The sequence below is a fragment of the Polypterus senegalus genome, chromosome 10 (assembly GCF_016835505.1).
Source record: "Polypterus senegalus isolate Bchr_013 chromosome 10, ASM1683550v1, whole genome shotgun sequence".
In the NCBI taxonomy this organism is placed as follows: Eukaryota; Metazoa; Chordata; class Cladistia; order Polypteriformes; family Polypteridae; genus Polypterus; species Polypterus senegalus.
In genome coordinates, this window is record NC_053163.1 from 177,377,665 (window position 1) to 177,449,753 (window position 72,089).

The following is a 72,089-nucleotide window of genomic DNA, read 5'->3' on the forward strand; positions in this document are numbered from 1 at the left end:
TGCTGAGACAATCTATGTGCTATACAATAAAACACTGAGATCTGTGTGTCCAGTTCCTCAGAGCAATCTGATTGGTCAGTTTGACTTTCGTTTGATTGGTCAGTTTGGCTTTGGTGGTGCGACAAAAGACAAAGTGCTGTGAGATGCATGAGGAGAAGTAGAGTCACACAATGAGAGAGTTGCCTTCAAAGATGGGTATTATAAAACATAACAGGAGGGGAGAAAGGCATCTCGAAAATAATGACAAAATTTAAGGAGCGAGCTTTACGGGAACGCACTCAAGAAAGGAGAGGACCGTCAGGAGGAGTTCAGACAAACACAAATCTAAAGGCGCAGAAAGTACATGAGAAGGCGAGAAATAGAATAATTTAAATATATTAGCTATTACCTGTCTTCGGCAGGCATCATGGCTATTATCTTATAAAACTAATTCTATAGGGAGAACACCAAAATATTAAAAACAAATGAAATGCAGGAAACATGTGTTTATATCTGAATTACAATATTATTACTCCTAAGAGTATAAAAGGGGATGGAAAAAGTAATTATTAGACTTATTCTGCAGCATTTTTAAAATCAATATTTTAAATAAATGATTGTAAACAAAAAAGCTGAAATGTAATGTTGACATTTGATGCACTATTAATAGCTTATTAAATCTTTTAGTGATTTGAAAAATTAGTGAAGAATGCAGATAATTGGTAGTGAAAGCAGCAAATATAAAAAACGATTTGAATTGTCAACACGCACACCTTCGTATCTGTTATAACGAACCTATATATCAAAAAGTGTGACATTCCCTTTTATATATAAATATGTATCTGAACAGCAATATCCCATAATCCTAAGACATCAAACCCAAAATCACAGGTACATTTGCTGATTCTGTACATTTTTTTGACCATACCATTCTCTCTTAATTCTTTAAACCAGTGAACCATTTTGTAGCTTCTCCTGAAAGATTTCCCTGGTACAGATGAGACCACATTCCGACTTATGTCTGCAGAGTATTTATTTGCTCTCTCCCTCTCTCTCTCTTTTACAGCTCTCAAACACCATGAAAAACTAAAATAAAATAAAGCTAGTCAATTAAGCAATAAATGAGTGACACAGGTGTAGGAATATCAAATTAAAATATACCGTGTGCACCTTCTTACCAGAAATTCAGGAGTCTTTATTACAGTCTCTCTGATACCACAATCATGACCATCTTATTAAAGAAAAGAAAACACCTTTCTTCAGCTTAGCGTCCATTAAATGTCTCAATATGCGCACTGATGAACCTGATCACGTGACAACGGCACCCTTTCGTTCAGATCAACATTATATACTTATGCACAAATACAGTTGCACTTGAAAGGAAAATATAATCTACAATAAGATTGCACCACAAGTACTACAATACTACCAGTAATGGCGCACTGCATGATAAGTCCAGTGAATCCACTTGACTTGAGCAATCCAAGATTTCATCCTCTTTCTCTGTACGTTTGCCATTCATTTGCTCAGAGGTTGATGCGCTTGCTGTTTCCTGAGCAGATCTTGTTTTCTCCACCCTAGCGGCCCGCTTCTTCTCTTCTTCCGTTGGCATCTTTTCGCGTTCAAACCAATTAAGTTTGTGTTGCAATTACTTAGTACGTTTTCTTTAATTTTTCACTTAAGATGGCACTTAAGTCTTCAATCTGCCTCAAGAATGATTTAAGATATGAAGAGGTAGGGGAAGTGAGGGTGAAGGAATGAGAATGCTGACCAGAGCCGTAAGTTGACTCTACAATAAAATAAAATAAAAATAAAAAGAGGAATAACCCTAGAGGTGAATCATCACCCTGTAAGTGGACAGTAGACATCACATAGTATATGTGTACCAAATTTCAGGTCAATAGGTCAAATTGTTTGCGAGCTCCAGGTGATTTAAAATACTGAACAGACAAACAGATAGCCATGGTAGCGTATTATATATAAAGACAATATAATTTACAAAAATATATTTCACAAACTCAAGTATCAAATTTATATATATATATATATATATATATATATATATATATACATCTATTTTGCGACAGCTACACATTTCTATTATTTCCCAATTACAGTATAAAATGATGACAGTACATATGCGCGATGGTAAACAGTGGAAGTGATGAAGCGAAGCAGATCTCTCTCTTTATCATGGTTAGCCAAAGCCTCCTCTCTGATCTAACACATGGAATATTGTAAATACACATACTGTAAGTTGTAAGAGTGCTACTCGGCACATACTGAGACAGCAAACACCCCAGCTTTAGCTGAAAATAACACATTTTTCAGATTGTGGCTCAGGCAAAAAAAGAAAAATCTGTAGTATTCAGTTTTCTTAACAGGTATTTAGTGTTTTTGCAACACCAGATGCTCTTTATCTATGAAAAAAAAAACGAATAAAGGTATGGGCAGATTTTAAAGTTGCCAAGGAGGGTAACCATTATATCCACCCACTCCTTTTCCAAATCGGTATATCCAATTAAAGTTATTATTTAGCTTTACAAGTCGGTTCAGCCAGTCAGTGTCTCAAGGTTGGAAACAAAGAGCACAGAAGCAAATGTGCTTTGCCTTGTGTTGTCTTTGAAAAAGTCGCAGCATTTTTCAGAATTGAGCCGTCCTTTCTATTTATTGCCCTGACAATAAATGGCATGCCTTCTCTATTAGTTCAGCTGTCATTCTCCTTAGTATAGAGAAAAACATTTGACTGAAAATGTAACCATTTCTTGAGCCTCTTTAGATAACACAATGATAATCCAACGTAGAAAAAATACCAAAATATCTGTTAACAATTGTCTCTTTTCCTGCAAATCCTTTTCTTCTTTATTATTTTTTTTAATGTTTAGAAATAATAAGTTAATTCATTAATTATGCAGGTCAGGGTTGCAATGAACGGCAGGCTATCGTAACAACAGATGACACACACCTCTGGGTTTGTCAGGACTCCAGCTTCTCTTTCACTGCCTTTATGTTCGCTCCAGGATTGAGTTTAAAATCTTTAAGTCTCTGAATGGTTTACCCCTCTCTTTTTTTATTGACCTCTTATATCCTAACTCTCTCTATGCAATCTTTTATGTCCTCTGACCTGAAGTTACTGGTCGTGCCAAGGTCTTGATTTAAGCTCAGAGGGGGCCGTGCTTTTGCAGTAGCTGCCCGCCCCTAAGCTTTGGAATGGTCTACCATTTTATATTAGGTCAGCACCAACTTTAAAGCCAGTCTAAAAACTCATCTTTTTGCCTTAGCTTTTTAAACTTGCTTGAGTGTACTTTTTATATATTTTGGTGTATTCATTTACTGCATATTGGTATATGTTATGGAAACTGTACAGCACTTTGGTCAACTTCTGTTGTTTCAAATGCAGTCTATAAATAAATTTGACGTGACTAAGACTCCCAACTATATCATGATATAGAAATACCAGTCAACCTGATGTCACATGGTGTCTCAGTCACATCCCACACACGACATTCCGAGAGTGTTTGAAAGGAAATGAAAAGTGGTTGGGGGAATCTTTCTTGTGTGAGGAATTGGAAAAAGGGCTGTGGCTCCATTGTGTGTAGCTCGGTTATGGGCTAAGGTGCCTTGTGTTGATAAAAAGATACTCCACTTCTGTAAATTTACATTATGCATTTCTACTTCTTCTAAATTCCACTTTCCATTTATTGATCTTTCTTAATCTAAATTGTAGACTCACACTGAAGTGGGCCTAATCCCAGTAGCATCAAGGTTCTAGGCAGGAGGTAACCATGGACAAGATTTCAGTCCACTCTTCCACACTCACTATACTAGTGCGAGAGGAACACTCAGACATATGAATACCACATAGAAACAAAGACTGGAATTTGAGCCTGGTCACCACTGCACCGCTCCCTTTTCTTAATCTCACACATCGACACATACATTCTCAAATTCACTTGCTCATCTTACAGGTTGTCCATTTTGGTCTGGAGCCAGGGTTGGGACAGTCCTATCAGTGCCAAAAGCAAGGCAAGAAACAACCTCAGACATGAATGTGGTGAGTGGAGGACATGAAGGTAGGAGGTGTTCCAGAAAATGATGTTAAACACAGGGATAGATGAAGACGGACGATCCCCTGTGGAAGAAGAAGAAGAATATTTGTGGTAATTAGTTTACCTTTGTTGTCCACAAGTGGAAATGTACTTTGATCCAGTCAGCAACATAAAAAAAGTAACATTCCTATATGCATAAATCAGTGGCATTGCTTGAGGTCGTGATGCTCTGGGGCAGGGCGTTACTTCAACTTGCCGCCCACCAACATTGATGAATATGTTAATCTATTTAAACAAAAAATTAAAATGATGTATACAGAAAAATTAAGATACATTTTGCATAGATTTATTCATGTATAGAGAAACAGCAATATTTTTTTACATATAATTATTTATAAGCATCAGCTAGACAAGAATATCGTATAGATGCACTGATAAGCGGTGTTCTAATTATTAGTTTAATATAATTACGCTGCAAAAACCAGAACCAGTGTAATGGATAGGGTGGTCCAGATCAAATTATGCAATTTTCAGTATGCTGTAACTTATTAAGTTTATTAAATAGCGAATTCAAAAAAAAATTGTAGGACAAGTGGGACATTACATGGAAAATCAGTGAATTAATTCAGTGTAAGTCCATTTTCGTTTATTACAAGATATTTCGAATAATTCTTTTGTCTTGTATTGTTTTCCAGCATTGCATTAAAAGTTGCATAATTAGATCTGGACCACCTTATACAAGTGATAGATGGGAATGTTTTCTGTGCAGAGCAAGAACGAATTTGGATTGATAACAAAACAAAACTATAAATTGTAAATTAGTTCTTTATCTTCCTAGAAATTATTATCGGTGTAATGTTTACGCTTATTTTTGTTATTGCCTTATAAATTTCACCTGCAGTGTCTGATGCTGTCACGGAAGCACAGTCTGAAAAATATTTTTTGAAGCATTTGTGGATAAAAATCAGAGAATTTGACATTTTTTCATTCATGACTGATATTTTTCTGAACCCCGCTGCTTACACACAATTTGTAGTGAGCCTTTTGGCCAATAATGCCACCTCCAAAATGTGCCGCCTGGGGCGGACCGCCCCTTCACCCGCCCCTAGCTACGCCACTGGCATAAATACATAAAAAGTAAAGATGTATTTATATATATAAGAACATAATTACTTTTATCTACAAATTTTAAATTTGGCATGTTTAAAAGTTTTATTGCCATCGGTATACCACTATTTCTACTTCCATTTGTTTTAAATTTTGGCAGCAAGTATTTTGCTTTTCCAGAAGGTCAAATTTGGAAACATCTATTCAAGCAGTGTCTGGTCCTTTATAATTATCTTCCACTTTTCTTTTTACTCTTTTGTTCTTCAGTTCTTGAAGTCCTAATTGGGATTGTCCACAGACAGCAGACCCCAGCTGGGTTATTTTCCTAACTTTATTTTTCTTAGTCACTGATGAATCCCCCAAACTGCATGTGAAACAAAACTCTACTGTTTTGCTTCTCACTATCATTTACTACTTTGTGTTTAAAAACATTTGAAAGCCTCTTCAGAGTGACTTTGATAGAAGATCAATCTTCTTAAAAGTCACCAATCTCTTGCAGTTTGCACCAGATTAACCTGCTGGAGTTCTGGGAGATGATAGTTTATTGTCATATGCACAGTAAAGAGTCAGTCACACTATACAATGAAAATCTTACTCGGCATGCTCTTCCAGCCACCAGTAAATACAAATTAAACATGAGACAACACAATTAATGAGCTGATAGTCAATAGATAACAGATAAGAAAAACACATTTCCGCAGTAAACACAGCAGTGCAACATAAGCATATGCAGTGCCATCCATAATGTTTGGGACAAAGACAATTTTTTTTTTCTTTGATTTACTCCTCTGCTCCACAATTGAAAATTACAAATCAAACAATTCACATGAGATTAAAGTGCACATTGCAGACTTTCATTTAAGGGGATTCGCATACATTTCATTAATGACAATATTTTTTATGCACGGCCCCCCATTTCAGGGCACCATAATGTTTTGGGACAATTAGCTTCACAGGAATTTGTGGTTTCTCGGGTGGGTTTCATTGCTTCATAAGATACGTTGGCCGGCTTCTACTCTTTGGGGTCTTTAGTTTCCATTATTCAACATGAGGACAGGAGCTGTGCCAATGAAAATCAAAAAAGCATTTTTAGGCTGAAAATCAAGAATAAAAAGATTCAAGACATCAGTAAAACCTTAGGACCTTAGGTCTTGTGTAGAGTAGTTACAACACCAGACTGTGACAGCATTGGTTAGAATGCTGACCATATTACTCCTAAAAAATCTACCAATGACTTTGGCTAGCATATTTAATTTCTGTAGTTTTCTCAGAAAGTACAAAATGCTGTTGAGACTTCACTATCAACTGAACATTATTATCGGAGCAGGTGATATCTCCAGTATTACAATTGCCCATTAAATTAAAGACTTTTACTCTCTCCACTTCTGTCACACTGATGTACAGTGATATGAACTGTTCCTTTCCTTTTCCATGGGTCCACATTCACCTCCTTTGCTTTGCTAACATCTAATGACAGATTGTTGTCAGGGCAGCACATTACCAGATTTATCACCTCCTTCTTGCAGGATTTCTCTTCTCTCCTGGTAATCAGGCTAACTCCTGTAGTTATCATAAGCAAATTTAATTATACTGGTGTTATTTTGGAAGGCAACTCATAAATCAGAGGGCTTAGCACACAGCCCTGAGGGGTCCCTGTTTTAAAACCCACATGTGGGAAATGCAGTTCCCAGTTTGGACTACCTGGCATCTGCCTGTTAGACAGTCCAGAACCCAATAACAGATGGCGGATGGCAGACCAAGAGTGAAGTGCTTGTCTGTCAGTTTTGATGGTACGACTGTACTGAATGGAGAGCTACTTATATTCTCCCTGTTATCACCAAAAATCTTTCAAACCCTGACACAGAGAAACAGCGAATTACCATGATGTTGGCACTAGCATATTTTACTGTCCTCAGGAAGTGCCATGTTACACTTGCACCAAAGACTCTACTTGCTGCTTAGAACAACAATATCCACCATTTCCTCATCAGACATCAAGTAATTCCCTGGGTCTCCCAAACTCTTTCTGTCAAACTAAAGCTTAGGTATCATGTTGGGATTTTTTTTTAAGTTTTGCCAATTGTGTCTACCTTTGTCAATCCTCCAAGGCAATTGCTTTAAATGTACAGATCATCTCTTCTCAGGTATGAATGATTGTTATTTATTTGTAGGTACCTATGTTGTGATTCCTGCCACATTAAGCCCAAAAAAGGGAAGCAGTCTCAGAAAAAAAAACCCTATAAAGGGCATGTGCTGTCCTCTTACAGGTCTGAGCCTACTGAATACACCTCACTCCAGGCAGTCTAGCCCCGCACCCTGCCTTTACAGGCCCAAAATAAACCACACACAAGTCACAAAAATATTCCAAATATTGAAGAATAGGAAAAACCTGAAACCTCAAACCTCTGATTCAAGATTAAGCAAAACAAGCTATCCTTATATTTAAATATTTATTCTAAATAATGTAAAAAAGGATTAAAAAAATAGGTACGATGAAAATATAGTTTTGCCTAAAACGTTAAAACATGTGATCTAAAAATGATAAACAGTACCTAAGAATGAAAACAAGGATCAAAGCCAGGACCTTGGGATCATGCAGCACAGACCAAAAATGCCGAACTGCAGCCAGTGCACCAGGTGCACAATTAGGTGGCCCTGCCTCCTTTGGCACTACATACAGGAGACAAAATAATAACAAAGCCAATTAATAAATATATATATATATATATATATATATATATATATATATATATATATATATATATGGTGAACATAATAAAGAATTACATGATAATTAATAAACAATACAATCTCAAAGAAATACAAGTCAGAAAGAACAAAAAAGCAAAATCAGAATTAATAACAAAACAATAATAGGAAAACAACAAAAAGGTTAAATAAAAAGGAAGAACACTAGAGCCAGGGAAAGAACCATGGCTTAAGCATGACTCCATAAATCTTGTGATTGTCACTCTGCTGGATGAGATTTGTGGAAATACTTTTGTGAATTTTCTTTATGACAATTTTATTGCACATACTGTATTGTGATTAGCGTAATCAATAGTTTTTTAGTTAATAGTTTTTACAGTTAGTTAAAAACATTATCCCAAATTTGCTTCAAGTATCCTTCTATGTTTATTATATATATTTTATTAGAAGCTGTGTACTTAAATTCTGGGGGACCGTGGTATGTGATGATTACAATCTTAACTCACGTGACAGAGCTTAATGACGCACAGGTGGGCACAGTTTCAATTAATTTGCACCCAAACTGATTTAGTGTGTCATAACAAATTGACAAACACTTGTAAAATTTATCATTTTCTGTTTTCATTTAAAATAAATATCGGAGTTTCTGTGGAATTTTGTTTTTATTTAGACATTGCAGAGTTTTCCAGTGGGGAATGTAATTAGAAACAAATTAAGCAGTTCTAATTAAGCCAGCTTGTATTTTATAGGTAATTCCAATGTTAAGTAAGATAAAAACAGAACGCATAATGACATGATAAGATTGAGATATGCTGTTCCGTGAGATGTAATTGCATTAATCTTAATGATCATTCTTTTTCTTTAAATGAAAGTCACTCCAGAAAGTGATACCTTCAATTAATTTTAAAATGTTATTTACTATTGCATACAGCATACTTGTTAACAACAAAGTGCATAAAACCCCACATTCCATAATTCAATTTAAAATCACACCTACATCTTTTAAAATGATCCCATGGCAAGATTCAACTTGTGAGCATTGCCATCTAGCTCTAAATGCACTAAATTAGCATCATTTTAGACAAAAATCTTTACATACTTCTCAGACAGCTTTGGTGTCACAGTCGATCCTAATCCATTAATGGCGATATATAGTGTACTCCCGTATGAGATTAAAGTGCATAGTAAGAAATCGATTGTAAAATCCGATACCAGACTATAAGCACGCAGACTTATATCACTTAACCAGAAAGAATGCTCAAAGTGGAACCGAATTACTAGTGGTACTCTTTTTATGGCATAACAGTGACATTCAATCAAAGAATGGGAAGATTGTGGGTTGTCTTCACTCAAGATTCACTAAAAGAATGTTCACCAGTGTGCTAAGAAATGGTGCAGGTATGGTGAAACTTCAGTCGACGCAATATACTGACAGAGAGGTTAATCATATTCTGTATACCTGATCATCATGTCCTGTAGTTGGCAGGACAGAGGCAGGCTAGTTGAAGGTCTTCCCAGTCGAAGTCCTCCCTTTACATAGATGTAGATGAGAAACATTAAGTTCCCAGTGTTACGTCTGAATCCGTCCCAATGTCCACTTGAAATTGGCAGCTGTAAGGTTGTTGACACCTAATTTGTGAACCACTAGCAGCTCTCTTTGTGGCCTACAATACAGAATTGTATTTTTGGTTGGAAACTGAACTTTTCTGGGTGTTAGTTTCCTATTAACTGTTCGTCCTCTGTCCATTCAGAGTATTTTGGATTCTCATTTCTTGTTTTTTTATGTTACTTGTATGGAGTCTCTGGTTTCATCTGTAATGTAGGGCATTGGATGATGGAAAAATGTACGTACTCGCTTGTTGGGCTAGTAGGAATATTTTAAGTCTGTCTCTATACTTATATGCAGTAGCAATTCCGTAGTCAGAGTTTGATGGCTAAGCTCTGAATTTACAGTAGCTTGTGTTCCTTATTTGGAATAATGCATGCAGCCTTGTCATTAGGTATATGACCATGTATTTTTTTGACCAAGGAGTTTTAATTAGTTGGTGTGAGCAAGTCTCAAATTTGTCTGTCATCTGCATAATGAATGTGAAGATTGTAGACTGCTGTTAATGTTTAGTTGAGCAGAGTAATTGGCGGGACCGCATTGGTAATTATTAGTAAGTGGAAGAGAAGCAGCAGAGCGAATCAATATCTTCGAGCAGACATGTTTTGTCCACTGGGAGTCTGTAGCAGTAACAGAGCTGTCATAGTACTGGAAGATTACTGCTTCTCTGATTTGTGGTGGTAATTTATTTGCTAGTGCCCTTAATTTATGTACTTAATGCATTAGGTAGCAGACATAGATAATATATTTTTCATTAAAAATTGCTATTTAATTTTTATTGTGTTGGCTTTTGCCGTAAGTAGCTTCATTAATACTGAGCCATGTTTTCAAAATGAGTGCATTATTTCATGGTTTTGTGCAGCGAAGGTTTATAGATTACATGGTTCAGCTCCTGTTTGGCGCCGTGGCAATTCTAATTACCTGGGTGCAGATGATTCTTTTGTGAAATTGGCCTTCTTTTAAGTGTGTAATGAGTGTTTCAAAGGGGAAAAGTTTTGCAGCCAGCTAGAGGCAGAATGCTGAATGGTCGAATTAGAAATGGCTCCTGACAAACACATTGTGATTGTGGTGTGTGCTCATTTCAATACAGTAGATGGACATTCATCTTGTCAAGTGAATGAAGTTCCATAAGCCATTGATAAGGACCGAACCAGCATGGAGACCAGTGTGACACAACGGTATAATAACTGCTCAATCAGCTTTAGCAGGAAAATATTTGCAGCTTTGTTGCTGTTCTTTCTTACTATTACTGCATTTCCATTTTGAAAACATGTCTGCTCCTTTGTTGTATGCAGTTTTTAAAGTATGTAATGCTTTATGTTTACATGCTGTCAAATTAAAAGGGTGTGAGTCCTGCACAGTTGGGGGCTCCAAAATGGAGAACTTTATTTAATGTCATCTAGCAAGTAAAAAATGGGGAAAAAGAAGGGAAAGTGGATGAAGTTGTGCTTTTGCAACTCAGACGTCCAAATAAACAGCAATTCCTGCTGTCCGTGGAGTTAAATCCTTGGGATTAAGCCCAATGAGATGGCAAGTGATATTTTCATATTGAAAACGAGAACTAGATCTAAAAATGTTGTTTTTCGTTTTACAAGAATGAGAACTGAAACTAAGGCAAAGAGAAAAAAAAATTGTGATATTTGAACGAACTAAAACGAGAATGAAAATTGAGTAAAAACGAAAAAGCAACGATAGCAATTTCATTCAATCTGGTTCAGTCGTGCAGAGGGGATGTTTGTAGGTCGCCCTGAGCGTTCAGTTATGTTTCACTGTTCGCTATGCGTTGATCTTGTACCTTGGGACTACTATAGTCACGTGGCACAACTTTGGTTTGTTTGTTGAGCACATTTGGTTTGTCGGGTTGAAGCTGTAAGCACGTGTGGTTGACAATGGCGAGTTTTGCACAGATGTTTGCAGGCAGAAAGCGAGAAGTAACATGTGGCAATACTTTAATTATAGCGCAGATGATAATAAAAGCAAATGTAGCGTGCGAGAAGAAGAAAAAGAATGTTTTTTTTTATGAACCTGAGAGCTCATTTAGCCAGACATCATCCAACGATTTTAAGTGCATTAGATGAAGAAAGCAAGACTAAAGCTGAGAAGAGAAAGACAGATGGTAAATAATGTCTACTTGCTCCAGTGGCTGAGGACCTGCATCACAGGCATTCGTCGAGCAAATATTTTCACTGTGTGGCTATCTGTGCAACGGACATCACTGCAACATGAACACATCTCTCAAAATGCATGCTTGTTTAAAGCTTAATGGCAACATGCTTGCACAGACTGGCTTCTTGGGTTGAAACATTTGATCTTGCTGACTATACTCATTAGGCCTCTTAGTCTGTTTGCTCATTGATAGTCAAGGTGTGTTTAATGGCATTATGAGCCGTGAGTGTATTTTGTGGACTGAAACATAACTTGCATTGGAATATGTCTAGGCCAGCATTTGTGGTCTTGCGACAGTAAAAAAAAAAAAAACTAAAACTGTACTAATATTATGTAAAAAGGCCAAAACTAAATAAAATAAAAACTAAAATTTTAAACACAGAACTAAATAAAAAAAAAAAAATTGTTGGCTCCACTGAAAACTAGAACGAAATTAAAATACATTTTATAAAATAAAATAAAAACTAAAACTACAATTAATAGCAGAACTGAAATATCACTGGTTCACAGATGGCCCAAGGCAGCAAGTCGTTTTGGTCGTGGCCACCTTGTCTGTTGAGGAAAAAGGCAATTGTTCTCTTCTCTTCTTTGCTCTGGTGTCCCTCTAAGTCTCATTTGATTGACAGTGCATAGAAACTTTGCCAACTGTGTCTGCCAGTCTAATCTCAATAACCCATAACAACAAATTAATCATACGTTTTCAAAAAGGTCTGCAAATTTATTAAATAGCAAAAATATTTTTTATTTGTATAAGTATTGAGACCCTGTGCTGTGGCACTCTGTGATCAGATGCATACTGTCTGCTTTAATGGCCCTTCATTCAGATGTGTCTAGAACTTGATTGGAGTCGACCTGTAGCAAATGGAATTGATTGGACGGCTTAGAAAGGCACAACCGTGTATATATGGTTTCACATTTTGCATTGCATGTTGGAGTACAAGGAACTCTCTGTAGACCACTATGATCAAACTGTGGTGAGACACAGATCAGGGCAAGTACATAAAACCATTTCTAAAGCTTTGAGTATTCCCAGGAGCACAGTGGCATCAATAACTGTGAAATAGAAGACTTTTGGGACCTAAAGGACTCTGTCTAGAGTTGGCAATCCAGCCAAATTGAGTAATTGAGCAAGAAGGGCCTTGTCACTTAGGTGCCAAGCATAATGGTCACTCAAACAAAACTTCAGAAGTCCCCTGCTGAGACAGTAGAACCTTTTGGAAGGAGGAACGTCTCAGTAGTACTCCATCAATCTAGCTTTTATAGTCAAGTGGCTAGACAAAAGTCAATCTTGAGTAGAAGGCATATGACAGCTCACTTGGATTCTGACAGTATGAGGAAAAATATTCTCTGGTCTGTTGAGTCAAAACTGAACTTTTTGGGCAGGACTCTAAACACTGTGTCTGGTAAAGACCTGGCAGTGCTCACCACATGTTTAATAAAATCTGTAGGGTGAAGCATGGTAATGGCAGCATTATTTTATGGGGCTGCTTCTCAACAGAAGGGAAGGACATATGGAACCAAATAAAGAGAGATCCTTGAAGAAAGCCTTGCTCCTGAGTGTAGGCTAACTCACACTTGAGCGACAGTTCACCTTCCAGCATGGCCAAGACAGTGCTAGTGTGGCTGTCCTTGAGTTGCCCAGCCAAAGCCCAAACTTAAACCCCAAAGAACATGCGTATGGAGAGACCTGGAGATGGCAGTTCACTGATACTTCCATTACAATCTAAAGTTGCTTGAGAGGATTTGACAGAAAGAATGAGAGAAACCGCACAACTCTAGATGTTCAAAGCTTTTAGAGACTTCCCCTTCCCCAGTCCAGTTGTTGGCCTGTTAATGTCCTCACTACTTGTATTCCCCCAGGCTAGCTGACCAGTCAATTCCCTGTAATAATTTATCTGACAAATGGACAGTCTTAAATTTAAAATAAAAGTATGAAGACAATTTTACAAATAAAGACAATCTACAAAAATATTTATTATGCTGGACATTAACAAGTTTTTCTCTGTCTGGTGTTATTTCCTTCCTTGTGCCTGATGCATCCCTCCAAAACTCTGAATTAGATTCCACGTGTCTGAAAATCTTATTTCATGTAATGTGTAATAATCTAATGGGGAAATATAATAGCATAAATAATTTAGAAAATGAATTTGTCTGAAAGTCCTATGAGATGTACTCCTCTTTGCAGGATTTCGTCAAGGATAAACAGGATCCTTTGCTCAAAGAAGCCTAATTAATCAAAGAGTTTAATTAAAAGAAGGAATTTCCCACTACTTATGACATTGGTTGCTATAAACTGAAGGCTATCCTTGGCCAGCCTTTGAATTCATTTTAAAACAAATCCCTATTTGTTAATCATCTAATGTATGGTTAAAAAAAATAAATAAATATACTGAACTGGGTCCATTTTAGCATAGCTCTGCCTGTGTGTTAGCATTCCATTTTTTAGTTAAATATGCTTTGCATAGCTGAGGCAGGAGTGCAATGGTGTGATAATGGTCTTTCTCTGCTTGTTCTGTTATTGATTTAAACAAGCTACTTTAGTGATTTTTGTTCCCTCTGAGTTCATTCACAGATACAAAGAGATTCCATTAAAAAAAGGAGGTGTAGGCGATGATGAAAAATGTAGCTGATGAACAATGCATTCAATCCCGAACAATTCACTGCCACCAAAAGTATTGATTTTTTTTGGTCGAGTTCCAGGTAGATGCAAAAATTAAAGATTTATTCATATGATTACGCTCTGATTTATTATAGTTTTTAAAAATAATGCCTTTAGTGTAGAATAGGAATGAAATGCTGAAATGCATTTGATTTGCCACTCAACAGAAAGTCTGAAAGGAGAAAGGATGATTTATACTGCTGCGTGTTGCATTTTTTAACTAAAGTTGGGAGTATGTAAAAAAGAACTGAGATCTTTGTGAATAAAAAGCCATTTTTTTGTTTTAATGGGCTTCACCACACAAAGCTTTAGCCGTTTTACACATCTCCCACTTCATCAGACAATACGGTGTGTTGTTAGCAAGACACTTTGTTCGGCAGCTTCTTTTATATTAACACAACGTCTTTAGGCAGGCAGGTTAGGGTAAGCTGTGCAGCAACACTTCCATTTAGGCTGTGAAACTGTGTCCTGTGAGTCAGGCTCTCGCCATGGCGGAGAACATGTTTGTGTCTTATTTTACTTTTGCTCCTGACATAATTCTTATGATTTTTAATGAAAGTCAATGTAAGAGTTACATTTCAAGACACGCGTACTTGCTTTTTCGAAGAATGCCACGGTTAGACAAACAGGTGACCATCTTGAGGGCAATGCTTTTACACCTATAAAAGTACTATGCTGCATTGATTCAATTTTGAACATAAAGGGTATACACATAACATAAGGCCATGTCATATTACATGACTTTTCCATCGATTTTCAGTCACAGACTTCTTTTATGTAATCTTAGCGAGTTAGCGAGGCAGTCGTCTTGCATTCCCGTAATCTAACATATTCAGTACAACCAATCGAAAATGTTTTGTTTAATTCCCTATTCAAAAAATAAAGAGTTATTTTATTTAAGCCATATTTAAACAACAGGAAATGTATGGTTGCTCCTTAAACTTAACAAAGATGTTGTTCAAAGGGGAAACGTTTCATGAACAATGGCAGCTAGGTGATGGAAGAACCTTGTTATTAACCAATATGACACAAACCAGTGATGGGACTAGAATATAAATGAAATTTCAGAAATACATTGTCGCAGTTGCAGGATACTCAGGTTCACACCACTGACAAACGACGATTTGTTTATCTCATTTAGGGATACCAGGAACCCACCTAGCCTTGCCTCGGCATGCACGCTCACACACTGAGACACGGAAAACAGAAGTTTGGTAATTCAAATGATAAGATAGATAGATAGATACTGATAAGGAATACATTGAATAAGTTGTAAAGGTAAAAAACAATTAACAAACAATATACATGCAAAATTCCACCCAAATTACCCCAATGGAAGTAATTATTTAATTATTACAGAAACTAACAAAATCCTGACAAAACACTGAGCACAAAAAGATCAACGATAAACATGACAAAACAAAGCCTAAACACGGTCCAGTTTCAGGACACAAACACAAATCCAGAAAACTTTAATCCTCAGGTGGCTGTATTTGTAACCTATTTCTTTTAGGTGAAAGTGGTGAAGCAAAAGGACAAAAATACTTTTTTTGGCAACTCAAAACCCTTTTATTAGAAAAATCCTATTCCGCTTACTTTTTCCTTCCAGCAACCCCAGCTCTGACATCGATGCTGCCCAATAGCACAGCTCTTCTGGGGATGCTGGGATTTGAAGTCCATACTCAGTAGCATGGCTGCATTGTTAAATTTAGAAACAAACATTTATATCATCTTGAACACAATCACATGCCTGATAAAGGAGAAGGAAAGTTTCCAAGGAACAGAAGTAGATTCGTCACAAGAGCTTAAGCAAAAAAAAGTTTATAATACGGCAATAAAATTTGGGAGATATTATGGTACAGGAGAGAGAGAAATTCTACTGAAGGCAGATACCTCTCCACAAATATTTTTATTGAGATATAGTAACTAAGTAAATGGTATTCCATATTGTTTAAAATTAAATATATAAAATGTTTGGCACACCTTATTGCTAATTTTGATGAGAATATGGCATGGTGAAGACTTTGAGGCACTAGCACATTTGGTAAGGGCTTCAGTGATGACCCAAGTTTTGAATGTTTTACAACAAAGTCTAAATAAAGTGATGAGTTCAAGGGAAACTGCGGATAAAATAGAATCACAACCTCCTTTATAGTGAGCTGAATGTATTGATTTTAGCCATATTGATAGAGAAATACGTTTCAGATATGCATCTGCAAAGCTTTTTCCTCCTGTGTCCAGATGTTGTTGCATGTCTAATTTATCCCAGCCCAGCCATAGAAGACTGTCATTTTTTAGAGTTGTTATTGTCTTCTTGGTGGGTAGAGACCTTCTTGCTCACATGCTACTTTATAGAACATGCTGTTTATAACTTTTTGTCTACATATCACTGCAGTGGATTTGATAACTAGTGGATTACTGGGATTTGATCATTTTCTGTGACTTTCGGGTTTTCCTAGTCTCTTCCCATGATTGCTGCTCTCCTACAGTGTTATCCTAGGTTTGATTTGAATGCTGTCTTCATGATGTCATTTCTTTTAGGAACTGAAGTAAATAATTAACTGCAGAACGTCCTAGAGAAAGTAGACATCTTCAGCAGGCCCTACTTAGGCATCTCACAGCAGAGTGAGGATCAATACTAATGGAATACATCATGTCTTATTTTTATTCATAATTCATTTTGAAAGATCGGGGGATTGTTTGGATTCATTTGACATTTTCAAGGTTTTTATGTTGATCATTAATAAATATAATCCAAATAAACACATGAAGATTGTGACTAGTAGCAAATTGTGCAACCACCGAGTAGAATAATGAAGCAATCTGAGCATTAAGTTAAAATTCTATCCATTTTCTGTACCCACCTATTCAGGGTCATGAGAGGCCAAAGCCTATCCAGATATAGTTGAGTGCAAAGCAGGATCCAACCCTTGATGCGCCGTCAGTCCATGTGAAGTCACACTCACACTCACTATTTAGAACATTAGAATAATTTGATGAGAACAGGTAACTCATACTTCCAAGCTAACCCATTCGAGTCACCTGAATTGTTCACAATAACATCAAGTTGAGTTTTGAAGGTCCCGGAACTCCTCTCCACCACACTACTTGGCGATTTTCTTTTCCATTTGTCAATGGTTCTTAGCATGAAGAAAAACTTTCTAACATTTGTTTGAAATCTGTCCTTAATAAGCTTCCAACTGTGTCCCCATGTTCTTGTCTCTAGGAACAGCTGGAATCCACTGTATTAATCTCTTTCATAATTTTAAATACTTCGATCATGTCTCAAACTTAATCGCTATTTGCTGAAACTGAAATTGCTCATCCCCTTTTAGCTCTCACCTCTTAGTCTCAGAATCAGCCTAGTTGCTCTTCTATGGACTTTCTCTAGTGGTGCTACAGTTTGTCTTTTTTGTAATATGGAGACCATAGCACCTGGTGAGGCTTCACCAGTTTGTTATACAATTTAAGCATAACCTCTCATGACTTGTATTCTACACATTGTGAAATCTAACCAGTGCTGATCGGTGAACTTCACAAAAGCATTTACAAGAGACACAAAGTGTCAAGAATTTGCAATTATGTACTAAGAGGAAAACCTCTGGAATAATTATTTTCACTATTGCAGTCTCAAAGTTAATCCATCCACTTATCCATTTTCAGTTTCTCCCTATCCAGCTCAGGGTCCCAGCATCAGTGAATACGAGACGAGAACAGAATCTCGACAAGGCACCACTAAGGTTAATGGTTTCTAATATTTTGTAAAGCTGAGAGGTTCAGTGGCCTGTGCTGTTTCCTGTTTGTGGCCTTCTTATAATTTTGTGGGTTATAATTTCCCAAAGTTATACATATTAGGTGAATTGTCCCAGAATGCTATTGCTCTCAATACTGTCATCTGGAATTGGGGTAGCAGGTTCTTATTTAAACTTTTTCCCTTTAAATCTTTTTTCAGAAACAGAAAAAGCTGCAAAAACTCTGCTCTAGCAGACATCCTGTGGTATAATAGGAAAAATAAATATACCCTGAAAAGCTTTGAAAAATCCTCAGCTAACATAAATCCGGAAGTTGAGCCTTATAACGTGAAATACCCTTTATCCCTTTCTAATGAATATATGACACATTGTCTGGATATGTAGAATTAAGTACTCATTTTGAATTTTTCCAATTTGAATGTAATCACATTTGGTTCTGCAGATGAATATGCAGAGCAGTGAACAGGTACAAAGCCATTCTTTTCAGAAAATCCTGCAGAAGGTTTGGCATTGTGTGCAACTCATCCATGTGAATCATGCGAACACTGCCTGAAAGGAAAACACTGGACCGTTTATCACTGAGGAAAAGAGGAGAACTCTTCTGCTGGGCTTTCTGCCCTTGAAGTTGTAACTTGCTTCTTTCTGAATAATGTGCTTCAAAGAGTTTTATTTATGCTGTATATCCACTCGTCTTCTTTCTTAACTCACAGAGGCCTGGAGACTATTCTGGCAACACTATGTACAAGGCCAAATCTAACCCAGCATGGGATACCAGAACTTCACAGAACACATTGACAGTCATTCACAACACAGTCCAACTGAAGTTTGCTAAAAACCCAAATTTGTCCTTCAGATATGTGAAGGAATTGGAATTAATGTAGGAAACCCATAAAGTCTCGGGAAGCATTTGCACATTCCCAGCAGAAAGCAAACAGGCTTGTGATCTTGGCTGCAGGAAATGTGTTTCAGGGGTCACCATGCTGGGATGTACCTGACACTCTGATGAGGGCTAGACCCCCTAGTAGCTCGTAACAATGTGTTTTGTCTTGGTAGAGTCCTTTGTGACTCTACTTTCCCCTTTTGTACTCTTATTGTGTAGACTTTAACAGGGTGCCTCAAATCCCATACACTTACCACTATTTATAAGGTATTGTACTTTAGCACTTCTTAACAGCAACATTTATTTCTATATCACCTTTTCATACAATGATGTACCGTATATACTCATGTATAAGTTAGGTCTTGAAACCCGAAAAATCGATCATAAAATCAGATCCCGATTTATACACCCGTTCAATAACGCGACACTTAATTATTTTTTTTTACATCTTCTTGCCTCCTCCAATCTTGCATCAGTTTCTCGGATGCATCGAATTTTATTGCAGTAGCGCAGTTACCAATTTCTTTCGCTACTTCAACGACTTTTAATTTAAAACCAGCTTCATATTTTCTTCTGATTGAACACTCCATTGTAGATAAGGGATGCTGTTATGATAAAGGTGTATGAAGGTGTGAGATACAAAAAACACAACAAAATAGTTTGAGTATTACCGTGTGGTCACGTGGGCACAATAGGGACAGAGAGAGAGGTGAGGAGCACACGCTGAAACAGTGCATTACCGCACCCACATAGAAAAAGAGGCAGTGTGCCCTGTGGTTACTCTTTCAGGTGGGCGTTAGCATATCATAATCTCTTGGACCAATAGCGTGAGTTTCCCGCATTCCACTTATATGACCAACATCATGAAATACCAGAAATTATACAGTAAAATCAAGTCCCGACTTCTCTGCGGGAGAACTTATCCGTGAGTATATACGGTAGCTCAAAGTGCTTTACAAGATGAAGAAAGAGAAAAAAATAAATAAAATTAGGCAATACTAATTAACAAAGAATAAAGTAAGGTTTGATGGCTTGGAGGACAGAAAAAAAAAACCCCAAAAAAACCCAGATGGCTAGAGAAAAAAAACAAAATCGGCAGGGGTTCCAAGGCCACGAGACCATCCAGACCTACCATAAATGATCTCAATCAGTCCTCATGGTTTTCAGGCTTCATGTGGAAGAATTAGAGCACAGGTGTCAAACTCCAGTCCTGGAGGGCAGCAGTGGCTGCAGGTTTTCATTCTAACCATCTTCTTCATTAGTGACCAGTTTCTGCTGCTAATTAATTTCTGTTGCCTTAGTTTTAATTAACTTCACTCAGGCCCCTTAGTTGTCTCTTTTTCCTTATTTAACAGCCAAACAATAATGAGACACAAAATAAGCCGCTACATGACCAGCTCACCTGTGCCCATCACACAATATCTGAAAATAAAGAAAGGTGAAAATCTTGGTAAGGTTGATCTCTCAGGTCACCAAAACATCTTGATGTGTTTTCTTACAAAAAAAACAGAAAAATCAACAGTTTTGGAAATGTCTGCTGTGACAGAATGAGAGCAGCAACAAGCCATGGAATTAAATAACGGGCTTAATTAACAACAAGGATCAGCTTCCCATTAAGAGATTGGTTGGAGTGAAACTGGTTGGAGTTTCAAATTCTAGTTTAGCTGGTCATCTTTTGCCTTATTTCACATCTCATTCCTGTTTGGCTGTCATTTAATGAAGAAAAGAATAAATTCAGGGGACTTAATCCACAAAAACAAGGCTATTAAAATGAAGGGAAAAGAAGTTAATTAGCAGTGAAAACTGGTCACTGATTAGGAAAAGGGTTAGAATGAAAATCTGCAGCCATCTGCAGTTCGACACCCCTGAATTAGAGGATGATGGTCATGTGGACCTCTGGCCTTCCATCCATCAATGTAGAGACCACATGGTGCTTTGATCAATTGGTGGTGTCTCAGATCGGCACCACAGAAAACCAGAAAAAGAACAGCAGAGAAAGTAGGGGTTAGTACAGATTTCGGAGCCATGAAAAAAAAAGATAAATGTGTATACAAAATATCAGGGTTACACTAATATAAGCTATGAGAGACTCATGTTAAAATAATGGTTTTTTAGCAGTTTTTTTAAGTGCTCCACCGTATTAGCCTAGCGAATTTCTATCGGTCAGCTATTCCGGATTTTTAGGTGTATAACAGCAGAAGGCCGCCTCACCACTTCTTTTAAGTTTAGCTTTTGGAATTCTAAGCAGACATTCATTTGAAGATCTAAGGTTATGATTTGGAGTTTAAGGTGACAGGCATTCTGAAATATAGGATGGAGCGAGATCAAGGCCGAAGTTTCCTATAGGCTAACTAGGCTTCAGCCTAGGGCCTCAAGATCAAGAGGGGCCTACATTCAGATTGTTAGCAATTTGAACAAACTTAAAAATGGGAGGTGAAAGTGCCTCATAAGTGGAATAGCCTAGGGCCTCTTTTCATCTAAATCCGGCCCTGTGCGAGATTATTGAAGACTTTGTAAACCATAAGCAGTATTTTAAAAGTCAATTCTAAATGGCACAAGTAACCAGTGTAGTGACATCAGAACTGGAGAGATGTGCTCGGATATTCTTTTCCTAGTTAAGATTCTGGCAGCTCCATTCTGCACTCGTTTTAATCGATTGATGTCTTTTTGGGTGGTCCTGAGAGGAGTGCATTGCAGTAATCTAGTCAACTAAAAACAAAACTGTGAACTAATGTTTCATTTTTTAAATGCATTTTTTCTCATAAGGGGTCTAACTTTTGCTATATGTCTTAAGTTAAAAAAATGCTGTCCTATCTGATTAATATGTGATTTAAAATTTAGGTCAGAGTCAATTACTCCTAAATTCTGTACTTTTTGTCTTAACTTTTAAGCGTAATGGATAAAGTTTATTTCTAATACCCTCATTATATCTATTTTTTCCAATCACTAAGATTTCTGCTTTCTCCTTATTTAGTTTGAGAAAATTACTACTCATCCACTGAGAAACACAAGTAAGACATTGAGGTCAGTGAGACAAGAGAGTCGGGGTCATCAGGCGCCATTGAAAAGTACAGTTGTGTGTCGTCAGCATAGCTGTGGTAGCTCACATTATGCCTTGAGATGCCTGCTCCCCACCTTCTCTTCTACGTTTATCGCCTCAGGCAATTAAATGGAATAAAAGGAGAAGCAGGGGATAGCTTACACATATTAATACTGTATTATTATTAATATTCATAAAATAATAAAAATGAAGCAAAGTACGTGTGAATATTGGCAAATCCACGCAACCCGATAAATGTTAGATGTGTAGTTTCAGGCAGTACACTGTCTTGTAGTTACCCCAATGTCAATTGCCAAGTCAAATCATTTCTAGTCAGCTTTCTTCATGACATGTCACATGCCTGTCTCAATACTTCTGCTAAGTTGTGCTCCACAATGTGTTCTCTTCATGGCTATGGTGTGAGAGAAAGAGAGGGAGAGGGAGAGGGGTAAAGCGACCAACTTTATACATTCTGTCCATATCCTTAGGCCATTGTAGTACAGAATGGCCTCTGGTTCAAAACTAATCCCTAAGATCCCTACTTCAGTCCAATGGATGCACACACTGCCTTTTCACACCTGCCCTCACCTAGTGGATACCATTTGTTCAGCTGAAGCTTGCCAGCTAGGTAGTTTTATGGCTTTCCTTTGGGAGTTGGTTCATAGAATGTCCTACGCTGAATCACCCTCACCAAACCTGCAATAAAATTCTCACCCTGAGTCCGTCCTAAAGATATAAGACTTGGTTAGTTAGACATGAAAAATACAACAAACCTAATGAAACACTAATAATAAAAATGGTATGTCTAGCTTACAAATAAACGACAGTTTTTGGGTGTCATGGTAAAGTGCATGTGACCCCTTAGTAGTTCATAACCGTGATGGGCCAGTGGCAAGTGAGAAGACCAAGAGCAGTTTCTGGGTGTCATGATAAAGTGCATGATTCATTAAGCACAAAGTGGCAAAGTGCAGTTAAATAATTCTTCTTAACTAAATGCTTTCATTACAAACCAAAATCGATGTTGTGAGGTCATTCTTAAATAATTAAAAGGAAGCCAATAAAACCGTACGTGTCCAGATTTCTGAGTCTTCCCTTCAGAGCCACACAAATTCAAGTGTCGTACACATAAATGTTGCAACAAAAACTAGGCAACAACGACATCGCAGCACTCACTCCATCCTCACACTTGTTTGTTCATTCACATAATTCCCTGAGCCTGTTGTTCCATCCCTGGCAATCCTCACATCTTCGCTGCCATCAGCTACAACCCCTGACTCTCGTCACATGTACATGGCCTCCTTGACTCTCATACTGCTATTCTTTTGTGAAACTGTGGGGAGTCCAAAGAGCCGAACACTTTCCTGCACCTACTGCTGCACTGCAGGCTGGACACCCTTGTTGTGAGTTAAGCTATTGTGTGAATTGATTTTAATTATTTAATCATTGTAGCGGCAGCACAACTCAGGTTAGTTGTGGGGCGCACATCTGTAGGCAATAGGAACAGCTGGTGTTTGCAGGCATGGAAGCAGCACAGCAATTAAGTACGGACTGGCTATGTTAAAAGAGGAGCAGTGTTGGTGTGGAGGAGGTTGAACAATGAAAAGAAAGAAACGAAAAGCTGAAGGGAGAGGAAATCCAAGAGTGATCGCTGGTTTGGGATGGAAGGTAGAAACTTAAGGATGAGTTGGTGCAGCACCAGGCCACTGACTAAATTTGCAGGAAGGAGGACTGGAGGAGCGCCAGAAAGTGGCTACACTTTCATTGACTGCAGGGCTGGAAAGGCAGAGCCAGCAAGAAAGTGAGGAAGGCTACAGGAGCAGAGGGGAGGTTGGGGGTCTTGATGCGAGAGTATGGTGCCCTGATGAAATGTGGGTACCAATGGAGGTGGCAGCTCCATGGACTGCAAAAGCAGTTTAACAGGTACCAAAGTTGATGTCAAATTGTGGGATGTGTCTGGCTGCGTCTGAGGTCAGACCACCTGCCTATTACTTGCAGGGGCTGCTCTAAGCCGTATAAAGGCTATGGCTTCTCACAGTCCCTGGTGGTTAATCTTGAATGCACTAGGGAGTTGTGAATGTTTATTGTGTCCCTTATTAGGCTTGTTGTGTTTTCTGTATTTTTGGCTTTTTGCTCTGTTTTTTAATTGTGTTTGAGAACACTTGACCTATGATGTCACAAAATCCGTGTCCCCCGATGTTACCCCTAACAACAATATAGCAATGGTCCTAATTCTCCAAATAACATTACCCAGAGAAGAAAAAAAAGATGACACCATAGAATAATGCAAAAAATCTTAACTACCTTTCAAACAAGCTGCAAATTTGAGGGATGTCACAGGGTAAGCACAGAGGATCTGAAAGCTAACATATGTCTACAAAATATGAAATAAGAAACACTGAGGTACATACTATATTTTGGAATATATTAAATATTCCAAAACTCGGCTGGTAACACTATGATCACTATGGCCAAAGAAGCCCGTCAGAGGATGGAAAAAGTGAATAAACACAATTTAGATAAAAGTATGGTGGAAAAGTTTTAGATTTGGCCCACCTCCATATACCGAGGAATGTTTGATTGCTTTTACGTAAGTTGGATGAACTCTCATATCTCATGGTAAGTCATGCCAAGTTCAGGTACTGCAGCATTTTGTGTACTGTTAGCCGTCCTCCGTGGCTCCACCCACGTAGAAGTGAAACTGAACAACGAGGAGGACCCTGTCTGGCTCCCTACTCCTGATGTCATGCTTTCACCTACCCTTGGCCCACAGCCTCTGTCTCAGATTAGCGTGAATATATCCCATCTGTAAGTGAACTATATGATTATATGATGAAGCCGCGAAATCAACTGGAATGTTCAAGCAAATTCTAGAAAAAAGCCGGATCTAAATCTGCTAAGTAGTTCTCTCGTGAAAAGTGGGCAGACATACAGACAGATAGACGTTGGATTTTATATACACTGCTCACAAAAATTAAAGGAACACTTTAAAGAAACACATTAGATACATCAGATCTCAATATGAAGTTGGATATCTATACAAATAATGACAGGGCAATGTCTCAGGAACAAAAGGATGCCAAGTCTTTTAATGGAAATAAAAGTTTTCTGCCTACAGAGGGCTCAATTGTGTAGACACCCTAAAATCAGAGTGAAATGAAGATGTGGCAGGCTAGTCCATTTTTCAAAAACTTAATTTCTGCTACTCAAAATGCTTTTCAGTATCTTGTGTGCCCCCCACGAGCTTGTATGCATGCTTGACAATGTCGGGAATGCTCCTAATGAGACGACGGATGGTGTCTTGTGGCATTTCCTCCCAGATCTGTATGAGGGCATCCCTGAGCTGTTGTACAGTCTGAGGAGCAACCTGGCGGCGCCTAATGGACCGAAACATAATGTCCCACAGATATTCTATTGGGTTTAAGTCAGGGGATCGTGAAGGCCATTCAATTGTTTCAATTCCTTCATCCTCCAGGTACTGCCTGCATACTCTTGCCACATGTGGCCGGGCATTGTCGTGCATTAGGAGGAAACCAGGACCTACTGCACCAGCGTAGGGTCTGACAATGGGTTCAAGGATTTCATCTCAATACCTTATGGCAGTCAGAGCACCATTTCCTATGCAGTAGATGTCTGTGCGTCCCTCCATGGATATGCCGCCCCAGACCATCACTGACCCACCACCAAATCTGTCATGTTGAACGACGTTGCAGGCAGCATGTCATTCTCCTTGTCTTCTCCAGACTCTTTCACGTCTATCACAGCTGCTCAGGGTGAACCTGCTCTCGTCTGTAAAAAGTACAGGGCGCCAGTGGCGGACTTGCCAATTTTGGTGTTCTTGAGCAAATTAGTTGAGCTCCACGGTGCTGGGCAGTGAGCACAGGGCCCACTACAGGACGTCGGGCCCTCAGGCCATCTTCATTAAGTCTGTTCTTGATTGATTGGGTAGAGACATTCACACCAGTGGCCCTCTGGAGGTCATTCTGTAGGGCACACGCAGTGCTCAGCCTGTTCCGCCTTGCACAAAGGAGCAGGTATCGGTCCTGCTGGTGGGTTGAGGACCTTCTACGGCCCTGTCCAGCTCTCCGGGAATAACAGCCAGTCTCCTGAAATCTCCTCCATGTTCTGGAGATTGTGCTGGGAGACACATTAAACCTTCTTGCTGCAGCACGTGTGGATGTGCCATCCTGGAGAAGTTGGACAACCTGTGCAACTTCTGTAGGGTTAAGGAATCACCTCATACTGCCAGTAGAGATGATTACTCAAGCCAAAACTAGCACGAGTGGAAAACCAGCCAAAAAAGATCAAGAGGGAGAAACTTGAAATGACCTCCACATGTAAAACCAGTCCTGTTTTGAGGGTTTTCTAATTGTTGCCACTTTAGTGCACCTGTTGTTATGTCCATGAACACCAATACAGCTGAAAGTGATTAACAATGACCTCAGCTGCTTAACCAACCAGAAAATTATCAGACAGGTTTAATTGATTTCATGCCAGGCACAATAAAAAAAGTTTTCCTTTAATTTTTGTGAGCAGTATATATAGAGAGAGAGATGGTGAAATGACTTATTTCTTATTTCAGACTTTATTTTAATGCTGAACATCTAATACTTTCAGACGGAGTGGAAAAGGTGCGTTGGAGGTGGGGCTGGAAATCGAAACAGTGGTAAAAATGTAAGAACATTACAATTAGAAGTAAAATGTGTAACCTAGAAATTAAGATACTGACTGAATTTGTCCATGTTTCTGCTGAGGGAGATGAGTTACAACATCCTGGTTAATGTTTATTAATTCAGCAACAGAATTGATTCAGTGTTACCAACACTCTAATGATGAATCATTCTGACAAAGGATTGCTGGTGACTTCAACCAGGGGAACTTTGGAAGGAACAAATTTTTATCTGCGTGTGTAATGTTTAATTTGTCGACACAACAAGCTTGGCTTGCCATATTGTAATGCATTAACTGTAAACGTGTAGCACCACTGAGTAGGTCTGACCATATCTTACCCCCACCTACTCTCCTGTTATCAGACGGCAGATTGGCATCATTAACCAATCCAGAAGTTTCTATGTGTATTTGGGGGTTGTGGTTTACTATAAGATATATATTTTTCTTGAGCTTCTGCAAAGTTTTAATTTCCCCTTGGAGACAAATAAAGTATTATTTAATCTATCAAATCTAATCTAAAAAATAGTCAAATTTTAACAAACAATATATATATATTGTGAACGATAGGGGGCGCCCTCGCTCCCTTTAACCCCTGTCCACGACTCCAGACACAAGGTAAAAGTCCAAATGTTGACTTTATTTTTCTTCCACAGTGCACAAAGCACACTCTCTACCACAATACTCATATAATAAATCACAATAATACAATAAACCAATCCTCCAGCTCCCAGACGCGTTGCCACCCTTCCACCCAGCTCAGCTCGTTGTCTGGGAGTTCCCATAGTCCTTTTATACTCCTGACCCGGAAGTGTTTCTGCCCAATAGTTCACAAGTCCTTATTCCTTCCGGGTCAGGGTAAATAGTCCTTTTCTTCAACCCGGAAGTCTGTCGCTCTTCCTGTGACGAACCTCCGGGTCACAGGGCACGAAGAAGCCCTCGGTCCTCCCTGCAGCTCCCTCCTGTGGCCCCCACGGCATCCAGCAGGGCTTTGCATAAAAACTCCAATGTCCATGATGCCCTGCTGGTCTTCTGGGGACCTCCACGCTGCAAGGAGGGCTCCACCTGGCGGCTTGGGGGTATTGGCCGGGATAAATGGCCGGCCATCCTTCACAATATATATAACTATTGTATTCCTGGGTCTCAGAATCCCCATAAATGATGTATAAATTATCTTTAGAAACCCAGTAACCATTTAGAAAAGTTAAAAACAAGAGACAAATCGTGACAGTGAGTTGCATGCAAAGTAAAACCTGCATTAAAAACATGATGAGTGAATATTTTGCAATAATTTCAGGACCTGTGCTGCCTTTCAGAATGTTATTAACATTTAGAAGTAGTCAAAGCATGGGTTTGAAAGTGAAGATCAAAAGGAAGTAAACTCTACAAGAAGGTGTCCATAACGTGCTTGTGACTGACTCTGATGTCAGTGAAGACTTGTTTCAAAAGTTTCATGATACACAGAGCTATGGTGAGAAAAAAAAAAAACATAAAGAGAAAAACAATGGAAATTTTTCTGAAGCTTGAGATGCTATAACAGGTAATGAAATTGAACATTTGCAACAGCATTTTCATGCAGTCATGAATTATTCTGAGCCAGAAATAATTGGCACATGTTGAAAGGAAGATTGTGAAGTTTTAGCAGTTTGATTAAACTTATTGAATGTTTAATGTCAGGAATGACTCTTTGTTGTATGCTGAAAACATGAAACGGGCCATGGGTTGTTTAGATAAATGGCATGTGATGCGTTTCATGATATTTTCTTCCCCTTCATTGTAATGTGAGGTATTTGTTGATAGGCTTTTGAGCCTGTTAGTTTCATCTTACTGTATTTTGATTGGGATGCATACAGTTGTTTATAAGTGGACTGTTGTGATTGACGGAGTGGTGTAATGAGCTGGAATATTAAAATCTTCATAAACATATCCATCTCAGAAAAGTGGGCATAAAATGTTACCAGAATTACAGATAACAACTTGGGATACCACCATAACTATTTGCCATTCTCCCATAAAGCTATAACTGGTGAAGCGCCTGGGCAGCAGTTGATATCTGCACAGTCTCTCCAGTCTCATCCACCGTGGTTTGTAACTCCTTCAGATCTCTTAATGGCCTCTGTCACAAGTCTTCTTCAGCCTCCTCTAGCAGATTTACAGCCCTGCTATAATTCTATTTCTTAATGGGCAGTTTAATTTGGATATTCATTGACTTAGATGTTTTCTCGTCTTCATCTCCTGGCTTGTGCTTTTCAATCACCATTTCACGGAGTTGCTTGGAGTCTTCTTTATATCTTCATTATGTATAATGTCTTGTGTACTGTACTAATTATGGACCATCCACATGCTGCTGAATTTTACACTATGGTCAATTGAAACCCCTAATTGTGTCTCTTCTAAAGCCAATTGTCTGGACCAGTGTTGATTTAGGTGGGTCATATTAATAGAGACCTGTGCACACAGACTCAAGGCTGTCATGGCTGATTTGAAGGGGGTAAATTCTTATGTGATCAGTTATTTTGTGTTTGTGATTAATTTAGACCACTTTACAGAGATCTATTTTCACTTTGACATCAAAGATACTTTTTCAATTGTTTAGTGTCAAATGAAACCTTCTGTGATTCCATGTGTGGTGAGGAATTCATGAGACATGAGTGCAAAGGTCTACACCCTTAAAAACACTGATTCTTTAATGGCATTTTATGGTTCTTTATTGAGTTGTGTAGTTCCTTTTAGAATCATTCGTCGACAGAGCAGCATTTCATTCTGGGAAGGGTTCATTGCATATAAAGTTGGTTCTTTGTGCACTGAAAATCTTCCTAATTTGTAGAAGAAACCTAAAGTCTTTAACGTATGGTAAGCTGTCTAGCAGGACACTAACAGATTAAGAAAACCTAAACGTGTTCTTTAAGTAAGAGGGGGTGCCCAAAAAACCCCAGAATTGAAAAAAAAATTGTTTTAATAATTTTTACTTACTGAAACTTTGGTCTCCTTCAAAGTACTCTCCATATGAATAAATGCATTTGTCCCAGCGTTTTTCCCACTGGTGTAAACTTTTTTGGAATCGCTGAAGAGGAATGTTGTCCAATGTCTGCGATGATTTTTATTTGACTTCCTCCACGGTACAAAAACGCTTTCCATTGAGTTCTTTTTTCATATACAGGAACTAGAAAAAGTCGAATGGAGCAAAGATCGAGTCACTCGTTTGAAACACGAAAACCACTCATAGTGTTTTACTTAAAGCTTCCTCTATAAAAGCAGTTTCAAGCATCATTACAGTTTCAGCAGCTGTGATGGGTGATTTCTGCGTTTCAAACGAGGGGAAATATCACTTGAGCTTTTCTCTGTGCGACTTTTTCTTGTTCCCGCATATAAAAAAAGAACTCAAAGGAAAATGTTTTTGTACCGTGGAGGAAGTCAAAGAAAAATCACTGCAGGCTTTGGACAAACGTTCCTCTTCAGCAATTCCAAAAATGTTTCCACGAGTGGGAAAACCGTTGGGACAAATGCATTTATTCATATAGAGAGGACTTCGAAGGAGACTAAAGTTTCAGTAAGTAAAAATTATTAAAACAAATTAGTTTTTTTCAATTCCGGTTATTTTTGAGTACCCCCTCGTATGTAGCAGGAGTCCTTTTAAAATCTTAACTCATAATTATTTAACAGATCTGTTACCATATGTTGATGGTTATTTGAGGTATGGACCTATTATGGATCTAAATAAATAAAGAATCCTTCATTTGGATGGGAACCAAATATTGTTCTCCTTGGCATTACTCTGAAGAACCACTCTGGCACCTTTATTTTTAAGAGTGTAGGGTATCAGAGGAGGTAGCTTTGATTAATGACAGAAATAGCCTACTGTACCTGGCTGAGTAACAGTAATAGTAGACAAAGGCAAACAGTGTTGAGGCACTGACTGGAACCAGTGGGCTCCATCGCCAGTGGTATCGGGCCCAAAAGTGATGACCTCCCTCTGTACTCTGTCTAGTTAAATAACGCTGCATTCGTCTTATAGCTGAGCTGGGAAGGCAGAAGCTGCATTCACTCCATTTGGGATCTCCAAACGTTCATGCTGCCCAACTGGGAAAGTCAACATGGATGCCTTCTTGAAAGCAGGTGTTTGGCTGGTATTCCAGCAACAAACCCATACTATTAGTTCTATGCTCTAGAAGAAACCAATGAGCATAAAAGGTACCAGGAAGTATGTTATTATGTCTTAAAAAAGATTTTTATGCTCTTGACCATGGTAAATTGTATTATTTCTGCTTGGAATTTGAAATTTAAAAAACCGTACAAAGCAACAATTGAGCGTATCAAGCCAACATCGTTTAGTTTGTCACTGTTTGTTCAGGTAATGTTAATGTTTACCTTCTCAGTACTCAGTGTGATGGATTGTGGTGATTCCTATAAAGTAAATTCTTCTAATAAACAAATTGAAACTATAAAGTGTTACTGTACTTCCTTATCGAGGTGTACGTTGCCCTTGTGGATTTGACGTCATAATCTAAAGTCAGACAAACTCAGACTTGAGGGACCAGGCCTGAATTTGCAAGTTGGAATTCTGAGTTCAGGGCACATTTTCTTTATCTTTTCCGAGTCAGAGATCAAAAATGATGAGTTCTGAGTTTGAGTTGAGCGCAGCATATGTCAGGCAGGGTTTGAAAGATGAAGAAGGGCCAGGGCTTGGTTTCAACTCCCAGGGTTTGATCGGTAGCTTTGAAGAAAAGGGGAGATACGGTTAACAATAGCGCCACCTTCTTACATCACAGCAGTAATGGCCAAACATCCGGGTGGTCTCCCTACACACACATGTGACATAGTGTAACAATAAAATGTGAAAACGTTTATATAGTAGGCACTGTACTGGTGTGTTACATTTGCCACAACCGTGTAAAGAATGCTTCCCTAATAATTGTTCATTGTAAGCAATCCCTAAATAAGTCTAATAACCAACTTACAGACATTTAGAATACATACAACACTTGATGGATTTAATTTTATTGCAGTTGACTTAACCTCACATTTCATGTTGTTTACCCTGAATGGCATCCTGGATCTGTTTCTCCAAAGAGCTGTTTGAGCGATCTAAGTGTTGAACTCATTATGTATTATAAATCCATAGCAATGCCAGTTTAAATAGTACTCAAGAAAGGAGGCATCATGGTGCAAGCAGATTGTTGCTTTTATGTATCAATTTCACATTTAGAAAGAGATGTACAGTTAATGTGTCAACTGGTTTTAGAAAAAGAAATATCTAGAATCAATCTTGAGAAGCCAATTGTAAAAGGCAATGAGCATTCAAAGGAGTAAACATCCATGAAATGTAAGAAGAAAATATTGACTTCAATGCTCTCTGCTGTTGGATACTTTATTTACAACAAATAAGGTAAGAGATTAATGTTAAAGGTTAGTAGTATTTGTAAAATAGAAGTAGAGATTGGAAACCTAATATGTGAGGAATAACAAACAGGGGTTAGAGAGCCAGCCAGGTCCCCTTCTATTATATGCCAATAAGCAAGGAAATGAAGAAAAACTGCACGGCTGACAAGCTGTTAATTGCTGAATCACAGAGCTGATTCCTCAACCCCCCCGTGTCGTCTGGTATCTTCTGCCTGAGGAAATCAGACTGTCCTATCTATCTCGAAGATTGTGAGACTATTAATGAAGAAGGACAGGTGCACCAAGGCAAGTTTCAGTCTTACAGGTTTTTAAAGGTCTCATCATCACCCACCCTGGGGAGAGAACAGACAAGCAGTTTAGACCTCTGCAGTAAAATGTCACGATTTGCTGTGTCTCTTAATCCACAGTCCTTCTCAGTGCAGGCCGATGGTCACATACACTTGCAAGATTTAGCAACAGTCCAGCTTTTCTTCCAGAGGTTTGTGTTTCTGGCTCATTGATGGCTCTGGCCTGGATACAGATAGATAGATAGATATAATGGGCACTTTATGATAGAGAGATAGATATGAAAGACACTGTATAATAAATAGATATAAAGGGCACTATATAATAGATACAAAGATAGATATGAAAGGCACTATATAATGGATAGATAGATAGATATGAAAGGCTCTATATAATAGATAGATGTTAAAGTGACTGATAGATGGATAGATAGATAGATAGATAGATAGATAGATAGATAGATAGATAGATAGATATTTTACTCATCCATGCATGAATGTGAATGCATTGTATGCCTTGTGATAGACTGGTGTCCCTCCAGAGCTAGTTGTGGCCTTGTCAGGATATAATGTTTTGGAGTAAGAAACATTACTAATGCAAGGAGGTGTAGATTTTTAATTGTCATCATTTGTATCTTACAGGTAATGAAACTTAGCTAACGTAAACAAATCTTACACACTTTACAATTAATTGCAAATTGTAATAAATAAGCATCATCAGTTCTTATAGCGTTGCTCGTTGACATAGTGATTAGGAATCCCATACCTGTTCATTGTTCATGTTTGCATATTCTCTCTGTGTGTTCATGATTTCTTTCATCTGGACTCTCCAGATTTTCCTCTCATACCCCTAAATGTGTGCAGGTTAGGTTGACTGGTAATACGAAATTGGTCCCTGTTAGGTGTGTGTATGTGAGTGGGCCTTGTGGTGGTCTGAAGTCCTGTTCAAGGCTTATTCCTGCATAAGACCCTGTGGCCTAGATTAAGTGGGGACAATGTCCTATAAATGATTTTAGGTCAAAAGGTGACCTCTGGCACCTCGCAAGTGGCGGTGTTTGTGGCACAAACCAGCTACATACCTGTTACTTGTAATTACCTGTTTCGCGGTCCACATTGTACCTCGTGTATTCAACCCTAGGGACATCTAAGGTAAAAAGGATGCATTGTAAAGTCCTTTATTGGTGGTAAACTGGGTTGAAGTAAAGTCCCAGCCAGTGAGCATCCTGAAATTAGATGTCAATAGGGCTGAAAACGTGGAGTACAATACAGACAGTGAGACAGGTTAGAGATTACAGGTAACAGGTGCTTAGCTAGTTTTGTCATTTCTCTCTGTCCTTAATTAAGAAAAGTACCTAAGAGGTTAGTTGGTACCTTCTGTGTTAGGTGCATATCACAGGTGATCTGATGAAAGTCATGCTACATCACACAACCTTTTTAGCGATTTTCTTAGCGAGTGGGTGGTTGTTAGCAGTGCTCCCCTGTGAAGCCATTCACGTAATGTGACATGCCCAGCAACTCCCTCCAGCTAGTCTAAGACTGGCTGTGGTAAAATCAAACAGGTTTGATTTTGTCATTAGTCGTTGGGATGAGCTCTATGTACAGTACATGAGGGCCGATAACCAATGAATGTTGATCTGGAAGTACAATGATTAACATGCAGTGGCAAATAAAAGCACAGATGTTTTAGAGTTTACGAACAGAAGGGATACTCATCTCTTTGTTGTCACGTGTTTTATATTTTATAAAAGAATGGAAAAAAGAAAAAAAAAAGCTGAACTCACTGCAGCTATTAGCCATTTTTAAAGGGCCCAGCTTTGTCTAGCAGCATGCTACTTGCCAAATAAGTGGCGAGCACAACTGTCCTAGAAGTTCGACACTCAGTCAGTGAATGTGACACGGACGGTGATTTTCAGTCGTCTAAATTGACATTAGCCGAGATCAGCCACAACAGTCGGCAAATCTGACATATCCAACAACTAGAAGTCATGCAACGTGACATCAGCTTAACATGATAACACACAAGTAAAGATTTCACCAAACTTTAATAGTTCAGTTTGAGGCCCTTAAATTAGGCTCTAGCCATTGTACTTCACTAGAACGTGTAGGAAAACTGACTAGCTGATGTCAGTCCCAATCGATTATTTTTTACATTTATATAGACTTTTGATAGGACTTTAATGACCTCTTAGGCACAGCCATCAGCAGTGTGTCTGTCTGCGGAGAGAGTGTCGACTCTTCCTATGAAGTCAGTAGACAGATTGGGAGAGCATGGGGGTCATGAGGTCGCTGGAAAAAGGTGTGTGGCGCTCCCTATATCTCCTCAAAAGGACGAAGGTCCAGGTCTTTGGAGTCCTGGTGCTTACTGTCTTGCTATATGGTTGCGAGACATGGACGCTACCCAGAGACGAAGACTAGACTTCTTTGGTACTGCGTCTCTCCAGAAAATCCTTGGTACTGTTGGTTTGACTTTGTGTTGCTCACGGAGTCCCGAATGAGGCACATAACCTGCATTGTGAGAGAGCGTCAGTTACAGCACTACGGCCATGTGGCGCGATTCCCCGAGGGTGATCCGGCTCGCAAGATCCTTATCGTTGGGGACTCGAGTGGCTGGACCAGGCCAAGGGGTCACCCACGTAACACCTGGCTGAGGCAGATAGAGGGTAATTTCCGTAGGGTGGGACTGGACCACGTGTCTGCCTGGGGGATTGCCAACTGGGATCCCGAGCTATTTCGTAGTGTGGTGGTTGCGGCAACATGTTGTACCAGTGCATGCTCCCCAACTTGACTTGATTTGACTTTGATATTTCCTCTTCCTTCACTCTTTACTCTTTGCAGAGTCACAAAAGGAGGTTATTATCCTACTTATTAATTATTATTATTATTCCTTTGCTTTTCAGTCTACTCTCGTTCCTTGGGTTGTTTTCAGCATCATTACTTGGCCAAAATCACATTTCATTAATTTAATTTTCCTCCTCTTTTAAACACCAGCATAAACACAGCAGAATTAGTAAGCTTGGAAATTTGTTTGACATGTTTTGTTAATAAATCCTTATTCAATTGCTTCAAAAATGCAACACATTTACAGTCGATTCATCATTTTGTTGCGAAGCAGCCATGCTGAACCTTACCAAATGCACGGTTTGCTCTTAGCTTTATTTCTCATCTCTAAATTAGATCTAAGAATCATTAAGTGCTATTATTCAAGCAATGGTATTATTTCAGTAACATCATGCGTAGGCACAATATGCTTTCTTCTTGTTATTGCAAAGGACCTTGACGTAACAAATATTGAACTATAGTGGAGTCTGTGACAATTTGTAAAACAAGTTATATATTGCTAATTGTGCTAAGCATTTGTTTTTATTATCCTCTCTAGTAAATTTTCATATATAATAGCAATGTAAAAGTTATTGTTGTGAAAAGACAATTCAACGTAAAAATGGCCAGTAATGATTTCCAACAATATATGCTCACATTTATTGTAGTTATGGAATTGTTATTATCATGGCAGAAATAAAATGATGCATTGTACTCTCTTAAAAGTCTCAGTCCCTGGACTCTTAGCACATTTGGCTTCATCATATTCATCAGCAGCCCAAAATTATCTGGAACTGACAGTCATTTCTAGACTTCCTATGATCCTGTGCCAGAAAAATGTATTATTGTCAATTTTTAAAAAAGCAGTAAAAGATAACTAGAAATAAATCAGATTATATTCTTGCTTCTTTTTGTCTGGCCAGTTTCTTAAACAGATAATCTTTTTAGTATAATTTTCAAAAATGACTTTCTCATTCAGGATCATGACGATCTAAGCAGCTTAATCCCTAAAAAAGGAGTACCACTCCACCACACAGTGCTGAGTAATGTGGTGACATCAAGTAAGATAAGAGAATGTCGACACGAGAAAGTGACTGTTCTACACATTAGCCAACACAATCCTAGAGCAACATCTCACTTCTTTTTAAATTGGCTTCAGAAGGCCTTCTTTAGTCTTGTTGCTTTTTCCTTTATGTGTTCACGTTGTCCTCTGAATGCTAATGTTCACGCTTTGCACTTGCTCTCCTGAACTTTGCTGTTTCTTTCATCACGGTTTGCTTCAGTAGCCACCTGAGGCTCTTCAATTGATTATTTTTGGACTGCCTGAAACCTGATTCTTCTAGATGAGCTGATGTAATACTTCTGTGGCCATACGTAGAAGCATCTCTTAGAAGATGAAAGTTGCCACTGCTCTTCTCTTCAAGACCCCCTCAAGCGAGGGTTGGCCCACACCTTTTCCACATCTCCACATTTTCTCTGGGTCATCTGCTTTAGCAGAATGATCTATGAGTATGCCATAGAAACAAGGTTCTACACAACAACACTGGGGTTGTCATTATGTTAACACATCCATGCCAAGAAATGTTACCTGCCTGAAACAAAAATTTTTAGTGCTGTCTAAAACTAAGAGATTGCATTCAGTGCGGCGTCTCTTCATAAAGTAAATAACTAATCCATAAAATCAAAATGATTGTGTGGAAGTAAATATTCCATTACAATCAACGTTAAAAATCAAGGGCAGGAAAATATCTTTTAAAACACAATCCGAGCCACAGTCACACAGTCACAGCCATCTCTAAAACTGATCTGTCGCGAAGACATCTCCACACGCTGCAGGGTCCCATCTGGGGTAAGCAGAGGAGATGTCTACCCAACAGGCACAGTCAACCATTAAATTCCCCTACCGCCAGTCTTTCAGAGTTCTGCAGGGCACCACGCCAAGCTCTGCTCCTATTCCGCCCGTCACTCTCTCGACACTTGCAGAAGCCGTCCGAAGTGCATGGTTGCTCCAGCTCTTCTAAAGGTGCTCAACCGGACCGACTTCGTCTCCTCAAGCGCCAGCCAAAACCAAAACTTTGTGGTCACTCCCCACTGTCTGCCTTCACTCCTGAAGCACTGTCTCCTCCGGGATCTTTCCCTTTCTTCCTTCTAGTTTCCTTTTTTAACTTCTCATCCTCCTTCTCTCTCTTGTCATTCTTGTTCTTCCCTCCTTCTTATTAAACCACTGTGGGATGCAGGTGTGGCAGTCATGAATCTAGCACAAAAAGGGAACAGGTGAATCCAGCATCCTATATCCACATTTGTCTCCACCATGCTACCTTCACCCCACCTGCTGATTATCTCTATATATAATCTTCATTTGGATCTTGATCTTTGTTTGTCCGTGAATGAATTAGAAGAAGAAGCACTAGATGGCAGTAGAGAGACAGCTAAAACATAGGCATTGCATTAAAAATCTCCTCCAGGCTTATAGTACTGTAATACTCCAGTCACACCTCAAAACACAGACATTCAAACTAAACATATTGTTGTGCTTTAAATTAACTAAAGACATCTTCATTTAGATCTTGATCTCTGTTTGTCCGCGAATTGCACACATGCGTAGACCACCTTCCAGTTTAGTACGTTGTTGTTACTCACAGATGTCAACAATGTGCCGGAATAACGAAAGGGGTGGTGGACAATGTTACGCTGGTTAGTTCCTGAGGCCTGGTTAGAGAATGAGATTGCTGAAGATAAACGGTACGTGTCTACATAACATATGAATGAAAGAAAGACAGTCTAAAATGAATGACAACGTAACGGCACGTTCCGGAAATTATTATTGTTACGTTGTAGCCGGCGAGTGCTGCATGTCTCACAGTTGTACCATGGCTTGCTCAAAGGTCAGTGAAGTGATCCCTATTTATGCTTTAAAGAGCCTGGATACCTATGTGTCCCCCTTTATAACCATTGCTCCGTGTATATTGTCTTACTCTTTGGATTGCCACAAAGCAACCTGCGAGATTGGAGGAAACGATAGCGTCGTGAAAACGAGACAGACTGTAAACGGACAGAAGCAGAAATGCTCCCACACCACCACATAATTACTATTCGGACAGTGATTCCGAGTAGGCTGTTCTTATCGAATCATTGTCCAAGGGTTTTCTTTTGTAATTTTGTTTCCCTTATAAAAAATCATAATGCTGTGCGACGAAGGGCCCAGTTCACGACTGGCAGCCGCGTTTAAACAGGGAGCCCTTCACAGACAACTTTAATACGAGCAACGTAGTTGGGCGCACATGGCTAGTCCATTTATAATGCACATGCCACAAACCCCACAAGCACATATGTTTTGCTCATAGAAACTGTTATTTGTCTTTTATAACATTCTTGGAAATGTCCTTTCAAATATGTCCAATTATGTTAATTGCACCTTACATTCTCACCTCTTTAAAATCATAGTAATAATACTGATAATAATAATGAAGTGCCTGTCCCATGCTCTTAATGCTCATGATCTAACAGACCTGCAAAGAGACCCAATGAGTATTAATTTCCTTTTATTCATTTAATTCAATATGAACCCTTTCCAATTGGATCATTTCAAATTCTGTAATAACAGTGTGAATAATTTTTGTAACTGACAAAAGCAAAATTCTGAGAAAGGTTTTGGGTGTTTATTCATTACAAAAGGCACCTTGTTTGTGTAAATTGCAGACATTTATGTGCTTACAGGTTGAAGTGAATGACTCGCCTTGCTCTGGAGGGCACTCTCAGTCTTTGTCAAGTGGTCCTTTGTCTCTGTACATGTGGTGTTGTCTTCCTTGGCTCACTTCCAGTCTCTTTGGCTGTGTCTGTTACACTTTTCTCTATGACGTTGTGACACTTTCTAGCACTTGACATATGGCTTCTTCTTCCAGATTGGGCTCAATGACTGCTATACTGGCATAACTTGTAGTACAGTTGTGGCCAAACGTTTTGAGAATGACACAAGTATTGGTTTTCACAAAGTTTGCTACTTCATTGTTTTTAGATTTCTTTGTCAGATGTAACTATGGTATACTGAAGATTAATTACAAGCATTTCATAAGTTTCAAAGGCTTTTATTGACAATTACATTAAGAGTCTATATTTGCAACGCTGGCCCTTCATTTTCAAGACCTCTGCAATTCACCGTAGCATGCTGTCAATCAACTCCTGAGCCAAATCCTGACTGATGGCAGAACATTCTTGCATAATCAATACTTGGAGTTTGTCAGAATTTGTGAGGTTTTATTTGTCCATCCGCCTCTTGAGGATTGACCGCAAGTTGTCAATGGGATTAAAGGTCTGGGGAGTTTTCCTGATGTTTTGTTCCTTGAGCCACTTAGTTCTCACTTTTGCTTTATGGCCCGGTGCTCCATCATGCTGGAAAAGGCATTGTGAGTCACCAGACTGTTCTTGGATGGTTGGGAGAAGTTGCTCTCAGAGGATGTTTTGGTCCCATTCTTTATTCATGGCTGTGTTCTCAGGCAAAATTGTGAGTGAGCCCTGCACTCCCTTGGCGGAGAAGCAACCCCACACATGAATGGTCTCAGGATGCATTACTGTTGGCCTGACACAGGAATGATGGTAGTGCTGCTCACCTTTTCTTTTTTCCAGATGCCCCAAACAATCAGAAAGTGGATTTATCAGAGAAAGTTACTTTACCCCAGCAGTCCTCGGCAGTCCACCCCCTGTACTTTTTGCAGAATAGCAGTTCTTTGCTGCCCTTCTTGACACCCACCAGGCCATCCTCCAAAACTCCCTCACTGTGCATGCAAATGCACTCACATCTGCCTGCTGCCATTCCTGAGCAAACTCTGCACTGGTGGTGTCCCGATCTTGCAGCTAAATCAACTTTAGGAGACGGTCCTGGCGCTTACTGGACTTTCTTGTGCGCCTTGAAACCTTCTTCACAACAGCAGTGGAAATGGGTTTTTTGAGATTAAGTTCATTTTCATGGCAAAGAAGTACAGGGGGTCCTCAGGTTATAATGTCTCGACATACAGCGTTTCGAGTTTACAACACTCACTCCCATAAAGACTTTAAAAAATTGAGACATGAGTGTTTCGGCTTACGGCGTTAGCATCGTACTTACAGACTATATGGGCAAACTAGTTTGCAAACTAATTGTCCTTTTTATATGAAGGTGTCTCTATAGGCATGTCAGTTCATCTTTGTTTAACACCTCTTGTTATCAGAATGTAGCAGTGCTACAAATTAAAGGACTCCATTTCCCAGCTCCCCCTAGGGTATTGCCCTGATTGGATGTCTGAGGAGAACACATGGGCTCCTGGGGATAAGCAGGGCCATCGGGAATCTTAAAAGGGAGTCGGCTAAGCAGTAAAGGAAGTCCATTTTTTTGTGTTGGTGTTAACCCGTTTGTCTCGTCTGCAATACCATCGTTGAATTTGTTTCTATCGTGGATCGTCGTATCTGCATGGATGTATGGACTGTCCTGTGCCTGAGTGTCATGTAAATTGTATTCGATTTGAGCCATAGAAAGGAATATGTGAGCTCAGAAAAGAACATTTTCTTCTTCTTCTTTTCCCACTTCTGTGTGGGGTCGATGTTCTTGATCAACCTTCTCCAAATAAGCTCGGTCCTGCACCTCCTTGCCAGTCAGTCCCTTTTCCTTCAGATCTTCTTTTACGTTAATTATCCTTCTCTGCTTTCTCATTCCCCTGTACTTCCATTCCCATCACTCTTTTGCCCACATATTCGTTGTTTCTCCTCATCACGTATCCATACCACTTCAACCCACTTTCCTATAATTTCTTAGATATCTCTTCTACTTTTGTTGTACCTCTGATTGTCTCATTTGTTTTTCTGTTCTTTTTCATAACTCCACACATCCATCTCAACATTCTCATTTTTGCCACATCTAACGTCTCCTGTGCTCCCTTTACTTCCCATGTCTCAGCTCCATACATTGTTGCTGGTCTTACCATGGTACTAAAAACCTTTCCTTTAACCGTCACCTTAATTCTTTGATCACACAGTATTTCCAATACCTTATTCCAACTGTTTTCTCCACAACGGTTTCCTCTGTATCTAATTTTCCATCTTCGGCTACCACTGATCCCATATATTTAAAGTTTTTCACTCTTTTCAGTAGCTCTCCCTGCAGGCTAACTTCAGAATCCTGATCATCGTTAAACCTCATGTTTTCCGTCTTCTTCTTCCCACTTATCTTCAATCCTCTATCTTCCAAAGACCTTGTCCATTTTTCCAACTTCTTCTCCACTTCCCCTATTCTGCTGCTGCACAACACACAAGATCACCGGCAAAAAGCACATCACATCCATAAGTAGATCAAAGGGGTAAGGACTTCAAGATCTTTCCAGGTGCAGACCCATTTGAACTGGGATCTTGTCTGTTACCCCAGCACAGCATTTAGTTCTCACTTCCTCATATGCATCCTGGACAATCCTGACATCCTTCTCTGGTCCTCCTTTCTCTCTGATGCACCTAGAGACCTCTTGACATGGCACTCTGCCATTAGCCTTCTCCATATCGATAAACATCACATGCAGACTGTTCTGTTCTTCTTGATGCTTTTCTATCAGATGTCTCAATGAATGCATCAGAAAAAGACAGCAAAATCATAACAGCCAATGTATTTAAGACAAGGAAGGAGTAGTTGGAAGAAGCTCTTCAGTGATATACTCCACATCTGGAAACACTTCACAAAATTATGAAAGAGCTTCAACCCATGGTACAGAAAGACAATAAACTGAAAGATATATTCCCAGAACCTCCCCTACTTGCATACAGACAACCACCAAACCTCAAACAACTCATTGTCCGAAACTCTATGTGTGGCTCAGCAGCAAGTGGCACATCTCCCTGCGTACAGAACAGGTGTGGCACCTCTGCACATATCTACATGCCAAATCAGGTAGTTATACCACATTGCCAGCAGGAGCATAAAATAAAGGGTTTGTTCACATGCAAATCTGCTAATGTGGTCTAACTAATCATGTGCATGAGGTGCCCTAACACTGGACTGTATTTTGGGGAAACTGGCCAGACACTGCGCCAGCAAATGAACTCACATAGATTTCATATCAATCAGAACAGTGTTGATCTTCTGGTGGCAGCACACTTTAACAGTAATGGCCACAGCATAAAGGATCTGAGGGTCACTGTGCTTATGGGTAATTTCAAGACCCAACAGGAGCGGAGAGAATGGGAATACAAACTTATGCTTAAATTCAATACTCTACAAAATGGTCTGAATAGAGACAAGAGTTTTATGACCAGATATGTGGACTAACAGACTGTCTGACCTGCTGACTGCATCAGAGGCCTCTCTTACAGACAATGCACCTCAAAAAAACCTTACAGGACTTTCTCTAGTGATGGTTATCTTATCTCTACATTTTATAACACTCTTCTGCTAGTGATATACTTAGTCAGAGTACAGTGTAAGATATGGCCGGCCATGTACCCCGGCCAATACCCCCAAGCCGCCAGATGGAGCCCTCCTTGCAGCATGGAGGTCCCCAGAAGACCAGCAGGGCATTATGGACCATGTAGTTTTTATGCACCGCCCTGCTGGATGCCATGGGGGCCACGAGAGGGAGCTGCAGGGAGGACCGAAGAGTTCTTCATGCCCTATGACCCGGAAGTTCGTCATAGGAAGAGCGATGGGCTTCCGGGGTGAGAAAAAACATTATTTACCCTGACCCGGAAGGAATAAGGACTTGTGGACTGTTGGGAAGGAACACCTCCGGGTCAGGGAATATAAAAGGACTGTGGGAGCTCCCAGACGATGAGCTGAGTTGGGAGGCAGGGTGGCTAAGCGTCTGGGAGTGGAGGATTGTTTATTATTGTGGTTTGTTGTTATTGGAGAATCGTGGAGAGGAGCGTGCTTTGTGCACTTTATTATTATAATAAAATATCATCATTGGATTTTACCTGGTGTCTGACGTATAGTCTGAGGATACAAGGGTGCGAGAAGCATCTTATTCTATTACAACAGGTAGTATGGGGGGCACAGGCCTTGTTATTTTGTTCACTCTTTTGTATTACGTGAAACTCCTTACTTTCTGGCATTAATTAATAAAATGCCATTCGTAAACGTTTTTTAGACTGCTTTGGTGTTATTGTGGTTATGGGGTCTTTTCTGTCCAAATTGGTATTCTTGATACTTTTACGGTTTTCTGTTCTCTTCACACCTATGAGAAAACCACAAGAACTCTAAAGAAAGCCTTAGCAAAAATGTGTTCCTCAGCTAAATGAAGTCACGGCTTAATTGTACATAAATATAGAACCATACAAATATTTCTTCCAAACAGAAAGCAGCACAGGATCATCCACGTTTTATAGAATGTGGAACAAAAGAAACGCAACTAACAAAAACTGTTAAAAAGTGACTGTTTGAATGTTTTCCATTTATGTATTGTGAATGCAGAGAAGAAAAGAAGGATGATGACTGCCAGTGTTTTCTCTTAAAATTGAATGAATCATTATCTCCCCAAGCTATGCTGCCATTTATCAGAAAGGCAATGCATGCATATTTGATGAACTTTAAAAATGTGCTTCACAAGAATGCTTTTATAATAAAATTACTGAGCCTGGATAAGAATCACATAAAAGCACGACCCCTGAAGTTTTAAACTGTGCTTCTGGGAAGTGTTTACATTTAAAGACCATGCGTGCTGCCTTGAGACTAAAATACCTCTGTCTAAAGTTAACCACAGCAGATGGCCAAACTCTGATAGCTTTTTTATGCTTTTAATTTATAATCTAAAAGAATACACATCAATAGTGTTTTGCACATTCGGCCAAATATGCTGCGGCATTCTGGAGAACGAGACTTAGCACACATTCTCGTCCAATGGAACATCTTTTATTTCTTCCTTTCACTTTGCTGACGATGATATTTAGCTTTACGCCATTTTAAACACACTTTTTGTGTTTAAATATTGAATTGACCTAGAAGCTTTACATCGCTTAGAACACACGTTTTCTGTTTAAATTGTGAATTCATTAAGCAGTTAACAAGGCCACCTGCAAAGAAACATTGGCATCTGCAAAATAGCATGGAAATATTTTATCAATTACTATTCTGCCTCACTTCTTTCTTGTCAGTTTTTATCGTTAGCTATGCTGCCCATAGATAATAAAACGTCTGCAAAGTGTGCATGTCCTTTGTCTTTACATACCCATGATATGAGCAGATATATTACAACATTAGAGCAGCTTTGACAAAAACAGGCCATTCAGCCTGGTCGCCTTCAATAACACAAGGGGTGCATCCATTGACATTCTATCCTTAAATGCTCAAGCAATAGAAAAAAATATTATAAGAAAAGAGCGCAAAGAAACACACTTCTACTGTCCCAAGTGCAAAATTGAGCTGTGCATGGGTGACAGTTTCAAACCATGTCACACGAAGGACATGTACTAAATCTGCTTCAGCACAGCAGTGGACACTCGACAGACCTTTCCTACTGTATTTATGCTGATGTTCTGGTATTTACGTGTTTTTTCTTGTTGAAAAAAATTTTAAGGCTTAGTGACTTCCATTTTTTCCAAAACACAAACATTAACCCTTGCTGCATGGTGAACAGGGCTTAGCTTATTGCTAGCTTTCTTGTCCTTTCACTCGATCACGGCCATTTTGGCTTTATTTGTATAGCTACTTGAACCGCAGTGGAGCTCAGGTGACTGAATTCACCAGGCATCATGGCGATTCAGTCTCATCAGTTTCTCTATCTGTGTCAATAAAGTTCACCATTCCTATTCACCTACCTTCTCCAAAAGCACATCAGGTTGAATTATGAAGGTCCCTAAAGTCCTGCTGTCTAACACACTACCCAGTGGGGTTAAGGAAAGAGCTGTAAGTTCCATGAAGAAATGATGGGGTGCCAAACCAGTCATCCCCATTTAACCAAACTGAAAATAAAGCAAACAAAAGTAGCCACTCTGGGTGCAAAACCAAACAGAAAAATCCAAAATTGAACACAGGAGCCATCAGGCTCTGTAATCCACTCTTTCCAGTCACCATTTAGGACCTCCATCCTGCAGTATGCTCTATTCACAATGTGATGCCTCCTTCCAGTGGTCTTGGGAAGTATAGGTGGGAGACAGGAAATTGCAGCATCAATTGCCCTCACTGGGTGTCTTCTCAGTACAGCAGAGGTATTAGTAGAGGAGAAAGCTATGACCAGCGCCCCTTCTTGACCTGGGGTGGTAATACGTACCTCAGATAAGTCCAGAGATTAATCCACTGGTGCACATGTGTGACATTGGCTACCAGTGTCTTCACATAGGGAGTCACGTGTCTATGATTCCCCATGTGAAGAAAAAATGTGTGTCTCTATGTTACAATGTATTAGATAGATAGATAGATAGATACTTTATTAATCCCAAGGGGAAATTCACAATGTATTATAACTTATTTTTTGTATAATGCTCTTCATTGAGTGCAGGTGTATAGATTGTACTAATCAGTAAATACAGAATTGCTACATATACCTGTACACTACGATTTAAACGTTTTGGAGCACCTCGGGTTTTCCAATTTTTCTTTAAATTTAATCAGATGAAATGCAATGAATCACTTTAAATGGTGAAAAGGTAAGAAGTAAACTGCCAGAGGTTTAAATGTAAAGTTTAAAAAAGGCAATTTCAGAATGTTACAAGTGGGAACAACTAATAGGTTACAACCTACAGATATTCTGCAGCAATTCAAGTAAATTAAGCTTTGCAAGTTGAAGCAAATAGTTTGTGCACATGTTCCAATTTCTATTGATTACTTAAAAACCCTGTGATGTCTGCCTTAAAGCTGAGTTTGAACAAGCTATATTACTACACCATCTGAAGTTCTACTTTGACAATATTCCGGTGATAATGGCAAGAAAACAGCAATTAACAAATAAACTGAGACAGAGAGTTATTACCACTTACAAGTGTAGGCCTTTCATTTGGAGAAACGGCAAAAAAAAAATTCAGAGTGTCAGTGAGTCCAGTAGTGTCCTACACAATCCAAAGACAATTGGAAACTGGAAGAAGCTCTGATAGGAGGAGATCTGGCAGACCCAAAGTCACCACCCAATCAGAAGACACGTTTCATAGGGTCACCAGCTTGTGTGATAGAACAGTAGCATCTTGAGATCTCAATGTGCTCTCTAAGTAATGGTAAGTTCAAATAAGTAAGCTCGGTCTTGGCCATTTAAGGGTTTATATGATAAAAGGAGGATTTTAAATTAAACTTCAGAACTAGAGATATGTGTAATGTTGCTGTTAAAGAAGCCCCTGTGTTAATTCCCTTCATAATACTTCAGGCATGTCACCTCTTAATTGCAGTTTGGTTAAACTGAAAAGGTTCAGCTCTTTGAATCTTCTTTCAAAAGTCTTACTTCACAATCCTATAATCAGCCTACTTGCTTTTCTCTGGACTTTCTCTAATGCTTCTATGTCTTTTCTACAATATGAAGACCAAAAGTGTACCCAAATTTCCAGCTGAGGCCTCACTAGGGCATTGTATGCATCCTGTTTGACTTGATAATGGCTTCTGCATATTGTCGGAATTTAGATAGGGATGAGTCTACTACAACTCACAGTTCCTTACAATAAGAGGTGGATACTAGGGGTCACTGTTGCCACTTAAACCCAACAGACAGACATGCAGGACACAAGGTAAAAACATCAAGAAGTAATTTATTTTCTTTCTTTTTCTATAAATAGTGCCCCTAAGCACCACAGGCACAAATAGCATGCAAATAATACTATACACTAATCACTATTCTCTCTCTCTCTATTTTCTCCTCCACAACTCCCAGCAAGCTTTGTCCACCTCTACCTGACTCTGATTCACCTGCGGGGTCTTCAGCAGTCCTTTAAATAGTCCTTGACCCATAAGTGCCTCTATTCCTCCTCCATGTGACTTGCTAGCACTTCCGGGTCAGATGGAGAACTTGAGTTTTTCTTCAGCCCAGAAATACTTTAGGGTTTCCACCCTGGTGATCCACCAGTACTTCCGGGCTAGGTGAGAACTTATTCTCCAACCATCTTCCCACAGCATCACCTTGCGGCACCCACGGTAACCAGCAGGGCTATGTTGCCGAACATCATGTCCCATAGTGCCCTGTGGGAATCCCGGGCACCACTGCAGTCTAGGCAAGCTGCCATCTAGTGTCTTGGAGGATGCAGTGTCCTAGAAAAGCTGTTTCCCCCTATCCTTCCATCTTAAGGACATCCCAGCCATGTTGAGCTGCAGACCGTCTCTTACACACGTTATCAGAGCACTTATGACATGCATCTAACAGAAGAGGTTTCAATGTACCTATACATACTGGTTTTGAGAAAAGATCAATATTCCTTCTGGTTTGACCCCTGCTTGTTTATTGGCAAACAATAATTTCCTGATATTTTTTTTATCCTTGTGGCCTACTGTTTAATTGTGTCATTAGACCACTGACATGCATCTAATATGAAAGGTATCAATAAAGTGATGTAGGCTCTTTTCTTAATGGGAGAATAGGAAAAAACATTCAAAGCCAGCTAAAGTATGAAACTGTTAGTTGTAACTCTGTATTGTACCCCATGTATTCAACCCTAATTCAACCCTGCTATAATTTGTGAGATAATTTATTTAATTTTTGTTTTGTGTTAACTGTTTCTGCATTTTCATGTCATGTAATCGTGAATGCATGGAGCCACAACCAGCTCATCACTTGATCAATCTTTGATTTACAGTTTTAGTGGCTCCTTGAATAAAACAAACCCTTATTCTTTATTTAATGGTGAATTTAGGGAAAAAATGGGCAGTTAGTTGAGAGTTGGTTCTTTATGGTTTCTTGACTCTCCTTTTGTTTTCCAATTTAGGTCTCTCGGTTTTTCCTTTTTGTTTTGCTCACTCACTAGTCACCCGTCTTTCTGGCTTCTGACTTCTTGCCTGTTCCTTTTGACTAGTCCCTGGCAAAGCATTCTGAATCTCCTGGCAATCCTTAAACTCGCAATAATCCGGTGGGATGTTTTTCCCTTATCTGGGATCTCTAATGGCAGTCTGGGACTGTCTATTATTTTTCATTCCTTTGCTTCAAACTCAGTTTACCACCAATAGAGAACGTAGACAGGGTTAGACAAGGAATGGATAATCCATCACTCAGCAATGCTACTAATCAATAATTGGAGGGAAGCGTTGAGTTTATGCTTTTACCTATAAATTATATTTATTTGCATAATAAGCAATAGCAGCAAATATAATCAATGCAAAGAATTGGTAACACTTTACATTAAGTGTCCATAATTACACTGTAACTACTATGTAATTACCTGTATAAGTACAGTGTAACTATGAGTTATTACTCTGTACTTACTGTATAATGCAAAGTAACGCTATAGTTAATTACTCAGTTGTCATGGTTATTCCATAGTGTATATAATTATGTGACAATTTATCACTGATCCAAAAACAAGTGTACTTACATAGTTACGATGTATCTATACTTTCAAAATGTAATAAAAACATCAGGGTATGTTACTACAACTATGTAACAGATGTTCTATGGTCTGGGCAATTTTAATGGAGAATTGCATTGATAACGGCAAAGGTTTTCGATGATATTTCAAGAGCTGTTTTAAATGGTGAAAACACATTTGCAAAATGGTTGATGCTTTTGCCGCACAGATCCATTATCCTGAGATGGAATTCTATCTGGAGATATGTGTATAAAATTTGTACGTTCTACCCATGTCTCCCAATGTCTTCTTCATGGGTTTTACTGCCACATCCCAGGGACATGTAGGTTGGGTTACGTGGCCATATGTGTTAGAGCAAGAGTGCTGGTGTGTTTGTCAGTGGGCCTTGCCATGGGATGGCTCCCCATCCTGGGCTGTTTTCTGCCTTGTGCTCAGTGATGCTTGGAATGGCTCTGCAGCACTGTGTACCTTGATTGAATGATGCAAGTTTGGCAGTATTATGTTAGGGATAGGTATAATAATAGCCCAAAAAATTCAACAATAAATAGTGTAACACAACTACAAGAATGTGACAAATATTTGTTTAAGCAAAACATGTCAAGGAGGTGCCCCTCTAGATTTTGGGAAAAAGCGTTAACCATTTTGCAAAGATGTTTTCACCATTTAAAAAAGATCTTGAAATATCATCGAAAACCTATGCAGTTATCACTGGAATTCTCCATTAAAATTGCCCAGACCATGGAACATCTGTTACATAGTTGTAGTTACATGCCCTGATGTTTTTATTACATTTTGAAAGTACATATACAATCTAACTATATAAGTATACTTGCTTTTGGATCAGTGATAAATTGTTACATTGTAATTATATTAACTGTGGAATAACAATGACAACTGAGTAATTAACTATAGCGTTACTTTGTATTACACAGTAAGTATGAAGTAATAACTCATAGTTACACTGTACTTATACAGGTAATTACATAGTAGTTACAGTGTAATTATGGACACTTAATGTAAAGTGTTACCAAAGAATTATATAGCTAGGGGTGGGTTCATGCCATCATCCACTCCCAGTTGACAGTTCCCAGAAGGTCCAGTTTTTAGTTACAGATTATATATCCTTAATCAAAAGGTAAAAAGAAGGATTTCTTGCCAGAGAAAGAGCTCCTTGGAAAGTGTCCAGCAGCTAAGCAGATAGCAAGCTCCATGCAAATGTCTCTGGCCCCTCTCAAAGTGTCAGAAAGGTGGCAAATAAACCAACACTCCATTCTTGTAATAAAGCACGAACTAAACTAGACTGAGAACTGAACTGAGACTCTTTTTGAAAAAAAATTCTCTTAATAAAAGTCAAACACTTTCTCCCACCTTCTCGCCGAAACTGAGTGCCTTGTCTTTCTTCTTCTAGCAAAGCAGCTAACATTTTTACAGTTTCTCAAAACAGAGGAAGGTGACCACACAAGCTCAAGGCAATTAGACTGACTATACAAAACATTCGAAGATCCTTCATTATCTTTTAGCTCTCCCAGAATGCACTTCACTCCAGTCTAACCTGACAAGTCGCTCAGGCCTCAGATATTTACCTGAAGTCTGTCAGTTGAAAAGTTTAAAGGATCTCCTATACAGGGATGCTTAAAAGTTTCAGTTGTCCAATTGTCTACTCAGATCTATAATACTTTATAATACTTTACATTTAGTTTCGTTACATTTCAGGTTGCACAAGCCTGTGTTTTATCCAAGCTCCAATGATTCAGTTGATTCTAACTTATCTGACGTTACACCCAGTTTGGTGTCATCTGCAACCTTCTTATTCATAATCACCGATCTGTTTATAATGTGTTTATATTTGAAATTTGTCACTTTTAACCTTCTGGGAGTGGCTCTTAGAGGGCTAGAGAAAGAATCAATTATCAAAAATATTATCATAATCATGATTAGCAACCTTAAAATAACATAAAATGACATTCTACATGCTAATGTTACTGACCCTCGGTTGTCTCAAAGTTTTGTGTAAAAGAGTAACTTTGACCCCTCAAATTCTATTAATGAATGAACCCCTAAGTTTGGTTGACATGGCATACACAACTCTAGTCCAACTGGTCATTTTGGTTAAAGGCACCTATTGGTTTAACATTTATTATAAGGGTATAATTTCCTGCACAAAATCTGGCTCAATAGTAACTAAAGATGATGTTTTTTTTGGGGTCTAGAGGGCCATAAATGGAAGTGCCAGAACATAACTAGACATTAAAACAAGTCAAACAGTATGTCATCTGTGGCAGTTTCCACATACTGGTGAGTCAGGAGGCGCCAAATAGAAAACACTGAAGTGATTTCAAAGCTTTCATAAATAATTCTTACTTATATGACAATATTATTCTCAAACCGGAGCCTATTATGGCAGCAGTGTGTACAAAGCAGTAGGCAGCCCTGGACAGGCTGGCATTTCATCACATTATTCATAAAACATTTCCAAAAATGTAATTTAAGGTTTATTTACCAACGGTTTGTTTAGGTAATAATTACCTTGTGAATGGATGACACACTACATGTCCCAGTGCTTACAGCAGATTATTCCTCCCGCAGTCTGATTCCCAGACTCCTTTTTTTTTTTTTTTGGAAATTTCACTTTCCAGAGGCCAATTGCATTTCCATTCTCCTGTCCTTATTTATAGAACCTCAAAAAACAGGTCTTATCGCAACAGCACACCCACAAGCAAGCACAGCACTCTTCAATAGCCACAGCTAATGAGAACTGACAGTGACTGAATGATTTTAGTCTGGTATCAGTTCAGTAGGTGGAAAATGAAAAAAAAAAAAAAAAAAGAAATTCACTACATCCAACAAAAGAAAGATTAATAAGCCCTCACCACAAAGTGCATCTGAGTGAGACTATTTTATGATTTACACCCGGTAAATTAAATAGAGACAATTGCCATTTGAAGTGTTTTAATATCTTAAAATAGCTGCGTTCCTATGCTATAGCCTGCAGCCATACCTGCCAAATATATTACACTGGAGACTAAATTGTTATTCATTTCCATAATTTTATTATGTTGCTCTTCCAGTAAATCTGATAACAGGTGCTCTTCACCATGGCCTAAGTGGCTTTTGCTGTCTTACTTTGTAAGAATATTTGCAGCAGATGTTTCATTATGTTTTACCAATGACGATGATGATGATGATGATGAAGATGATGCAATGATGTGTTATTAAGCAGCACATAACCTGCTGCTGACGAGTCACCCTCAATATGTCTACTTTATACCTAATTTACCCCATGTTCCTAAGTAGTAACCATGGAATAGAAGCAAAAAAATATGAAACACACAATGAGAAGCTCAATGAATAAGAGCAACACATTTGAAAAATGGAGACTCAGCTCACCCTGAGCTCAAATCACGCTACCCCTGATGCAATGCAGAGATGGGTGACTCAATAAAGTATTTATTTGTAAGTCTGATTAAAATGAAAATACATAACAATTTGATTAACTAAACTTAGCAAATATATTTTAGAAATTGGATCTGTCAAGACAATCTGCCAGACTTAAAAAGTGATCCATCTTTTATGAAAAAGTTAGCACGCTTATTGGGTTTACGGACTGCTACCTGAGTGTTGTAGCTGCGCTGCTTATTTTAAAAGAATTTTTGTGAATGTTAATATATTATTATCCAGATGTTTGAATTTATTTGAGGCAGTAATTGAAAAATGGGTATTTATTTATTTTTCGTGGAAAGACTTTTCGATTTAATTACGGTATCATGTTGTAATTGGGGGCAGTAGGGTCACACTGTTGTAAACACCGATTCTGGAAGATGATTCTGGTTAGAGCATTTAATTTTTTTTCTTTTTATCTTGGTTAGAGGCAGAATGGGTCAAAAATGGGCATATCACCTAAATCTCGAAATAGCAGTAGCAGACGTAAGGGTCCCTTTTCAGGACTTTCCCCTCAAAATTCAGAGTGCTAATTGAATGTGTATCACTAAGGCATAACGAGTTTGCACATTTTGCCTGTACGTATGACCCTGCAGGTGTTGAGAAATGAAAATTAAGTTGTAAGTATTATGCAGAAACAAGCATACTAACATTTCTTTTAAATCAAATTGCTATTAATTAGAATTAATACATGAAAAAAAAATAATCCAAAAGTTTATCAGAAATACATAGAGAAGCGATAAACAAGCCTGACCAAAGCCCAGCCCAGTTCTGTGAGGAACAATCCACTCTAATAAAAGGTTAAGTGTCTGTGTGTCTGTCTGTGCGAAGAGCATTCAACCAGAGAGTCGCAGAGCCTTACGTCATCGCGGTTTGTATACGTCACTGCAGGTTTTGACCACAGTTTTATGGCAGAAGTCACTGAATATAATGAGCAGCAGTTTTACGGTGAAACTGACGTTATGTCACGTCTATCTTACACACTAAAAACACAAGCCCCTAACCTTAACAACACTCACCCCTTCCCTTAAGTTACTCTAATCTTATTTCCGCTAAGAAATTGCAGTGACGTATGGCTCTATGGCTCTGCAGTTGGATATTATTGATCTCTGGATTTGTCCGGTTGATTGAATTTGTTATTCCAACAGATGGCGAATCACAAACATTAACACTACTTTTACAAATCCCATACCAGATGGCATATAGCAGAGGCAAAGGCATTGCATGGTGCATAGCAATTGTTAACAGTGATGTCTACATTAACTATTTAGATATCAACCTGTCTTAGATGGGTGGCACATCCATTATCCAACCCGCTATATCCTAACTACAGGGTCACGGGGGTCTGCTGGAGCCAATCCCAGCCTACACAGGGTGCAAGGCAGGAAACAAACCCCGGGCAGGGCACCAGCCCACCACAGATGGGTGGCACAGCTAGTATGAAATATAAGAAGGTAGACAGACTACAGAGAGTCAGAGTGTCTATCAGAGAGGGCAGCGGACAACAACTAAACCTAAATAAATCACCAACAGGCTTGGCCATTTCTTGATGCTGGAGCCAGATGACAAATTAATCCACAGTTCTGAGAGCTCAGGAAGAAACAAATTACAGAAAGAGCATTTTAAAGAATCGACTGAAATAAAGTTAGGAATTTTCAAATGAGAGGCTAACAACCGGACCTAAGAAAAAAGAAGTAAACATTAATCAATTAACTCATTTCATTAAATGAAGGTCAAGAGATTCTGGCTTCTACAGCACTGACCACTAGATATCCAGCTACAGACACACTTGATAACAGAGGACCACTTTTTAATATTATGGCCAGAAGACTCTTAAAACCACAAGAAGCAACAAATTATAGAGAGTCGATTTTCAGGAGTCAACGGAAATAGAGTTAGGAATTTTCCAATGAAAGGCGAGTGCCAATTTGGTAGAAATGGCACTCGGGAAGAATATCCTCTGCTGGATTGTACTGGGATACAGCACAAGAAGGCCCAGAAAAGGATGATACGGAATGAGAAACAAATTTTGTCATGAGGCACAGATTACAATAGTGACAGAAAGACAGAAAGTTCTAGGAATGTTTAAAAAGCAGTGATGACAGAAAGGGTCAGTGGATACACTTGCTGCAAAACGTTAACAAGTCATCTATTGTGCAATAAACACTAAGGCCTGTGTGTGTGTCCTGTTTCTTAGAGCAATATGATTGGTCTGTTTGGCTTTGGTGTGATTGGTTAGTTTGACATTGGTGATGCGATTGAAACAGGAAGTACATGTGTTAGACACACAAGGAGCAGTAACAGTAGAGGAGGCACGCTGAGAGAGTCACCTTCAAGGATGGGAAGTTTAAAACTGAACTGGAGGTGAGAAAGATATCTCGAAAATAATAATTAAAGAGTCTGAAAAGCAGGCTTATGGGAATGCACTCGAACCAGTGAAGAGACTTTCAGACACACACGCAAATACAGAGGAAAGTAGGGTATGAGATAGCAAATATTTTGAAATGATTCTGTTAGATGTCTTCAACAGGTAGCATGCCCAGTAAGATATAAATGATTAACGAAACTTAACTGAGTATGCTGATTATTACGATTACTGGAATAAAATGATATTTTTAAAAATGGTATTAAAGAAAAAAACGATAAGAGGATAGGAGATCATGCTGCAACAAGTGCAAAAGTAGGGGCTTGTGGGTTGCTTTCCACAATGCCGAGCACAGGGAGGCAACTGAAGAGAGGGAAAAAGAAAAGATGAAAAGCAGATGCTGGGAAACGAGAAAGCATAGCAACACACCACAAGTTCTAAGAACTGATCTCAGTTGGAGATAAAAGAAGAAGGAAGAATAAGTGATAGAAAACCTGCACCTTAGTGCTTGGAACATCGAGAATTCAGAATCACTATCTATGCTGAATTATATAAACGACAAACATTTTAAATAATAATGAAATTAATTTTGTGGACTAAATAATTACTAGCCCAGTAAATTAGAAAGTATATTAAGTAATGCTACCTCACATCTCTATCCACAGCAGACAGTAAATATCCAATGGCAATGTTGTAAGTATACTACACAGTGTATACAAAATGGCTCCACATCCCTAGAAATACATGCACATCTGCAAATAAGACAATCATTCAGTGGAGTAGGAAACTTGCAGCAATTAATTCATTAATTATATCTTCAGGACACCGTGATAAGGAAATGAGCAGTGCAAATGAAAGAGTAAGTATAGTAACACGAACGAGTTATTACATTAAAAGTACATTATAATAAGTCATGAGGATCCAACAGTACGCGCTACTAATTAAACAAGTCATGAGGTAAAAGATAGTGTGAAAAAGTAATGGATCATGGACAAAAGGCATTAAATCATCTTATTATAGAAATAAGTTATGCACACAAGATAATGAAGTGTGGAGTAGTCACTGGCAAGATAATAATTAGATAAGATTATGAGATAATATATTTTGTGTACAACACAAGAATTCAGGAAGATGGAATATCAATCACTTGGGAATGACATAATCCAGTAGACTACGGTCACCAAACAGTTAGGAAATATGTTGCAGAAAAATGAAATATTAAATCGTAGGAATGAGAATAGGTCTTGTGCACGTTTATGGAAATAAGGTGATAAATTCTGTCATTAACATAAATCACAGAATTATTAACAAGATCAAATAAGTTAGGAAGTAATAGCCTTAAAATAAGTGGTTGAGGTAATTAAATAAGAAGTTTTCTAAAGGGTGATATTTTTTGACGCCTTTTTTTCTAGCATCTCTGATCGTTCTTTACACAAGTCTTAGCTGTTTCGTTGATCTTGAAACATTGTATGGCTATGAGATAGTAAATTGTAGAAACGCTACATGACAGCTGAACTTTATTGTAGGAGAACAATAGCTCTAAGCTAACATTTCCATCGAAACTGACATCTAAAAAGTGAAACTTTTAAATCAATAGCAATTCCAGTGACTTGCTAAGGAACTAACCTGGCAACGTAGTCTACAAGTCATTACATAGGTTAGTCAGTGCGATCAGCTTAAAAAATATCATCCTCCTCCAACATAAATAATGTAATGTCAAAGATGCCTATACTTTTCAGTGCATTTGTCAGAACGTCTTAAAGTGTTGTTCTTTTTAAATATTTGTAGACATTGGACACATCAAATAAAATATTCCCTTCCTTCACAACTCCTACTCCGTTAATTAGTGGTGAAAACAAATAACCCCACGCTCCACGTTAGCTCACTCGCTCACAGTAGCTGCAACCCACACCCATTGTTCTGTGCCATTGAGAGATGTTATAAATACAAGTACCTTATATCTCTGCCACTTGGATTAAACTTTCATCCATCCTACCGTCTGCTTCTGTCAGAGTGTTTGCCATTCTGACCTAAACTGGTGGCTATTCTGCGAAACGTGCTAATGAAGTCGACACTTAGCTGAGTAAGCCTCACTTGAATATTTCTCGTCTTACAATCGAGGGTCAAATGATAAAACAGACGCAAAGTGTTCTCGTTTACTCAAGATGGGCTTAGGCATTCCACAATTATGTACACAACCGTGACATTTAAGCAACCCCTGAGAAACGATCATTGAGAACATCTGTCATGGCTCAGAAAGCACAGGGAAGTGTGCAACATCTATAGATTGAATGTCTGTGAGTTTAGGTGTGAAGCTGATGGGATGCATAATGCATTATGTGACATCTTAGAAAAATGTAGTGTTTTATTTCATTTTTGTGAAATTGTAGAACATATAACAGACAGTGGCAGTCTATTTAGCAGCAATGTGTCATCTAAAACAACACAAATGAATATGCTTCCACTATTAAGAGAGTGCCAGTGGCTGCTTGGCATTCTAATGCTGGCCGTATAAAAAGTTTAAGTACATTAAAGATCTAAATTTGTGCATTTCATAATGAAATTAATGGCATTATTAAGATTTTAAAAAGGTTCCTTTGAATTGGTCAGTTTGATGTTAAACGTACTAGTTTGTGAACATCATACTTCAAACACTTGAAACAATGAAGTGTTGAGTAGCAATGTGAGTGGCGTGACACGTGTTTGGCAGCAAATGACACATTATATACAAGAACTAATGGTGGTCCGATCAGGTTTTTGGGGCCGATATCAATCACCGATTCCCGATACTAGAATTGTCCAATTCTGATACCCATTCTGATTCGTCATGTTATGTCATTTTCTAATCTGCATAATCCAGACAGGGGGTTTCTGGAGCCCATCCCAGCAAGCATAGCGCTCAAGGCATGAGCAAATCCTGGTGAGGGCGCCAGCCCATTGCAGGTTGACCACACACAATATACAACCGCACACCAAACACACATGCTAGGGGCAATTTAGCATCACCAATTCACCTGACCTGCATGTCTTTAGACAGTTGGGGGAGACCAGAGCACTCTGATTTTTTTTTACTTTCTCGTATACGAAGTTTAGGGAAAGTATTGTAATCGTTCAAAAATTCAATGTCGAGATTTTGATGAAACTTGACGTTTTAGACCTCCCTGAATTTCTCGTACAATAAATACAGGAAAGTATTGGAATCCTCCTAAAATTCCATTTCGAGATTTTGATGAATCTCGACGTTTTAGACCTCCCTGAGTCCGAAAATACCATTTTTGGAATTATGTCTGTGTTTGTGTGTGTCTGTATGTAAACAGGATAACTTGAGTACACTTTAACTTACCTCAACCAAATTTTGCATGCAAGTATTGAGTACAAAATGTAGATTTCTGTCAACTTTTGTGCTATTTCTGCTAAAGTTAATTCATGCAGTAGCAGAATCATTGTTACGTTAATAATAATTGTTCAATCAATTATTAATTTTATTTAATTTGTTGTTGGTTCTTTAATGTACATAATATGAAAATATAATCATTGTCTTAGGTTTACTTCTCACATATCCATCCCCATATCTGCGAATATGAGAAAGTCTAAGGGAGACCACTCCAGAGGCTTTAAAATGCTAAACAACTTTACATGTAAAACAGACAAAAAATTGAATTTTTAGTTAGCAAGCCTAATTTTTACTAAGCGGCAAGGGAAAATTATTTTATATCTGCATCTTTTTCTAATTAAAAATGTCAGCAGCTGTACGAAACACAAGCATACTCACCGTCCACACTCAGACAAAGGGTGTCCATTTTATTCAAAGGACAAAATGAAAAATTCTGAACGCAGCTTTTGTTTTAAGTTTTGACGAAGAAGTGTCTCTCTTTGAAATTCAGGTGGACAACATATACGTCCGCCATTGCCCTCCATTCAAAGGATGACTCCTCAGATTTCTTTACTTCTTTTCCTCAGTTTATCATTTGGCTTTCCTCAAGTCTACCTGGCGATTCTCTGTTTACATAAAGTTCCTGGCTGCAATCTAACACGTACACTTCATCAGCTACCATAATACACAGCAAAAAGGAGCACTACAATTAAATTACCATAAATCTTAGAAAAGCAGATAATAAAAAATAGTTTTTTTAAGAGCAGCCTATTTAGTGATCGCCGATCAAGTCATTTAGAGTGAAAATCAGCTGATTTAGATTGACAGCTGATTGATCAGAACATCACAAACAAGAATATATTTCAGAATTAGCAGAATGTACAATTATGTGCAAATACATATTGCGCCTTTAGCAACCAAAAAGAAAGCAGCAGTTTCTGCCACACCTAAAAATGCGACTCTTGCTGAGGAGTTTGCTCTGATCAGAAGGACTGATTGCACAACACAACAACCCATACATGTCAGCATCATTTAAAATGCTTTATGGCTAACACCAGATCATGTCACATATAGACATTCTCAGTGGATTCTGCACTTATGGGGGGCATCAATAAGGGGGATGCGACAGAGGATAGGAGTCAAGTGGAAAATTTTGTTTCTTGGTGCAGAAGGAATTGCCAACAGCTTAACATCAGCAAAACCAAGGAACTGCTTATTGACGTTCACTGCACCAAACCAGTAGGACTCAGGGTTCCCCTAAGACAATAAGATACAGTGTCTTTGGGCGATGTTACCTCTATGGATACCCACAAGGCACTTTGGATATTGTAGTTCCCTAGAACATCCTTGTTGGGTTCCGTGGGGACCACCAGGGGTCCTACAGAGACTCCTTATACCTGCTTTATGGGAGTTCATTTGACCTGGAAGTGATTCTGTTGGGCCATGCTCTAGCACCAGCAGTACTCCCGGTTCTGGGATAAAAGAAGACGCTCGACCTCATTCAGGCGAGTCAGAGTTGGGTGGAAGGTGAAGAAGCTCACCTGGGAGGTGGACAGGAGGAAGATTTGCACTGTGGAAAGTAGTTGTATAAATAAATGTTTTTTTTTTTTTTAAATGGCACTTGAATCTGTAAGGTTGCATTTGAGGTTGGGTGATCCCTGACACCCTTTACTGTCCACACTATCTATCTATCTATCTATCTATCTATCTATCTATCTATCTATCTATCTATCTATCTATCTATCTATCTATCTATCTATTTAATGAGCTTCTGTAAAAAAAAAAAAGTTCCCCCCGAGAAAAATAAAGTTTTCTCTATCTATTTACCTTTCGATGCTATGGACTGGTTTGTATTTTACATAGTCAGCTGCAGATGAGCCTGGCAGTGTCATTAGTCACACATAAGTGCAGTCTAGCGCACCTAGTACGATGTTCAGGAGTTTAAAGGTCATAATCTAGTGTTACTGATAAAACTTTAGATAAACACATTTTACATAGTTTAACTTGCAAAAAAGAAAAGCTTGTTTGTATCGCCAACACAGTACAGAAAGATGCCTGATGCAAAGAAAAGCAAACTACTGGAAACCATTTGAGCAATAGCCAGACATTGACTTCTCAGTGTATGGCTTCAACTAATTGCATATCAAATTGATTTTTGCAAATCTATGGTCACCAGGAAATGCCAAGGTATCTGTGCACTCCTGTAATACTATTTTTTACTGGCATTTTTAAACCCTAATGAGCAATTCGATTTCTCTCATCCATCAGAATTTCAAGGAATGGGCACACCATGGATGGCCCTACAAGGTTGTTGAAAGCAAACTGTCTATTTTTGAATTGCATCAGAATTCTGAATTCAGAATCATAACAGAGTATAACTGCCAGATTTTATAATACAGTACTATAGTTGTTCCTGTTTTACCCACAGATCCTCAATTAAAAACATTTTGTTTCGTTAATATCTCACTAGTGAAAAGAATGAATGCTAGAGATGATTATGAGAATAATAAATGCAATTCATATTGGAGGTGTGCAACTGAATATTGTCATAATAAGTGATGCTATATACATATCAAAAACGACAACAGGCTTTCTTTCCAGCCATTAATGTCGCTGGTGTTTTTAAAGCTCTTTCACAGTACATGAGCTCCCCTTAAAGGAGATTGTCAAGGAAAGAGGCACAATATGGATGATCCTAAAAGGTCTTGAAGGTCTTTCTCTTGTATATTACATTAATATGAACATCTCTGTGCAACTTTGTGTTAGAGCTTTACTAACTTAGAATTGATGCTTCTATAATTAAGGACTTTAAGTTCATTTACCTTTTTTAATTACTAAACATATTTCTTTTCCCTCTCACTGACACAAAAGATCAGTAAGGACAAACAGAATAATAATTGAAAGTCATTTTCAGTGCTTTTAATGTTGTACCATGTTGTAATGAGAAGTAAAGCAAAATGACACCTTTGATTGGCTAACTAAGCAGATCACAATATTCCGGCTTTCAAGGCAGCTCAGGCCCCTTGTTCAGGTACGATGTAGACTACAAGCTGCCTGAAGAAGGGGCCTGAGCTGCCTTGAAAGCCTGAATATTGTGATCTGTTTAGTTAGCCAATCAAAGGTGTCATTTTGCTTTACTTCTCTTTGAATCCATAATGGCTAACATGGTACATCACCTTACTACTACACCATTTTGAAATAAACATATCAGATTAGTGTAAATAGCTGATAACTAAAATTCAGGAACATACATTAAGATACTGTATGCTAGAAAATAAAATCTTCTGAACCTTTCTCTGAGGCTCTGAGTTTCTCTTCAATAGAGGATTTCATGAACTCTCAAGCCAGTACACTACGCTAAGCTTCATTGCTGGCCTAGTACAGAGCAGGTTAAGAGATGATGCTGAGCTTCCTCAGTTACCAAATTGATTTGTCCCTATCTTATTTGCTGCAACTGGAAGTGAAATCAATTGAACTAAGCCAGGACATACACTCTTGCTCTAGTTTTGTGATCTTACACTAAGCCATATTATCTGGCAGTAAATCTCCATCCATCCATTCATCTACTCTTTGTTGTGGCCTTCAGTCCCAGAGAGCAGTAACATATTCCTGCAGGGTCTTCAGTCATAGGTTCGAGCCCAGACGTGTCATCAAAGGGTGCCAGAGCTGACAAGGTCTTCATCCATTGGCTCAGAAACAGAAGTCACGTCAACAGGGTCATGTGGAATCTCCCGTGGATGATCTGCAGGAAAGCGAGAAAGAGAATCAGTGCACTCTGCCACATCCCGGTCTGATTTTGAATTGCCCTTACTCAAGCCCTTTGACTGCCTCCCATGTGCACGTGTGTGACACAGCTTATCACAAAACACTCACAATAGACGTATATAAATGAAAGATCTGTGTGTGTGTGTGTGTGTTATAATATGTTTGTTATAATATTAAGTTTAATGTCACTGTCTCTGTACACACTGTTATGGATTCGTATCATACAGACAGACCAAGTATGGTACACAGAGGCTCAGCATTTAGAATTGCCAGCCAAGCATAGGACTAGATAGCCAAAGACAACTGGAGGATTGTATAGTCAGCCTAAAGACAGAATAGTATACTTCTGTCCTGTGTCAGCACAAAATCTTCTTTCCTTGTTGGGAGAATGAGAACTGCATGTAGGCATTGTGCTATTCCTGGAGGTGGAGTTGAGTCCTTTCCTGTCTTTGTTTGGAGACCAGAGAAAGAGCCTGCACGTGGAGCGACCAGTATATAAGGATGGACCTACTGCCAATACACTTTGAAGCTGTCGGGCGGAAGATTATGTCATCCTTCCGGAAAATCCTTTCAGTGTGGTGATGAAAGATGGAAGACTGCATAGATCAAGATGTCACCTTAATAGAGTCTGTCATAAGCTTCCCGTCTGTAACTGCGTAAAATCGTCAGTAAAGAAAGCTAAAGTATATCTTTTTCTCTCGTGATTTTTGTACCGCCGAAATTACTATGGGAGGGCTATCGCCTTTTATATCATATTTCTATATTTCTCGGTTACTTAACATGCCGCAATTTCAAAAGAACACATTTCCGGAGAGTTAGTGTATCCAAAGGAAACAGTATGGAGCAATTTACTCTTCTCACACTCAACAACAGCCACTAGATGGCGCAAATTTGTGCTGACATGCACCTCAGTTCTCACTCCGAAAGACGTGTGTGTGTGTGTCTGTGTGTCCAATCTGCTCACGCTCAACCACAGCCTCGGGAGCTGGTGTGAATTTGACGGAAGATGTAGAAGCTTATGAAAGTGTGACTTTCACTTTTTTGGCACTTGCAAGCACCTCAGTTCTCACTTTGAAAAATGTGTGCATATTTGTGTGTGTGTATGGAGCTGTCCGCTCTGCTCACGCTTAAGCACAGCCACAGCATTTGGTGTGAATTCTGCGAAAGACAAAAGTACACAAGTGTGTCTTGCGCTTAGTGAGATTGCACATTCAGGCACTTTTACATATTTCCGACGCTTGCATGCACCTCACCTCTCATTCAACCCAAGGAGACAAACTCAGCTTTGTGGTACATTCACACAACAAGCTACCATACGTTTGCCTGAGATAGGCTCCAATTTGTATCACAGCTGCACTCGACTACACGTCCGTCTCGGATGAGAGATGACTTCTCTTGGCCCACTTAGCTGATGCCTCTACAAGTTCACCAAGATTGTAAAACTGCTAGGGGGTCTTCGGGTTGTTCTTTGACCTGAGAACTACACACAGCTAGTGCCTGTTACTATATATATTTCATTTTCTCACCTTGAGGTCATGGTCTTTTGCAGATGAAGAGTGGCCTTTTTTTCTACTACAGGGAGTGAGCCGCTTCCCCAAGTGAAGAAGTTCAAGTACCTTAGGTTTTGCTCCCAATAGCACAGAGGAGCCAGTAAGATGGACAGCACATTTGTGGAGTAGCAGCAGTTCTTCAGATACTGTGGTGATGGAATACGGCAAGACATTCGGTTTACTGGTCAGGTTAGATCCCCATCCTCACCTATGGTTACAAGAATGAAGTTGCGATGATGGCCTCACTTTCTATGAAATATTAAGGAGTTCAGCAATACAGAAGATACTCAAATGTGGAAATTCTTCTTCTCTGGATCAAGAGAAGTCATCTGACGTATTTTGGGCATCTAGTTAGGAAGCTTCCCACATGAGTGAACCAGTCATGATGCGTTAGGAGAAGAATCAGGGCACATATGGGACGTTGTAGAGGAATGAATCTCGAGAGGCCCAAAAGTGTATCAAAATTCTGCCAGAGGAGCTGAAAAAAATGTTACTTAAGATAGGGTGACCCTCTCTGTCCACATTCTCATGCTGTCCTCTCGACCCTCAACAGGATAAATGGAGTAAAAGTGAAGTGAAGTGAAACTGAAAATCAAGAGCTATACAGAGATGTCAAAATGGAAGCAAAACCAATATTTAAAAAGTAAAAGGTATCACTTTTGCAAAAATACCACTTCTGATGATTTTCAATTTCTGTCAGTTTGAAGCACTCATGCTGGTCACTAATAACGACTTTTAGTCTGAACTTTTGGAGATAAATGCGTCAAAACAGCTAATAGTTCTGTACACGGACAAGAAGGTCACTATTCAAATTCACGACCACCGCACTGGGAATGAAATGTCTGTGCCATTTTAGATTATATTGTAAAAAAAAAAAAAAAATTAAAAGCTTTTTGGTGTATGTAAAACAAGACTTGTTGTAATCTAAAGGAAATTAGGCAGAATTAAAAGCACAATCATGCAGCTATAATAGTAATCATAGGCAATAAGGATTCGCTTGGCTGTTCATTCTGCATAATCTATTTCCATTGTCTAAGAGCCTTTTAAACAAAAGGTACCTGAGGATATTATATAGGAACTCAGGCTATTTAGGGCAAAAAGAAAAATATCCTTCGGTTCAGCTGCGTTTTGGGAATTTGCCATTTTGCCAGTATGTGGTGCGTATGAATCTGCTGCTGTGTGACTAGAACAATTGCACAAAGCACATTTAATGAGATTATACTGTGTCATTGTTGTTGACTATTAAAAAATGTATATGTTATATTTTGCACAATATATATATTTTTAATAGCCTTTTAGGATCTGGAACAAGCACAACATTGTGATCAGCACACTTTGTAGAAACCTTAACCCCTTCAAGCTTATAGAGAGGACTGTAGAACATCCGTCCTGTAGACATCCATCCATCTATCTATTAATTACACTGGACAACAATGGTTTTGCTTCCTGAACACTTCTAATGGATTTTAACCTGCTGATCATAAAAGTCACCTTTTGATTATTTTCTGATCATAAACCTTTTTGTTGCAATTGCCTATTTTTATGATTTCTTCTCTTATTAGAAGTATACACGTATAGTACAACAACTACAACAGAAATATCTGTGGAGGTCTAAAAGTAGTGGCACTGGTAATAGGAATGCAGTACTGCAAATTGGACATCTCATTACATCCAAAAGAATGGACCGCTCCATAAACGTTTGGTACCAGGGCGGAAAAGTGTAACACCTAAACTACTTGTCAGCTCAATAAAGATATTTTTGCTTCCTCGCCACAGAAAACTTGAACTTATGAAACATTTTGTGAAAAAATAAACTAGTTTGGTGAGGCATTGCAACATTTGAGACAGATGTTTCCACAAAAAAACTGATGCCAACATTAAGGAAGGCATTTATTTTGATTCACAAATTAGAAACGTCATTCATGACACACAATTCAAAGAGAGGCTGGAGAAAATCGAAAGGAAGATATTCAAGAATGGTGTTGAGAATTGTTTTGATAACTTCAGTCTACCACACTATGTCCAGCTAGTTGACGACATTCTTCTGGCATACAACAGCATGAAGTACAACATGTCGCTAAAGATTCGCGTTCTTCATTCACACTTAGATTTGTCCCATGCTGATCTTGGGACATTCAGTGTTTAACACAGTGAAAGGTTTGAACATTGCAATGATGGAAAAGCGCTATTAGGGCAAGTGGAATCCATCAATGTTTTTGGACACTTAAATGAGCAGCATCAGCAGCTCTATCTATCTATCTATCTATCTATCTATCTATCTATCTATCTATCTATCTATCTATCTATCTATCTATCTATCTATCTATCTGTTATATAGTGCCTTTCATATTGATTGATCTATCTATCTATCTATCTATCTATCTGTTATATAATGCCTTTCATATTGATTGATCTATTATATAGTGCTTATCTATCTATCTATCTATCTATCTATCTATCTATCTATCTATCTATCTATCCATTTGACCTTGAATTTCCACAAATTATATGGAACTAGGATTCATCAGATGACACAATGCTTTCTTATTCCATCTAAAACCTAAGCTGACTCATCATTAAGATGATTTTTATATATAAAAAAAGATCAATTTGTGTTCACCTAAATATTATTGGCTACAGCATCTTATTAAATGTCAGTTAAAAAACATTATGTATGCTGACTTTTGGACTTTACATCAACAAAACATGAACATCCAGTGTTCAGAATATACAAAAACACATCGGTGTAATGAATAAAAGACAACATTTTACAAATGTAAGTAGCTGGGCCTCCTATCTAAGACATAGACCTCAGCAGTGCACCATGTAATGCGTATGTTTCTGTTAAATGCCATTTGGTATGGGATTCATAAAATGAGTATTGTTTGTGATGCACCATCTGTTGGAATGACAAAGGCTATGCATTTTATTATTAAAAATATTTATAATGTACCATCTTTTGGAATGACTGAGAAATAGCAACCAGACAGACACACAGACACATTTCATTTTATTAAGGTGGACTTTTTTTATTTAATAATGATTTTATTATTTTGGAAGTGAATGCGGTATGGACTACATCACTTGAAAAACTGCACAACTGAGTAGCTTGGAGAGTTATATTAGGAGAACGGTGCAGGTGCATTTGATGTATTAAGTTGATTCTTGAGTCTTCTTTACTTTGTATCCACATATAAATTGGTTAATTAAAAAAATAAATAAGTAAAGTTTCTTTTAATATTTTAAGGACAGCATGGATATGTCTCCTAAATGCAGCATCCTAGGTTTGAATTCCATTCCTGGTCATTACACATGTGGAGTTTGCACATTCTCCGTATTTCTGTATGGTTTTTTTTCCAACATTCCCAAAAACGTGGACATCAGGTGGACTGCTGAGCCCAAATGCGGATGTCAATGTCAATTTATTTCTAGAGCACATTTAAAACAACATCAGTAAGGCTCCAGCCAAAGTGCTTGTGTGTGTGGCTGTGCCTGCCTGGTGTTGTATTTGGGTCTTGTCCATGGCTCTGCTCTGCCTTGTACCTCATAATAATTGGCACCAGCCCCAGTGGCCATGAATTAGATTAAGACTTTAAAAATGTTACAGTATATTATGTTATATACAAGATTTCATTTTGCCTACAATCTAATGCAAGCATTACACCAAAAATTAATACAAACTTACAAAATAGGTTAAGAGAGAGCTGTCAGATCCTTAACCACTCAAAATTATTCAGGAGGAAAAAAAATTATTCAGGAGGTAAAGATTCTTTATTTTGACTTTTCTAAATGTATAAAACACCTTGTAGAGTTCTGCTCATTTCACTAGAAAGCAGACATTGACTCATTAGGAACATCTAAATACGAACACAGCTTATGTAAGACGGCTTGAATAAGTAGACAAATTTAGTGTGACAGATTTACCCTTCTACCCAAATGAAGTCTAAATGATTTTCCATTCCCTGGCTCGTGAGGATGCGTTTATTGATTCACTAAGTGCTACATTTAAATTGGAAGTTTTCAGTTGCAGTATACCATAAAAGACAAGGTTTAATTTATCGGATAACAGCAGGGCAAGAATTTCAGGCTTCTGAGTCTCTTAATCACGTGGTCCTTAAAGTGATCTGAACTCACGAGAGTTGGCACCTCCAAACGTTATTCTGAGGAGCTTCCTCAACTTCATGGAGGTGCTGCGGGTTTAACATCTGCGAGGCTTTTGTTTTAAGCCACTTACTCTAAATGTTTAAGATTTTAGACAGTTTAGCATTTGGCAGTGTTAATGGCTCACTGTTCTTACCCTCGTTACCTTACATTTGCTTCACATTGGGTAAAAGCTACACTTGGTCAACATTGTTGTATCCCCAGTCCACTTTGGATTTAGTGTGGCTAGGGAATATTCCCATTTACAAAAGACGAAATAGAAGACATTTTGGGAAAAAAACAGAGACTAAACATTGGAAATATTAAAATGCTGCGGTGGGCTGGCACCCTGCCCGGGATTTGTTTCCTGCCTTGTGCCCTGTGTTGGCTGGGATTGGCTCCAGGAGACCCCCTTGACCCTGTGGTTAGGATATAGCGGGCTGGATAAGGGATGGATGGATGAATATTAAAATGAACGCATTATTCTAGTCAATTTAAATAAGCCATTTGAAAGTACAGTTTCTCTAGCAAGTCAACCTGGAGATGTGACAAACCATCATGGAAGTCTCATGGTAAACCAAAATTAACTACGAAATTGCAATGGACTGAATATTGTTGGAATTGACCACAAATGTGTGCCAATCAGGAAAAAATGTAAAGTTCAGACTCACGATAATGTGGAAAACGTTGACAAAGGAAAACGTAACGGTTAGTTTGTTTAGACAACCGCTTGTCTACTGTAACAAGATGGACACATCTGCAGTATCAGACCCTCATAGTAGAATTAAAAGGTAACGTTATGGATATGGGTCTGGTAATAATTTAATTTAATATGTTCTTCTGCAGCACGCTCCCACTTGAAAGCCAATTTTGCTATGGAATCCAATCAACATTTGAACGTAAATACCAATAAGATGTCATTAAAATTACTTTCTATAAAATATTTTGATTTGTCTGTTTATTGAGTTTCTACATAAATAAACAATGACACTAAAAATGTAACAAAATTGAAATTGTGCAGAAATGAATCGGCAAAGACTGAAACCAAAAATCCAAAACCGGAATTGATTAAAGGATCAAGTGATTTATAAGGGAAAGAGACAATGGATGCCCGAGAACATCAAAGTGAAATAATGCCACAGCAAAAGGGCTCTGGCAACGGGTGTCTTTAAGTAGCTATCACGTAATGGCAGATTCTTAAGAGCACAGTAAATGATGACAATAATCTAATTACGGTCCCTGTCTTAGCATATGTAGAATGCAAAGGGTAAGGGATCAGGAGGAAATTTAAAAAAAAAAGAAGATGAAGGTAAGGAAGTATGGAAAAATTACAAACGAAAAGGAAAACGATGGCAGTAATCCTAACATTTCTAAGTAATGATCATCAGAAATGGGGGAATGGTTAATCTAATTCAGCTCACTTTCATTGTTGTTACCAAGAGGTGACTTCCATTAGAGAGTGGAAAGCAAAATTGTAATCAGCAAACCAGCGTACCTTCTTTTGACTGGAAACACCATTATACCTGTATAACCATTTTTTTGCTAATACATATAGTCATTTTTAACTCTAAACATGTTTTCTCACATATTTATCACAGCAGCTGCTTCTGATATTATCCATTTCATGTACAGACTATGAAATACAAAGAACCATTAATCACCCCCTAATATCTGTTACCAAAAAGCCTACAGAAAGTTTACGGGTACTTCTTTTTTTAAGAAAATGTATCTTTGTGAATTTCTTTAATTCTAACCCTGGACAGGAAACAAGTCAAACATCTGAAAGGTTACAGTTAATTTATTGTACATCTACTATATATCCTAGATAAAAAAGACCACACAGTCTCCAGATTATTAATGCTGACATTTCTCTTCCAGACTATCTTTGTAACCCGGCGCCAATGTAGCATAAATCAAACTGCAGGTCATCAAATTAACCTCCCCCTGAATCATTTCACCAGTTAAAGAACAGGTCATCTTGACAGCATCTTGAGAATAAGCCACGAGCATCCTAAATACTAGGCAACCTGGGCAGTTAACATTTAGAAACACTAGTATTTTGAGATTATCACAAGCCAACAAAAAGGAAATTATCTGCAAAATGAAATTCGTAACGTTGAGTGTAACCTGAAGGTAACCTGAGCTGCGGATCTGGAAATGCTTGAATGGTCCACTGAAAACGAAAAGAAAGTGTAGAGTGAATTAACGTTAGGTGTTCTGTTTTTGTGATGGGGTCTCTGTTCAAATAGATGAACTCTCTCTGTACTTTTCATTGGACTAGTATTCCTGCTCTTTAAGGTACTGACCATCAAAAGGTCAAACTTAGAAGTGTAGAATTTGCTGGGTAAATAGAGGGCCACTTCATCTGATTAAGGTCTGATTACAGAAACCAACTTCTTTTTCCTCCTCCTCTTCATTTTTTTCCACTTGTACAAGGGGTTGATGTGATCCATACAACTCAGTCCTGCACCTCCTCCCCACTCAGACCCGTTTCCTTCAGATCTTCTTTTACTTTATCCTTCCAACTCCAACTTTCTCTTCCCCATACTTTCATTACCATCACTCTTGCCCACCTAGTCATTGTCTCTCCTCACCGCATATCCATGCCATTCAAACCTCCTTTCCTGTACTTTCTTAAATATCTCTCCCACTTTTGTTGTACCTCTGATTGTATTGTTTTCATATTCTGTCCTTTTCTGTAACTCCACACATACATCTCAACATACTCTTTTCTGCCACATCTTCTTCTCCATTTACTGCCCATGTCTCAACTTCACACATCATGGATCGTCTTAACACTATCTTTAAACTTTACTTTTAACCTTCACCTTAATTCTTTGATCACACAATACTCCTGATACCTTCTTCCTATTGTTTCATCCACACTGCACTCTGTGGGTTATCTCTGCATCTCATGTTCCATCTTAGGCTACCACTGATCCTAGATATTTAAACTTATCCACTCTTTTCAAAATCTCTCCCTGAAGGCTAACTTCTGAATTCTGATCATAATTAAACCTCAGATATTCAGTCTTCTTCTTCCTATTTATCTTAAATCCTCTATCTTCAAAGCCCTCCTCCATTCTTCCACCTTCCTCTCCACTTCCTCTTTTCTGGTGCTACACAACACAATGTTATCAGCAAGAAACAGCACCAATGGGAAATAGAATTTTATCCCACGAGTCAATACAATCATAACCAGATCAGAGAGGTATGAATTTAAGAAAGATTCCCAGTATAGGCCAACTCAAGCTAGATCTTATTCGTTATTTAACACTCACTTCCTCATACATATTCTGGACAATCCTCACTTACTTCTCTGGTCCTCCTATCTCTCTCATGCACCTCCAGACCTCTTGACGTAGCACTCTCTACAGAACCCTAGCTTACAGTAGGAAGACTATTATAGAGGGATTACTGGTTCAAAAAACCTTTTTATTCCTACAGTATTTGTCTTTTACCCATACAGGCAGTTCTCAGATTATGGTGGTCTGGGTAACAGCAATTCAATTGATACAAACAAGCACCTAAAATGCCAAAGTTTTTCTTTTCAGATGAATTTCAATTCATAGTGGCCTTCTTTTTTTTCATGAATGTAGTGAGCTAGTTTTGATGTGGATGAATACATAGCAGCCTCTACTAGTGGCGAGTAGTCATGAACACTATGGACTATGCTTTCTTGTGTCACTGATTGTAACTGGCAGGGCGTGCACATCTTTGCTGAGGGATCAATCATCAGTTTGTGGTACTTTTCTCATGCTATTACTGTGCCTTCCCTAACTTTCTAACCTACAGGAAAAAAAGAAGAAAAATAAACTAGTACTCATAATTGTTTATTCCATATTTAACAAAAATTAGACTTTTCTGTAAAGTTTTGATTCAACAGAATAATTCAAATAATAACACAAATGAAAATTGCATGGACAAAAATGATGGGACCTATCACCTAATATTTTGTCACACAAAAGGCAATCACTGCAAACAAGCAATTCCTGGAGCTCTGCATGAGACATCTGCACCTGTCCACAGGTAATCTGGTCCTCTCTACCTGAGCAAACTGCTCCAGCTGTGCCAGGTTTGAAGGAGTCTTCTCAAGACTGCATGTTTCAGTTCTTTCCATAGATGTTCAACAAATGCATTCAAATTAGGGCTCCAGAAGGCCACTTCAGAATAGTCCAATGTTTTGCTTTTTGCCATTCTTGGATGCTATCAGTCATAGTCTGATGGATGAATGGTTGGTCCTGGTGCCTTCTATAGTATACTGTATTGTCAAGCTTGGGTTGTGGAGTTGCACATGAGACAAGGTTTCCAAGGAACAAGCAGAAACAGACACAAGAGTTTATTTAACAGGAGTTTATCTACGGTACACAAGCATTCAGGTAGCAACACCATCAATAGTTATGACCGAGATGAGCGGACAAATGAGGACAAATCTCATTGATGCCAGGGGATGGTGTAAAATGCTCAGGTGCTTTTATTAAAAAAAAAACAAAAAAAAAAAAACAATTGAACACAAAAGTAAAACCAAAAGTGTCCATTGTGCAGTGTTCAAACAAACCAAAGCCATAAAACGTGGAGATAAAATCCATACTAAAAAAAATCCTGTTAAAATAAAGGTTAAAATGCAGCCCGCCACCTTCTGTCTCCCCGGCTCACCCAACACAGGCGTTGCCAACGGAGCCTCTGCAGCACAAACTCCTTTCTGCTGACCCCCGTCTTGGCTGCCGCCACACTGTGCAGCCAGACCGTCCAAGGTTGGCACACCTCCCGTCTTCCTTCGCACTCACACAGTCGCTCCTCGGATCCACTGGGAGGTCTTATGTCCTGCTCGCCCCACTCTAGTCAGCCCCTAGAGCGCCTCAGCCTGCGCTCCCTTCCGGAGTTCCAGCTCATGCTACCTTCTTT

At 38.7% G+C, this 72,089-nt stretch overlaps 1 long non-coding RNA gene across 1 annotated transcript; it reads right to left on the bottom strand.

Annotated features, from left to right (window-relative positions):
• Positions 1–5,659: 5,659 nt before the first annotated feature.
• LOC120538365 lies at positions 5,660–58,367 on the bottom strand. The gene is made up of 3 exons (XR_005635446.1): positions 58,129–58,367; positions 7,688–7,805; positions 5,660–6,195 (listed from the first exon to the last, which is right to left on the bottom strand). It is a non-coding gene; the product is annotated as an uncharacterized LOC120538365 (long non-coding RNA).
• Between the last annotated feature and the right edge of the window lie 13,722 nt (positions 58,368–72,089).